Source organism: Struthio camelus, chromosome Z (genome assembly GCF_040807025.1).
Source record: "Struthio camelus isolate bStrCam1 chromosome Z, bStrCam1.hap1, whole genome shotgun sequence".
Taxonomy (NCBI): Eukaryota; Metazoa; Chordata; class Aves; order Struthioniformes; family Struthionidae; genus Struthio; species Struthio camelus.
In genome coordinates, this window is record NC_090982.1 from 60235061 (window position 1) to 60305789 (window position 70729).

Here is a 70729-nt window from a genome sequence, read left to right on the forward strand (position 1 = left end):
ATTTTTATCTTTAATTTGCAAAAAAAGTAGCTCTGAATCTCCAGAGGATACCAAAGGGAATAGAGGGAAGGTCCAGAAACCTCGAATAGTGACCCCAAAGCGAAGTCTAAAAAAACCTACTCTGTCCAATGAGGACGGTAGGGAATCCTGTTCCCTTCCCTCTACCAGTACGTCATCTGTGGACTGTGAGAGCATAGCTGCTGATGCTGCAGTTAAGGTATGTGTTTACTTTTGAATGTTGTCCCATTTTTGATATGTGAAGAACAGTAGTTGTCATTTTAGGAGCGGTTAGGTAGGCGTATAGTGTTCCAGGTTTTGAGAGCAGTATCTGCTGCAGTGGATATAACCCTGACCTGTGCATGTCTAGGAAACTCATAAAGAGTTGAGTTGTTTTTTCTGTTCACATATATTTATTAATATTTGGTTTCTGTGACAGCTGTGGGCCGTTTTTCTATTGTTACTTTAGCAGAAGTTGTACATTTGTGCATCCATCCAAAACTTGTGTGATGCTGTGAGGGCTTCTACTGGTATCTGTGCTTATGTGCGTGGGTCCAGGATTGGTATCCTGTGAAGTTTTGTATCTTGGAATTAATCGATAGCCATGGTTCTCTGTTTTAACTGAAACCCAAACCAATTCAGTGAAGTCAAACAATGGGGAATGATTGTTGCCTAGCATATGCCTCCCCTAAAATATTAATCCTTTTTCCCTGAGGAAGTATACTGTTGTCAACAGAGAAGAGGGGGGGCAGTGTGCTTGTTTTCCATTTTCAGTAAACTCTGAAGTTTGTATCTGAACTTCCTATCTAAGTGGGGGCTCAAGTATGTGTGTGTATATATGTATAAAGTGTGTGTGTGTGTGTATAAATATAGACACAAGCAGATGAAGACTGCTAAGAGCAGCCTTTTCTTTTTCTTACAGGTTCCCAGTGACGAGCGAGCTGAGAAGCCATCCCTTTGTGCTAAAGACCAAGAGAAGGAAGAAGAGCCAACCAGAATCTCTGAGTATTTTTTCAGTGACATCTTTATGGAAGTGGATGATTCAGAATAGCAAAATGGCTTGATGAAATCCTGGATCCAAGAGTGTAATGCGACAACAAAACAGTATTTAGAAAAGTTGTTACTTGTTCTACCATTATGTCAAACTTGTAACAACAGCTTGGCTGATAATAAGCTTTGGTAAAGATGCAAATCTCTCAGAAGCAACCTGGATGTTTTAAAAAAATGTTGACAGAACCTGAACCACTACGTTGATGTCATTGGACCAGAGCAGCGGCTGCTGGCTTATGTTTTGACTTGTTCAGATGCTGCTAGTGGGCGCATGATTATCTTCCAGAAAAGTGCAATGAATAAATGCTTACTCTTGTGACAGTATCCCTTTGAATCATAATGCTAAAGCTTGTGATACTGGTTATACAAGTTCTTTGCTTCTTTTTGTGAAGTATCCTGTTAGGAGGAGGAATGAACTTTTTATATATAGTGTAATCTCTGTAGATCAAGAAGGAAATTCTGCAAGTGTAGTCTAGTAAATACATAGATATGTTCAGCATTGCCACCTATTTTTTATTGGCATCTCCAAATTATGTATTTTTGTAATTAAGAAGTCTCATGTAAATTGAAAGAGCCTGACTTGAAAAGCCACATGGTTTTAACTCCTTTAAAATGTATAGAGAGAAACCTGGAAAACATATTTAATTTATTAAAAGATGCTGTACTAGGTTATTCTTTCCAGCTATCCTGTTTGAGGGGGAAGAAGAGATTAACATTTCCCAATCTAAATGCTAATTCCCCTCTAAATTAGATATGTTGAAAACAAGGGACTAAATGCCATTTCTGTTCTTTGGTATTATATGTAGGTGTATACGTCTCTGCTGACTTCTGAAGAGTTCCCGCTTGTGTGAAGTAGCACAAACAGAACTGTATCTAATCCTTGACTATAAAATGTGGATGCTTTGAGGATTTGCTGCTTTGAAGCAGTTACATTTGAATAGTTTTCCGTATGTTTTCATGTCCCCCTGTACTGCAACTTACTATAAAATTCTGTTGTAGCTTTAGATTTTAGTCTAATTTTACACTTGCATAGTAAGAAGATTCCCTTGACAAGATAAAGTTCATGCACTCTAAAAGTCAGGTGGTCATTGAAAGACTGAATATTAATTCACAAACTCTTTATTACCTGAAGGAAGTGTGTAGATTTAAGAAGTCTAAATTTTTCTTCTGTTGCTTAATACCAACAGGTATTTTTGCAAAAAAGTGATTTGTTGTGAAAGAGAAACTGATGTTTAAATTGTATTGTTATGCTCTCTAGAAATCTATTCTCAGTTTCAGGCTGGAAAGTGATTTTAATGGCAAATATTTTCATATAAGTATCTAGCTAATATTGAAATATTTGATGAAGCTTGAGAGTGTTTGCCTTTTCAGAAATTATTGGCAAGGCTTCTGAAGAAGCCTTTAAAACTTTATCAGTAAGGGAAAATACGCAGAAAAGCCACTATGAATTAGTACATTAGGAGGCCTCTGTCAACCACATGTCACAAGCGGCTGTATTTTCTTGAGACAATGAAAAAGGGACTAAAAATTCCAGAATAAACTTACTTGAAAGCATACTGTCCAAAAAAAAAGTTTCTGTTCAGACAGTATCGTATGTTCTGCCTATTCCGTTTAACTTGAAATGTTTATCTAAATATCATCTTACTGTAAACATTATGAAATAGATTAATGTATACATTAATCCTTGTATTGTATATCTTGTAGATACCATTTCATGTATGCAAGTGTTTATTTCCTGTTGTGTGGCATGTTCAAATCACTTGCACTGATATATGATATAGCCTGAAGATTTGCGAGGTGAGAGGGCTATAAAATAATGTGCCCTAAGTACTTTCTAAGGTGATAGCCATTCTGCATTTAGTTGCATATGCTTTAGCTTGCAATCAAATTACAAGGCAAATATAAGAATTATTTCATAACTAAGATTTAAGGTGCCTTATCTATCCTATTAACTGGGGCTACTCTTCCCTCTCACCTCCCCAACAGCAAACCATGTGCACTTTGTTATAGGACGCTCTTTTAAACAGAACAGAACAGAACAAAAAAACCTCCAAATTTAATTTGAATAGAGATAAGACAACTTTTGTTCTGTTTACATGTGGAAGCTTTATAATGGTGAAGGATGGAAGAAAAGCATTGTGAAGTCTCAATGCTTATTAGTTTTTGTTTTTGTTTTTAAAGAAGATGTGGCACAGGACCGCTTTGCTTAAAGGGTTGTCTGACAGGTGTATAATCGTGTATAAGCTTTCTGTTTCAAAGAAAGCAGTCATATTCTATATGTAAATTATGTGAATAAATTATTTTATATTACCTGTGGTTCCGTTTGTTTGAATGTTTATTGCAATTTTTAAATGCTCATATGTATAGTGAGTTAAGAGAAATGTTTCTAAAGAAAAATGAATGGCCAAGGTTTTGACTGTAGAACTAAGTGTTGCAATGCAGTTCTAGTTGTATGGCGATAACAGATGAATTCACTTCAACAGGTTTTTTTAATGTAGTGCTTAATTTAGTATCAAACTTCCCGACGTTACCTCTGTGTTAATACTACAACCTTGTGTAAAACCAAAGAACAGTTGAAATGCTAGAAAACAGCAAAGCTTTGAAAGGAAGAAGCTGCTCAAGCAAATAACTTAGTCTGCCAATATTACCATAATTTCTCAACAGTTCTGCAGTTAATGGGAAAAAAAAAAACTCCCTGTTTCTAAAATTACTTAGGGGTTCTCTGGTTGCACTAGAACTGTTACTATGTAATCCTGTCTGAAAAGTGTACAAAAATCCTTTCTAAACAGGATTTTTGATATATTTAGCACTGGTATTCCATATAGTGAAAGAGAACTCGAAAAAAGGCGAGTGCACAATTCTTGTGTGCTTGTGCATATTTATAAACTGCAAGGCTTTTTACATTTTTATCAACTTTAATTATCAAAGTAATAGCCATTTTATTATTCAGAGAACGCCAGCTGTGGAATACTTTTTCTCCCTTTTTTTTGCTGTTACATTTGTGACATCGCTGTTATTTCCGCAGCAACACAACTTGTGCGCTAGGCTGCAGAGGACCTAGAAAGCCCCAGCGGGTGTGCTGCAAGGTATGTCCCGGCTGCAGCTTCCCTTCATGGTAGCAAGCAAGTGTAAGTGGCAGTGCTAGAGGTGGAGGCTTAGGCAATGGCAGCCGCACTGCCGTGCACGCACTTAGTGAGCCTCCCTTCTTGCCACGCAGCGTTTGACAACAAATATATTGAAAAACACTGAAGAGAGCAATTTCCAGTCTGAAAGACAAAATTGTTATGACTCGCTTAACAATTATCCTTTAATAGCAATAACTGTCGTCGTTATGGAGACTTGGCGGGGTTTTTTTCCCCTGTGATTGCCTGCTTATTAAAAACTTTTGCCTACCTCTAGGCAAGTTTGGGGGGGGGGGGAGGAGGGCAAAAAAGCGGCTTGGTCCCGGAGGGCCGCGGTGCAGGGTGCGGGCAGCAGGAGCAGGGGCTGGCCGGGGCCCCGGCCGCGGCCGCGTCCTCCGCCCGCGCGGCTCCCCCCGCCCGCTCCCAGCGGCCGGTTTGCGCAGGCCCCCCGGCCTTGGCGTACCTCTCACCAGATTATATGTATAAATAACATATGTTCCTTCCTTTTCAGGGGCTGCTCCTGCCCCGCGGCGGCGCCCGCCCGCGCTGTGCCCATTGGCTGCGGCGCGGGGAGTGGCGGCGGCGGCGGCGCTGCGGGCCGGGCCGGGCCGAGCCGGGGCGGCCGCCGCCTCTCCGCTGGCCGCCATGCTGCTGGGCCCCGGGCGGCTGCTGCGCCGCGCGGCCGCGGCCCGCTCCGCCCGCGCCTACCGCGGCGACGCGGTGGCGGCCGTGGGCTCGCCGCCCGACGCCAGCTCCTCGCTGTACCAGGTAGGCCGGGCCGGGTGGGCCCGGCTGTCCGCGCCCGCGGGCCGCCCTGGGCAGGCCCCGGCGGTGGGGCGGGCGCGGCCGTTGGGGGGCGCAGGCCGGGCCGCGCCGCCCACCACCGCCGCCGGCCGCCATTTGCCGCCCTCGGCGTGGGAAGAGCGGGGCGTTGTTGTGGGGCGCTGCCGGCCGCGGGAGTTTCGCCGGTGACACCTGGCCCGCGAGTGGCGGCCTGAGGGCTGGTGCTCGTTTTATCGTTGTGTCTGCTCGCTCTTTTCTGCGGGAAAAGAGTAAAAATGAAAGAAGGGAAATGGGGTTGTTCCGAGTTAGGCGGCCACTGGGCAGTAACAGCTTCCCTGGGGTTCACGCTGAATCGGTCCTCGCTCAGCCTGCGTGCGGGGCGAGGTGTACGAAGCGGTGGCATCTTTGAAGTTTCCTAAAAGGAGTGCCAAATTCGGCGTGTTTCGTTCAGGTTGAGTTTGAAGGAACCAGCTGCATGGCCTCGAACCCTCCTCTGCCTCGCTGCGGCTGTGCCTTCCTGGCCTTGGTTTCTGGTGGCGCGTGGAACGGCCGCTCTCCCTGCGCTTGCAGCGGCGAGGCGCTGCTCCCACTCGTGACACGGAGGCAGGGCGCTAGTAGGTGGTTGAGGGTGTTGCCCAGTGATTTAAAAGTTGGAAACTACTTACCTGTGCTCGCAAATTTATTCCCGGGTTGAAGACGGGAGGAATGGTTTTACAGAGCCCGCTGGGCGCCTCCAGGGAGCGAGGGCACCAGCAGCAGCAGGAGGAGGACTCTCAGTCCCCTCTGTGAGAAGAAACCGCTGCTTCCCCGGAGAAGGCTGGGAAATTCCACCTGTTGCATTATGCTTGTACATGCTGGCGTAAATTGTTATTTTTATTTTTTTTGACGGGGCATTGTTAACGTCATCAGACTGAAAAGATTATCAAGTCGTGTTTGCAGTTAGGCTGAAGGAGCTATTCTGCTGGACATGGATAAAATCTGGTAGAAAGAGGGCATGCATTTGTTTTAAAATTTCTTCCAAAAGCAATAGCAGAGCAACAAACAGCAAGTGAACCAACAACATGTATTCTCTTTGAAATATTTCCTTTGCTTCTGTGTTTTGTTTTGCTTTGCAGAAACTTAAATTTTGGGGCAGAACTTAAGTGACTGAAACTTCAGTGTTTGTGTGTATGTGTATACGTGTATGTATATATATATACACAAATATATGCACACACACACACACACACCCCCCTCAAACCATAAACACTGAGTAATATTTTAATCTGTTTCCTCAGCTAAGCTGTCATTGGACTTTCCTTTGTGTATGTACCTTTAGATTTCAAAAGAAAAGCAAGGCTTGGCACCTTTTCGTAGAACATGTTTTTTACTTTTCTTAATGTGCAGGTATTTGGGCAGCAGTTTCCAATGGGATGTCAAAACAGGACAAGTTTATCCAACTGTACTAGACAAGTCCACTTGCTTGGGTACGTCTGGTGTACGTCATTCAAGCAGTAAGGTAGCTAATAGTGTTAGTATTTGGTAGAAATAGTTATAATTTATCGCGCATGGTAAATGTATGTAATGCTTTATAAACACACAAAGAGCTGCGGTGCCTGCTGTGAAGTACGTAACCATCTGAAATAAATGTAATACAGGGGATAATAGTGCAAACACAAGAAAGCATAACGATACAATGAAGGTCACACCTTCTTTAGCTGATGTTTGCTTTTCTGGCCATTAATTCAACTAAACAAGCTGTCCTTCGTAACGTACGCTGTCTTTCAAACCTGACAGGTAAAATTCTAATTTAAAAATGAATGAGTCAAAATTCTGGAAAATATAGCAGAATCTTTGTAAGGACTCCAGGCATTAGCTCTCACAGCCATTTTGCTCATGTAGCAATAACTCAATTAGCTCATGCAGTAACTATAGGATTAGACTGTTTTTTTTTTTTGCTTTTCGGATGGGCTTTACAGTTCCTAGATTTGCTTTACAGTTCCTACAGTTTTCTCATATTAACAGCAGAATTTCATAGAAAATACTGTTGTGAAGGCCAGTTTCCAGTAAGAACTTGCGTCGATTCACTTGTCGTCCTGGCGTTCTTTGATCAAAAGCCCACAAATGAGTGGTGGCACTAACGCACTGGGCTTGGAGGGCAGCCTTTTCTGCGGGTGTTCAAATTCTACGATAAGATTTAAAAGCATCTTTATTCTTCCTTTGGAAAGTATAGTGATGTAGTGTTCTGATTAAAGACTTGAAAGATAAGATGTATAAATTAAGTGAATTTGAATGTAGGAAATTGAAGTAACTCATTTGGGTACGATATTTTTTATAGATGGTCTAAAAAAGTCTTCCATGATTTTTCATGTACATAGTCTCAATGGAAGAGAGGGACAGGAGCAGCCAAAGTAGCTACGCTGAGCTGGTAATTTAGAATCTAATAAAAAAACAACCATTTGGTTGCAATTGCTATGCCCTTTCTCACTTCTTCTGCCAGTGTTTTAACTGCATTTTCCCCAATTTTAAGTTTTTTTTTTTTTTTTAAGTCTTATTACTGCATGAAAAGGATGAGTATATTTAGAGAAAACAGACTGGTTGAACAAGGAGAAAGAGTGAAAATTATATACAATACTGGGAAATAAATTAGCTAGACAAACTGAAAGCGTATGGAAGTCTTTTTTTTAATCACACATACAATAACTTTGGGTGTGTAAACAATTTCAGTTGTTTAAAAATACAGAATTACAATGGCTGTTTTACAGTTCTTCATCGAAAAAAAGCTAACTTGTAAACAGACTCTGATGGACAAAATGCAGATTTTTGTTTCGTCAGTGGTGAATGTGCTTGTGTGGCTGGAGTCACTGCCTGAAGTCTCTCCAAGTAGCAGCAGAGTCAAGTTTGCAGATGTTGCTTGTTTTGTCTTTGCTTTTTGGAATGCTGTGGGCAGAGGGGACAGTGCCAGTAGGCAACGGAAGTGTGGTTTCACAGGTTAGGAGAAAGAAAAACAGTTTTGGGGGTAGGTGCTGGAGCTGTGTTGAAGGTGGGACGGGGGGAGAAGGATTCAAATACCAGAAGGAATAAGGCTACAAGAAAAAATAATGTGGCAGATGCACTAATACAGCCTTAAAAGTGAGGGAAGAGATGTAGAGTTCTGGTGATTTCCCTTATTCTCAGTAGGTGGGAGGCTTAGGTGGCACCGCACATAAGGGAGATTTCATTAACAGATTGTGTCTTTGAACACATTAGGTGTTTGCTGGCCAACAGGTGGTAGGAAGCGCGCGAAAGTGCCGCCGGAGAGCAGTATTCCCGGCTGCCTTTGTTAGAATAGGCGAGCTTGTTCCCGAGAGCTGGTAACAGCAGCAGAGTTGAGCTTAGCGTTGCGCTATGTATCCTTGATCTTGCTGGAAGGACCTCTGAGTGATGGCCTTGTGTATCAGCTGTGTGTAGAAGCTGAGGACATTGTTAAGGAATGCATTTTCACCTTTCGGCAGGATATTTTTCATCTATTTGTAGCAACTACAAAGGGAGAGAAATTTATTCTTTCTGAAGTTGCAATATGCAGCTAAAATAGTTTGAATGTGAAGCACCTGTGTATGTGTTTTTCTTTTCCTCATCCTTTCCGTCTTGTTGCCCGTCTGTGACTGAGACAGAACTGAAAAAATTTAACTGCGGCACTCATTACTTCTAGGGAAAACTCTAACTTTGATCGTTCAAGTCTGAATACGAAGAGCTGCTAGATCGATTTTTCTAACATAAAAGCAGTCTTTGGTATCTCCTAAATGAGAAGTGATTAGACAAGGCAGTATGAATTTTTATACAGCAGCTAATACATTCCTTTACTGCAGTTACACTTTTTAAAGAGGTCACATAGTTATTAACATCTCTGAAAAGCCAAATTAAGCTTGGTAATATATTTTAATTTCTAGAAAGTAGTAAAAACTGCTGTAATGAGCACCTAGTATTGCATAAATCTGAGAGCAATGTTGAGCTCAGTAACGGATCACTCGTATGCAAAGCTGTAAGTGTTTTTGTTTTTGTAAGAGAGATACCGGCAAGAAGACCGCGCTTTTCTTTCTTCTTGAAAAGCTCTGTTTTATCTTTACGTTCTAAATAAGCGGTGAGAATATGAATATTGTTTGCAAACTTCTATTCGGTATAGCTCATTCATACAAGAGACATAGAAGCATTTAATTTGAATCCCCCTTTTTTTTTTTTTTTACAACATTGGATTAAAAAAGAAAACAAACCTTATTGTAACCAAAAATTAACAAATCCTGAAAAGTAGCACTTTGACTCTGTAATGACTAAATTTAATCAATCAAAAATGAGATAAGAACAAGTCTTCTGCAGTCCTAATGCACTTAGAGTATTTATGAAGCTTGTTTATAAGCATGTTTGAGATGCTTGAGAAAAGACCATACACAGGTAGAAATGTTATTACTTTAAATCCCAGTTCTGTACGTTCTTTAATAAGGTAAATTGAAATTTTGAAGAGAAAGAAATAATATACACTGTTTTAAGTGTTTTTTTTTTAATTAAAACAGCATAATGTTATTGGATTAAAATTGAAACTTTTTTCCCCCCTGCTTAGGAAAACTATGAGCGAATGAAAGCACTAGTAACTGAACTCCAAGAGCAAGCAGAAAAAATAAAATTAGGTGAGTATGATGGTCCAGTTTTTAGAACATTTCTGTAAACTAGTCCCAAAATAGTACTTCTTTTCTTTTTTCTTATAGCTGTCTAAACAGTTCATTCAGTTACAACATAAGCTGGATTATAGTAGACAAACAAAATTTTTTGCTAATCCGTTTGAATCTAGATCTGATATCTTTCATCAGCTGAAAATCTTAAAGGGTATATGTTCAAGTTAATTTGGTTCAAAATGTAGTTTTTCTGATAACTCAGGTTTAACAAAAAACTAAGAAATATGTCCATAATATTGCTATTTATTGGATCTAAATCCAATCTACCATGGCACAACAGGTCCCTGCCCCTCCCCCCCAAAAATTTGCAGTCTGTAATAAATGACAACAGATGCATTACTGATGACAAGCACAAGAAACAGCTGAGATACTGCTAGTCTTCATGATTAGCAGTAATCACAGCATATCAGCAGTCACAGTCAAGTTTTTGTAGATGTTGTTGTAGAAGAGAAATTGGAGAGGAGGTTTCACATTAAACACCTCCAAGTCTATTTCACTGGTAGGAAGGCTGCTGCTCACAGTGGCCAGAATGGGGGCTGGTCTAGGGCAGAGTGAACTTCTCAGTCTTGAAAGAGAAACGTCTCATCGAATGGTTATAGGGCCTGGAGGGCAAGGAATTTGATTAGTGTGTGAAGAAGGGGGATGCAGAGAGATGACAAAAATTACAGGACAGAAAATGATTCTTGCAGGAGCACTCCAAGTGTAAATGATGAGGGCAAGACAGTATATGCCAAGGTCAGAGAAAATGATGTAGTAATCATGATGTGTGATGTTGAGAACTTGGATCAGAGTGATAGTTCTGTGGGTGGATATGAGAGGCTGTGTCTTAAGAAACTTGTACAGACAGAATTTGCAAGATTTAGACTGAGGCTGGTTATACAGACCTAATGAACAGGCTGCATCAAAAATAAACTGCCAACTTTCTGGCCTGTCTTAACACATGCAAAATGGTGGTGATGAACACAGTGATCAAGGAAGGGGGTAAGAGTTGGGCTTGAAAGGAAAGCTTAAAAGCTGTTTTAGAAATGCTTAGCTTACAAGGAAATCTAGAAGTCCCAGGAGAAATGTTAGCAAAATAGCACCTTCTTTATTTTGGACAATGGAGACGATTTGAAAGTGAAAAGGTGGTTCAGTGATCTGTCTATGTATAGAGACACTGTTTGTGTAAGCTGTTGTCATTAAGAGGCCAAGAGGTGTCAACAAATCTTAAGTATTGAATAACACAAAACTCTAGAGAGCAAAAGATAGGATATAGGATTGCCTTGAATAAAGGGTTGAACTGAAGCAAAGATAAATATAATCTTGATATTAAATGCTGTATATCCTAACTGTGATGCTTACAGCTTTAGAGTAATTTAAGGAAGTGAATCCTGATCATGCTGGATCTTTCAGGTTTGGATTCAACATAGCTCTTTTGAACCAATTTTGAGGAAAGCGTGCTTTGTAGTTCTCATTATTGTGCTTTCCCCCATGTATGTTCTTGTTTTCAGCTGCTCTGTTCGCTGACAAAAAGTGGGGGATAGTTTCAGACAACTGTATTTATTAGAATCGTTACTTCAAGATTAGCTATAATGAATGAGGGGAAAAAATAGAGTAGATTCTGAAAAATGAGCTTTTACGTCAATATCTTAAATCTGTTTGAAGTGAAAACCGTTATTTATTAAATGTAGTATTAAGGTCCATACTTCAGTAACTGGGAAGTCATCAGTGTTTCCCTTCTAAGTTTTAATATACATGATTTATTTATCTATGTTCACAGTAAATCTAATGAATTACTCTTGTATCACAGGGGGTGGAGAAAAAGCCCGTAAGCTTCACACATCAAGAGGAAAGCTGTTACCCAGAGAGAGAATTGACAGGCTTATTGATCCGGGGTGGGTACTTTCTTTTTAAATAACACTTCAGATTCTCTTTTGCATGTAAGTAATGTAACAGTCTTGTTTTCTCTTTAGTTTCCATAAACACTGGCAAGTAACACCAGCTGAAATTTTACAGATGTGTTGTTTGAAATGCTCATCTCTCTCTTTTTTTTTTTTTTTTAATGGTTTGTTTTTGAGATGTGAGATTCAGTAGCAGGCAAATACAAGGCTGAGTCCTTATTAAAATCCTGTCAAGATATTTCTCGTTATTCAGGTCTCCATTCTTGGAGTTCTCCCAGTTTGCAGGTTACCAGTTGTATGGTAAGGAAGAGGTACCAGCAGGAGGCATTATCACAGGGATTGGACGAATATCTGGGTGAGAGATACCAGTGATCTACATTTTTGATGATAGGAAAAGGAAGAAGGTATAATTCTATCTAGTTTCCAGTATTAAGCTGTTAGTCTTTTTAGTATTTCGCTTCTGAGACCTAAAAAAAGAATGAAGTTGCTATCTTAATTTAGTTTTAGCTAAGAAGAAGTGATAGTTCTGTTTTCTTTTCTTTTTTGTTAATTAATGTGTCCCATATTTAAGCAGAGCATCTCTATTAACATACATAGAGGTTCTGTGGTCTGATGAAGGAAGGAGATTGGTGCATCGGTAAAATAATTTTCAGAAGATAAGGTGATATACTAGACTAAGAATTAGGTTTGCTTGCTGAAAGTTCCACCAAGACTAATGTCAAAATTAGATATGGTGTTATACAGCATTACTTTAGGGAATTAAGGGACTGTGAAACAGGACGTCATAGTGCTCAGGCTGCTGTAATAACTTGTTTTTGAGGGAATGCAGGTGAGGAGGGCTTTTTCTTTCAGCATCTCAAAGGCTTCAAGGGTCCTAGGTTTGTTGAATTTTTTAAGCAACAATCATGTTTGTTTATTAGAATATATTTCTCTGTCATAAACTTGTTTTATTTTTAGGGTGGAATGCTTGATTGTTGCTAATGATGCAACTGTCAAAGGTGGTACCTATTATCCCATCACTGTTAAGAAACATTTACGTGCTCAAGAAATTGCAATGCAAAATCACCTCCCGTGTCTATATTTGGGTAAGTCCCATCGCAGAAACAGCAAATGTCTCATGCTAAGGGCAGCTCGGGATCTCTAGATAAAAGACTGCTTCTTATATGGGTGCTATTCAGACTGATGGGTCCGCAGCTTTTACAGCCAAGTATGTATTTCATACGCGCACGTATTCAAATGCATTTTCATCAATGCTGCGTTACCTCTACAGATTAGTGGCAAATTTTACTGGAGGGCGCCCCTGGCTTCTCAGCAGTTCTTTTTCTGCACTGCTGTAAGCTGTCTGGGTTCTCAAAATAGGGATGTGGCTATGCTGCTGTATCACTTCATCCTTATTCCTTTCCCTTCCTCCTGCCGTGCATACACAATCCCTCCTATAGTCTCATCCAACCTTAATTCAAGGTATGATTTAAAAAAAAAAATTTTGTTTTTGATGGAGCATGTGGTTGTATGAAAGATCATACCAAAGGAATAAAAAAGGTCTCAAAGCCGAAAATCAACATTTTTTCACAATTTGAAGTGGATTTTCCTGAAGCAGCAACTTCAGTATTATTTTGTGTTTTGAGTCTTTGGAATCCATTTGAGTTTGTTGGTGTTTAGCCAAATCTTAGTACAAGTTTGTATGTGATACTTTTAATAAAGAAGAAGATAGAGTGCCAAATGGCCTTACTATGTTACAGGTAGTATTTTTTTTTAGCCCAGTTTCTCAGGAAAGCAAGGGCTATCAGATCATGCTGCCTATATTTCCGTTTCAGCTCCCAGTCTAATAACTTTTGAACCCATTAACCAGTTGCAGCTGCATTTGAGATGTAGAGATGTCAGAGGCCATATATTCCTATGGGTTTTGTGTAAGTCAGCATCTAAGTAGAGGAGAAAGACCCTGTTACTATCTCCCCTAGAAAGAAAGGCAAGGAGGATTCAGCCCTCATCTGTCTGCTTGACTTGCTCAGCAGCTGAGAGGCATCAATCAGTTTGCTGGTCAGGACATTTGTACTAGCTCAACAGTCGGCATAAATGGAGGTCCAAGGCGGCAGCAGCAGCATGTACAATCTCTTGCCCAGCTGGGAGGCCGAACATGCAAAGCATACCGAGAGAAGGATTAAGAGAAATATCAACTTGAAAGTTTTGATTGGGGCGATATGGAGACAGTGTGCATGGGGGCTTTGTGGATGTGTCCTCACTGCAATGGAAAGCATCTTGGACACAAAGAGAGGGCTAGAGTTACTGTTTGTGGGTGTTAGTCATAAAAAACATAAGAAATTTAGCTTAGCTGTTTCCAAAATAATTGTGTATTTTAGTCTGAGTTATCAGCAAATTTTACCTGTTCAGACATCTCTTTTTTTTTTTAGTATATTATCACTGAGCAATTCTATGTGATTCTGACATTTTAAGATCTTATAGAATGAGGAACTATGGGACCTAGTTTGCCTCTGAAACAAAAGTTTAATTTTTTTATTCTACCTTTGAGATGAGTAGTCCTTGTGTACGTACTGCCTGTCACTCAAATCTGCTAAATTACTTTACCTTTGCAATTTCTGTATCTGAGCTTGTTTTGATTCCTTTCAGTTGTGTAATCAAGAGGGAATGCTTTATAGTTAGCACTTTGCTGAGCACGTAATTGTAACACCGTTTGAGCTGCTTCTTCCTTCAGTGGTCCCTGCCTAGGTGTTAGTTCTCTGATGTCAAAGCTTGATGCCATCTGTCAATGACAGCCAGTCAGTGGTGTGGGCGTTTTTTGTTTTCAGAGATTACCCATTTCACACCATGGACAGTGGTGACTAGGTATTATTTCAAGGCATCTTTAAAAAACAAAAAAAAAGAAAAAAGAAAAAGTTCTCCATGATTTCCTTCTGAAAGAACTGTCTGAGCCTGTCCTTGGGTCTTTTGCGATCTTGCATCATGAAGTGACAGCCTTCCTTAACAGTGAAGCTGTTATCAAATCTTCTGAGGCCTTCTGGTGCTCACCTGCACTCCCTTTTTTCTATAGATGTGAAATTTGACTGGAAATGCCATGTTTCAGCCAGAAATCCCTGTTAGGCATCCATTTCCTTTGTCAGGTGGCACTGCAATGCTAGGCTGCAGTGTAAGACAAGGCAGATGAAAAATCCCAGCAATCTCAAAGTTGTGAGTGAGAGCTTGTACTCTTAAGTCTCTTCAGAGCTGCATGTAGTAAATTACCAAATTCTTCTTCTTTTTTTTTTTTTTTGTGCAAATGTATGCTCCTGGATAGTAACTTCACTTATTTCTCTCCTTCCTCTGTACTCCCGAGAAGAACTTGTGGCCTTTCTCAGAAGGGCTGCTTGCATCCAGGACTCTGCCTATTTCTGATTTCTAACTTCTGCCATTCCATTTTATTAGAGTACCTGGTGAACAGTACCAGCAGCCATGCCATCAACCACCAAAGGAGTGTAAGGTCCCATTTTCTCAGCCATTAAATGATAGTCTTCCAGAACTCATATACTGAGAAACACATCCATCAAAAACTTGTCTTCCAACAAGTTTCCCCCCCCCCCTTTTTTTTTGGTGATGGCTGTCCTGATTTGTGTCACCTTGCTAGAACAAGAAGGGGAAAATCTACCTTGGTTTTCAGCTGTTGAGCTTGGGTATGTAAGAGTCTGTATTCTGGCTCAAACCAAATGTCCCTCTAGCCTAAGGTCCTGTTTTTTGTCAGCAACTGAATGTGGTTCTCTGGATGTTGCCCTAGTGCTTTTTTGGATGGTTCTGCAATCAGGTGGACTAATCTTGCCTTATTCTTTTTCTTAAGGTTCTTAGCCTCTTGGTCAAAGTAGGACAGTAAGTGTTAATGCTCTCAATTGTTTTGGCTTAATTGTGGCTATAATGGTATTGGTAATGCCTTCCTGTGTCAGTGACTGTCAGCCTGGCAGTCTCCACTACTCCTTGCAGACCCTAACACTTGATGCTTGAATCACCTTGAATTTATTACGATCCCTGTCACTTTATGGATGTGAGATGACTCTTGTTCATTCTCTGTGAAGAAACTCTTATCAGTAGCTGGGAAGATTTTGAGATGCACTTCCATGGCGTGAACAGTGTTCTTGATCTGGTGTTCCCACAGATCTGTTTCTGCCCTTCAAATTCATTTGCAGTTATCCTGGACTACCTGCTAGAACTAAAAGAGACTGGCATCCTCCTTACTTTAATCAGTTCATCTAGTTGCCAAAGTTGACACTGTGTTTAGGAGAGCGGTTCTCCAAGGTGGTGAGAAAGTATCCAAACCCTACTTCATGGTAAAGCTGAATGGCTTACTGGCTATAGTCATACAGCGTGAGAATGTACATATGGACTGTTATTTGTAGGTAGAAATTATTCATTGGGAACCAGAGTTCTCAGAGATGCGTGGTCTTTTCTGTACATTCCCCTCCTGGTTTTGTGTTCTTGTTTGGAATCTTTTGACATGATATATTTTCATGATTTTGGGAGTGGAGAGGTAGCTGAAATTGGAGACCTAGAAGTCTAGGGCACAGCATGAGGTGAGGAAACGTATAAATGAAGCTTCTTTGAAGACTGTAAAGGTAAAAGGTCTTCCGTACGTCTGTATAATCAGAGTGTGAAAGTACGTATGCTACACATCTCGAAGACAGTTAATGGTAATTAGTGTCTCTCTATTTCGGAACTTGAGACGGGATCGCAATGGAAAAATTAAGTTAAAACTATGCATTGAAAGTGCTCTTAATTCAAATGTGTTTTGCAGCCTAAGATGAGTTTAGAAGTTTGCATAGGGAAGTACAACTGTATCTCTCAATGCATCTGCATTTATTTTCCATTAAGATGTTGGGGATGGATATTCGTTGCTTATATGGGGTTATTAATTTTATTTTTTCAAGCAGAATATCTTAATGTAACTAGATTCACGGCAATACACTTAGTGATAGCAAATGCTAGACACTTTAAATAACGTGCAAATGTTTTACTAAAAACTTAAATCTCTGAACAGTGTTATATACATATGTTAATATATTTGTATTCGATTTAGTTGATTCTGGAGGAGCCAATTTACCTCGGCAAGCAGAAGTATTTCCAGATCGAGATCATTTCGGTCGTATTTTTTATAATCAAGCAGTCATGTCCTCACAAGGAATTCCACAGGTAATTTGCTTTTATTTAAGAATGGAATGTACTAACTAGTTTTTGTGCCTGCTGCTTTTGTCTGGCTTCAAGTCTTGAACCTGTGCTTTACATTTTTGACAGCATGGAGTTGTGTTGACCTAGTGGCCCAGTCTGGGGATTGGATGCACTGTAAACACAATGAATGTCCACAAAATGTCATGATAATTTTGAAAAAGGTGTCTTCCTTCTTGGCCTTAGTGTTAAGGGTATGACCTTCCTGCTCCTATCTTGAAGTGGGAGAAAAGAGGAATAGACAGCATGATGTGTAGGGCCATGTGATGAAGCATTAGGAAATCTCTTGGAGCAGCTGATTATTCTGCATCAGTGCTGTAAAGGTGAGGACCCCTTTGATGATGGCTAGTAAATGAGACATACTTTTTGCTGAAAGGGATGTGTGTGTGTGTATATATATATATTTATATACCCATTTTATACACTAATGTACTGTTTGCTAAAACTACCCTGACAACGAGGTCATTTTCTAATGTATTAATGATGCATAGAATTGCTGTTAGTCACAGGTCCTGGATTTAGAAGTGTTTCTGTGTCATGGATATTTCGGGAGTCTGTTGGGGACAATTTTTTGATGCAGGTGCTAGGCTGGCCAGCAAGGGAGGTGTTCTGCTGGCTCTGCTACTAATGAGGAGTGTAGAACTAGTTGGGGATGTGATTGCTCGTAGCAGCCTTGGCTGCGGTGAAAATGGATGACTGAGCATAAGATCCTGGAGGGGATGAGGAAGGCAAGCACCAGAACGAAGACCCTGGACTTCAGCGGAGCAGTCTTTAGCTTGTTAAGGGAATTGTTAGGTGGATCTTGTGAGAGGCTGCCAGGGAGGGTGGAGGAGCCCAGGATCTTCACGGATAACCTCCTCCAAGCGCAGGAACGGCCTGATGTGCAGGAAATTGAGCAGACCACCAGAAGCTAGCTGCTTTCTAGCCAGTCAGCTCCTGGCCTCTCTGTATGATTACGTAGCTCTCTCATAGGGGGAGCTCTCTCTTGCTCCCCTTTGCAGGCTGAAGAGTTCTAGCTTACTTAACTGTTCCGCATGCAGAAGGTGTTCCATACGTTGTCTAAACCTTTTCCCAGTCTAACTATGTCTTTTTTGAGATGAAGGAGCTAGAATTTCCTGCAGTATTCGATATATGAGCCAATCATAGATTTATATAATAGCATAATGTTCTTCACCATTCTCTTTTCTGACTCTTCGCCAATAGTTCCTAACACTTATTTTGCTTTTTTTTTTTTTTTTTTTTTTTTTGGACTACTACTGAGCAATGAGCTAGTGTTCTCGCTGAATTGTTTATCTCAATTCCAAGAGCCTGCTCCTGGGTGAAGTTGTCAGCTTGGTGCTCCTTACTTTACATGGGCATGAAGGAAGTTGTCAGGATATTTCACCTGACCAGAAACATTGTTTTCAAATATTAGGCTTAGAAGTAGCTAATGGAACCTTGAGTGGAGTAAAGGTTTAGCTAACTTGTTTCTTCTGAATAACCTTATGGAAATATTTCACCACCAGGTTATTTTGGCATATTTGACTGTTGAACTCCTCCTGAATGTAAGGTAGAAATCAGATTTTGTTTTTTTCATTCTTAACTATACCTGTAGTTTAGAGAGACAGCTTGGCTAGAGCCATTTTCATTTGGATTCTCTGTGACAAGCTAGGCTTGGTTGAATCCCCTAGCCCGAAGGGAAAAAGTGGAAGCGAATACCCCCTTGCAGCGTGGAGGAGATGCACTAGTCAAGGGTACAGTATTCCATCCGATGCTTACTTAGCAGACATTGGCTTTGTTACGGTTTCTGAGGCAACTGCATTTGTGATATCCCTTTGGCACCTTTTGGTGGCATCTCTGTTAGACTTCAGGTCTGTAGCCATTTTTCCTCTTCTGAAGAATCCTGAAATCCACTGTCTCCGGACAAATCTAAGGCTGAAGACTCCCACCATGCACTCTATCTCTTTAATCTGGCATAGTATAGCTTCTGCAGTTCTTTTCTTTTCAGCAACAATGGTGGAGCAATTGTGGTGATTAGCTAGGTATTTTGATGCAAAGTACTGTTCAGCTGGAACAAAAATATGCAGGAGAAACATACTTATGAACTGTAAGCAGCTTATATGCTTGGCTAATTTACAAGCTGCTCTTCCCCTGGAGTCACTGACAAGTCTAGGTTGTATTTCAGATTTATATGTATAAATGTAATTGGTCCCAGCATTTTTGTGGAGCAGCAAGTGAGTGTATTGTTGAAGCAGCTAGTCACATGGCTGTTGTGCTGAATGAACTTCAGGAGAAGTTTTAATGAACCTTGTTTTTACTGAAGACTCTAATCGCTACCTGGTACAGCAATGGTGATTTTAAATGTTGTGTCAGAGAAGAAAACGTAAACCCAATTTGCAGGACTGAAATAACTGAGTTAACGCAGGACCTTGTTAGAAAGTCGGTCCTAAAGTTATGTTGGTATTTTCCTGAATATTTTGAAAAAATATGCATTTATTTGTAAAGTTCTTCGTAAAGTTGAACTTCTTTTTATTTTGACTACCACATGGTATCACAGTAGAATAGCGCTGCAATTCTGTACAACCAAAAAGCAAAACGAAGGTAGGTAGGATTTACCTTTTAACAAAACATAGTTATATTTCTCTTTGGTTATGGCACTGACAAAAATTTAGTTTTCTTTGTTTGACTCTTGACATTTAATTTTTATAATGTATTTATGTAGAAGAGGGGAAAAAAAGTTTTGCTGAAGGGCTTACTTGATTTTAAAAAAGTGTTGTGAGTGTCTGTCTATTTATTTTATTTGAGGAATGTTTCATTCATTTCATTTCAAAAGGTGCTATAAGCATTTGTAAATGTGCTGATCGTTTTATCACCATGCGTTGTGGTGAATAGAATCGTCTTCCCTATCTGAGAAGATGTCGAGTTAGGAAATTATGCTCCCTCTAATTTTCATTCAGGTTAATTCTTCTGACAGGTGAGTTTGGATGTTGTTAGTTTTATATCTGCTGGTTGTGCAGCCTACCTGAATCAGCTTCAGTTTCATCAGCTCACCAGCCCTTTTGAATTCTGACCTTAAATTTTTTTTTTTTTTCCAGTTACCTGTGCTGCTTTTAATTTCCCCCATCTGCTTTTGCCTGTGACTGATTTATTATACTCCTACTGCAGTTTTAAATTGCACTGATGCCTGCATGGCTGTGAATCAGAAAGCCATGATTAGCTTCCCGTTAACCACTTTTCAAGCTCTCTCACACTCATGTGTTGCATAGATACAATGGGTAATTGAGCGCTATGTGTAAAATACTGTTTCTGTGTATTCAGAAGTGTTGATTTTTATTGCTCTTTTAATTGTCTATGCAGTAATTCAGTCAAAGAGTGAAGTTATTAAGTAGCACATTAGTATGAATGTTTGAGGTCATGCTTTTTGACCTCAGCATTTTGATATGTAATGTATATATTGGAAAAAGGTAACATCTAAATTAAAGTTTAAATACAAACGCATTTTTCAACATAAATCGGTAATTAAAGTTACCTCCTTTTTAGAGGCTTACATTGTGCTTTTACCTACCTGGTGATATCTATTAAATGCTCAAAAGACATATTATAGATTAATCTGTAAGAAGTGTGTGATTCTGAGTATACTTCAAGATACTGCAGACTGCTTACTAAAAAAAAAACTATGTTTGATCTGATGATATCAGGTTAACAAATCTCATCTATTCCCGCTTCAGATACAGGTAATGTCGTTTGGACTTTATTCTGTGCCGCTCTTTGGTATTTCTGTGTGCTATTTTCTTTTAACAGCAAATTTTTATCATTTAAGACAGAAGGCTACTTGATGTCACTTAAAAAAAAAAATCTCCAAATAAAATTTTCACAAAATAACATTATTTTGGGTTTTAGATTTTTTTTTTTTGTGGTTGTAAAAGAAAGCAAATTAGACAATTATTTTCTTATTGTCTGCCTCTTCCATGTGAATATTACATCTCAGCTGCTTTACAAGCTGCTTTGAAAGGATCGTTGTTTCCTTGGAACAGCCCTCCTGAAGGAGAAGTTAAGAGAGGATTTCACTTGTATGATCATATGCTGCTCTGTCTGGGATCAAGTCAGTCCTGTATAAGTGTCACCAAAGAATTACTAGTTAAAATGTTCACTGGCTAGATGTTCATCTCACAGTTAGACATACGAGTCAAGCAGGTGTTATTCATGCTAAAGCCTATAGAGAGAGCAGCTAATGCGGTGATTATTAATTGGTCTGTTGAAGAACTGAAGTTACATTGTCCCTCAATTTGAGGAATTGCCTTCAAAGACTGTTGATGCTGATGAAATTGCACTAGTTAACATCGTCTGAGACAGCCTTTTCTTTGCAGAAATAGGTTGAGAAGGTCTAAAAGCATAAATACTCAGAGCAACCTCTAGGTTTCAACCTCCTACAGTTTAGTAGTAATGCAGTTTTCCAAGAAGAATATGTAGACCTCTAAATATTTTACATATATAGCTCATGGTACATCATATGTGAACTCTCTTTGTGCAGGGTGGTCTGAAGACCATAGGTTGAAGATGGATGCAAAGTAGAGAGATTCTGTGGTGTGGGTTTTTTGTTATTTGTTTGTTTTTTCCCCAGTGCTACTCCAGAAAGTGTATTGAAATCACTATGATAGGTAACAGTTGGTCTGTGCATTTCAATTTTAAAAAGTTGGGCAGCTTATTAACTTGTGTTACTGTTTTCCTTATAGATAGCAGTAGTGATGGGATCCTGTACGGCAGGAGGAGCATACGTACCTGCAATGGCAGATGAAAGTATTATTGTTGGCAAACAGGGAACAATATTCTTGGGAGGGCCACCGTTGGTAAGCCTACAAAGATTTTTAGTAACATAGCCAAAAAACCCCTTTGCATTAGTAGCAATTGTATAACTTAAATCTTCAGACTTCTTTGTGAGTTCTTTTCAAATGTTCTGTGGGTTATTTTGCCTTTTTAAAATGTATCTGAACGTTGATGTCCTAAATGAATGTTTTTCTATCTGTTATAAAGGTACCTGTATAAATTAGACTTTGTTAAATTTTTTTAATAATACTGATACAGATTAATACTTTTAGAATGATGAGTACATTCTAAATGGTAAAAATGCCTGCTATATTCAACTATTTTATATGGTCTCTCATGGTATGACTTAAAATAGAAAATAATTACAGGTGTGTATACCGTATCTCAGAGTCTAGATCAGAGAACTTAAGCAGCATGGCTAACCTATATTTTAAGTCAGTTTACAGCCAAGGAAGACATGCTAATGATGGAGTGTGTCGTGTTTTCCTTACTTTCTTAGGAAAATGCTTAGAAGGCAAATTGACCGGAAGAATTTCCATGAGTTAAAACTCGCTTTGTAGTGGAATACATGGTGGAGTTTGTGACTGTGCAAAATATTGCAGCAAGAGATGGCTTTAAAATTATAGTGGTTTGGCTCTGTCAGGAAAGGGAATGTTTCTGAGTGAGTTTTATTTTTTTAGAAAAATAGAGCTATACTACTTTGTGGTCCAGCCTAGACACAGCTTAATACCAAAACAAACAATAATCTTTGCTGACAAAGCGAAGATTACTTAAAGATTACTTATAAATTGTACTTAACGTGAGCTTTACCAGAAAAAAAGACATTCCAGTAGTAAACGTTACATCAGTGCTAGAGATGACAGGTAAGAGGGCAGTGAGTGGAACTTTTCTAGTCTAGATGAAGGTTGGCTGGATAAACTTGCTGCTGCTTTGAAAGAGTGAAATATATTGTATCACTGAACAAACTGGTCTGAGGCAGCACTTTGGCTCTGTTTTGGTTACAGTGTTTGGGAACAATGCGGGTGCTTCCTTTGCCAAAGCCAAGTGAAATTAAATGTCTGAAAGTACTTGCAGCTTTCATATGCATAAATGGAGAAATTACTTCATAACAGTATTGTTGATGAGGATGTTGCTCTTGCTCAGTTTCCATAGCGCGAGAGGAGGGGGAGCCTGCTGGAGGAATTTACTTCTTTCCACCACTTAAGTTACTGAGGAAATGTTGTAGGTCATTGCTCCATGAACTATGGGAAAACAGGCACTGACAGAGTTTTTGACTGATTTTTAAGGCATGATTATGTTAATTTGCTTAAAAGCCTGAAGAGCTTATCCCATGATGTCGTTCTGTGTTTACCTGTATAACGCTGTTCTCATTTCTACAGTTAATTTTTGCAGTTAATTCTTTTACTTCCCTTTAATTTTGTTCTTCTGTATTGTCTTGATGCTGAAAGTGGATTCAGCTTTTTATACACTTTTTGGCAAAGTTCTGTGCATAGGTGAGTTTTAATTATTGTGCAGTTTTTAAAAAAAAAAGTGTATTATTCAAACATATTCTTCTGTGGCTGATAAATCATAATTACACTTCCAGAACTTCTTAAATAAATTCAGAATGTGGTTTCCTTGACGTAAGGAAAACAAGTGGTGGTGGGGTAACCACAAGTACAAGCTCACTTCATTGTCTACCTCAGTTGAATAATGCATTTAGCTTGAGGTATTTTGTTTCATGCAGCCTTCCAAGCTAGCAAAAAGAACAAAGTAATCAGCAAAAGCAGATCAATAGCAACTGCTCATTGACGAAACTATGCCATTTAATGCTAATTGATTTACTGCTCATTTCCTGTTAGAATTTCTCTGGCACTAATTGTTTCCAATGTCTTACCTAAGTCTCTGTTTCTGTTTAGATTGTATTAGTTTTGTTCAGCTCATTGTTTGAAGGTAAACAAATCCTCCTTCAAAATTAAGTATTTTTCTGTAGATCTATCACTGTAATTTAGAAGAATCTTAGAAATGTCTTTGTGAAAAGTGACATAAATATGAACAAAAATATTAGTTAAGAATAGTAGCATTAGTTGAGTCAGTAACATTAGGTGACTCATATATCTTTTTAGTGAGGCAAGAAGATTAGTAGGATGAAAGAAATAGACTTTTACATTTGACTGCTAAAGGTTTGGGTTATCTCGTTGTGAATACGTGCCATAGATGCAGACATACCTGAGTTGTCTCAGTGCAAAGCCTTTGTAGGTCCAGCACAGTTCGTTAGCTTAGACCCAGTTACTACTGGGTCTATAAAGTGGCAGTACTGCCTCCAGGCCTTGCTCAAGTTAGAGTAATTTGTTGCAGAAGCTCAGCTAGTAAATCTGAAAATCTGAGGAAGCTCATCTCTTCCGATAGTGTGTTTCCACTGGTGAGAGAGTGCTGATGTGGTGCACCTTGAGTGATTCTGCTTGGAGCTAAGACAGCACTATAAAGGTACATCAAGACCCAGGCGGACTCCTGTGAGACTCCTTGGGTGGGCCTGCACTGACCTGTTCAGTAATGTGTTCTGGGAGAGCTTACTCGAAGCCGGTTTCTCTCAAGCTCCAGCATGGAGCAAGTACAAATTAGGACTGGTAGAACGCAGTGCTACCTAGCAAGTTGGCTAGGAAGCTGGAAAGAAGGAATCGTGCTCGCTCGTTCTAAGAGGAGAATAATCTAACATTGCGAGGGAATTGAAGTTTTACGTGTCTATCACTTGAGATGTAGAAGTTGTGCAGGAGACTCTTGCCAGGATAGACAGCTGAAAAAAGGTGTCCTGAATTAAGTCTCGGAGAGAATTTGGCTAGGCAAGTCAATGACGGCAAGGATACTGCAGCGTCAGAAATGAAGAAAGCTTTTTGCTGCTTCCAGAAGAAGATTCCTGAATCTTACAACTATCCTCCAATTTCATCTGTTCCTTAGCAACCTGCCGATGTAATGATCTTTATCTTTGTGTGTATAGATCAAACTTTAATATGTCTCTACCTGTCAGCGTTCTGTTTAGTAGAGCTTCTCGTATTTTCACTCAAAATATTTTGCTTGCCTTTCTCTAAGCATCAAAATTAGTTTGAACTCCCATAGAAACATCCATTCCCTGTTGTAGCAGATATTGTAGCATTATTGTGTATGCTCTGTTCCCCAAAACATCCTTGCTGAAGAAAATTGGTCTGGGTTTTAGTGTTCAGCTGCCTAAAACCAACCAAACAAAGGAAACAAACAAAAAAACCTGATGCTAGATAGAATCAGTCTTGAGATGTGTGCATACTAAAGAAGTGTAATGCACATACATTCCAGAGTCTAAAGTGCAAGTTTCCTCATTGCTCCTTTTAGAAAGACTTTATGAGCAGATAGATTTCACCATGGTAGAAATACTAGGAGGAGAAGTGTTGCCACAGTAGTAGTAACGTCGCAAGGACGTTCCTCTGCGCGCTCTCAAACTGAGGAATAGACATCCCCACCCTTGGCAATGCTGCTTGGGAGCTCAGGATGCCCTGTTGACCTGTAGGCCTCTCAGCCGTACCATCCTCTCTTAACTTATACCATTGCTCTACAAACTGATGAAGTATGTATGGACTAGATAAATAGACAGCTAGGTGGACTGAAAACTGGCTGAACTGTTGTGCTCAAAGGGGAACTGTTGTGATCAGCAGCATGAAGAGCAGCTGGAGGCCAGTCACTGGTGGTGTCTGGGGGTTGATGCTGGGGCCATTTCTGTTTAACATCTTCATTAATGACCTGGATGATGGGACAGAGCGCATCCTCAGCAAGTTTGCAGACAATGCAAACGTGGGAGGAGTGGCTGATACACCAGATAGCCGTGCTGCCATTCAGAGGAACCTCAACAGGCTGGGGGTATGAGTAGACAGGCATCTCATGAAGTTCAGCAAAGGGAAATGCAAATCCCTGCGTATGGGGAGGAATAGCCCCAGTCACCAGTACAGGTTGGGGGTTGTCTGACTGGAGAGCAGCTTTGCAGAAAAGGACCTGGACGTCCTGGTGGGCAACAAGCTGAACGTGAGCCAGCAATGTGCCCTTGCGGTAAAGAAGGCCAGCTGCCTCCTGGGTTGCATTAGGAAGAGTGACACCAGCAGGCTGAGGGAGCTGATCTTTCCCCTGTACTCAGCACTGGTGAGGTCGTGTCTGCAGTGCTCTGTCTGGTGCTGGGCTCCCCAGTACAACAGAGATGTGGGTCTGTTGGAGTGAGTACAGTGAAGGGCCACAAAGATGACTGAGGGACTGGAGTGTCTGACATACGGAGAGATGCTGAGAGAGTGCAGCTGTTCCGCTTGGTGAAGAGAAAGCTCAGGAGGGATCTGATCAGTGCATGTAAATACCTGGGGTGGGTGAAGAAGATGGAGCTGCACTCTTCTCAGTGGTACGCCATGGCAGGACAAGAGGCAGTGGTTCAAAAAATGCTTCAAAAATGTTTGCCATGCAGTAAATGATACTGCTTTATTTTAAGAAGAAATCCAGTCACTTAAATTATCCTGTCAGATTTAAGATTTGACAGCTCTAAGATTTGCATCATGCATTCCAGTTATTTTTGTGGAGACATCCTACTTGATCCAAATAGTTGTATGTCATGAGTGCACTCTTTTTAGAAAATGCTTCTTATTAAATTATTGTGGGTGTAATGGAAGACTTAGGAAATTGAGACTGATACAGATTGTTTTATGGTGAAGAAGTTAAAATTTGTAAAAGAAGAGTTTATGTGGAGAAAGCAGAGCAGACTTACAAGAATGCTAAGTTTATATTGTTTTTTTTTTTCATTTGAAACAATGCAGCGGCGTATCATGCATGAATTGCCTTGTTAATTTTGTTGAAATAAAAAAAAGAGGAGTATATATTTTTATGACAGTAGTCAGTTAACCCATTTAAAACACCTTTTTGTGAAAATGCATTTTTGTAAATATCAAGGTTGGATGGATATGTACACACACATAACACATACATACAAACATAGCAGTGAATGGAAAATATTTCTGAATAAAAGCGACCTGAAAATAGTAGATAGTAAAGATATAAAGACAATGATTTAAGCATTTTTGGAACGATTATGTGTTTCCACACTATGAACGCTATGAGGGAGAGTAACTGAAGAAGTCTTATTAAAGAACAAACGTTTTGCAAATAACTTTTCTATTACTATTGCTAAGCCTGTAGAAGTAGTAATGCAAGACAAGTGCCAAATCTAATCCTTGTCTTTCTTTTTTGGTTGTAGGTTAAAGCAGCAACAGGTGAAGAGGTATCAGCAGAGGATCTTGGAGGGGCTGATCTTCACTGCAGGTTCAAAAAAAATTTTTTTCCGCAGAGTTGTTTTTTTTCCCCCCGTTTAGATTTTAGTTGGGCTTAAAAGAAAGATTTTCTATATCAAAATCTGGTACTGGTGAATCGCTTTGTCATTAGTGTGGTGTAGTTAGTGTGTTATCTGAATTAGGATTTTTTCTTTTCATTCCTTTAAAATACTTAAGCGTCTACCTAATGTAATACAGTATCATGTACAATACAGAGGACTTTTCTATACTATTTAATGCTGATTGTTATTAGAATAATAAATTTCGAGAAAGATGATATATTTTTGCAGATTGTGTCTTTCTTACTGTCAAATGGAACTTAACCGCAAGCAAAATCAAAAGTGCCTATGATTTTTCTAAGAGAATATTTCTTATCTATGTAAAGATCCCTACATGCTTTTTACAAATTAAAACAATATTAAACAAATTTAGGAATTACTGTAGAAAAAATGTTTAGTGTGTTCTTTAATTTACTGAAGTGACTAAAGAATTATTTTTCAGGGCAGTTCATGATATTGTTGTAAACATATGTTTTTCTTTATAATTTCAAATGAAATTTAATTTCTGTTTGAACAATGCTTGGCATCTTTTAAATTGTCGTTTTGATTTTTGACTTCCTAGAGTTGCTATTTTGCCTTATTTCTGCTAACTTGAGTGACCTGTTTAAAAGAAAAGTTCAGATGTGTGGTTGTTGTTAAAGTAATTTCATAACTTAACATGGAGAGCTGTGTTTCAGCATTCTTTTTTTAAATAGATAGGCTTAAAAGTCTTTAAAAACTTTCATTTTCGTTTTTGTATAATTTTTTTATATTGTTTTTAAATCTTGATGTTCATGTTATTATTTGTGTACAGAAAATCTGGTGTAACAGATCATTATGCTTTGGATGACAGTCATGCACTTCATCTAGCTAGGAAAGCTGTAAGAAGTTTAAATCGACAAAAGAAAGTAGATGTAAGTTTATAGAATGTTTTCCTGAACACAATGTATTTTTAAATTAGAAATGCTCTTTTTTTTTCCTGATTTATACAACGTATATTTTGTCTCTGACTTTAGACACTTGAGAAACGGAAGTTATGGTTCCTCTTCTTAAAGTTGTGGTTAAAACTTTAAGTTCTGCAATTATATTCCTACTGTAGTTATTCCTAAGAAATTGACTGGGACTACATGCAAGAGTAAAGCAAGCAGGATAATCAGAACCACACTTTAGAACCACAGAACCACACTTGAGGATGAACCAAATCTTGCAAGGTCTTTAATTTAATTTTAAGCCCAACTAGTCATTCCTGTTGACTTAACATTAGTTATGTGCTGAAGCATCTTTTTGAATATGAATTTTCTACAATTATTAACAAAAGATGGAGAACGGTGGGGATACGGCTAAGCCATGTCATTGTCATAGCTCAGGTTCATAAAGTATTGTGTTGATTTAAAAGTTTATATTAGAAAACAAGATGAATAGTATATAGCGGAGGAATTGTCTTAACTTATTCTGGGGAGAGATATGAAAGGCTGAATTGAGGAATAAAGCTCAGTAGCTGAAGGAAGGCACGATGTTGCGTTTAATGGCATGGCAAAAGTCTTGATTGACTCTTCAGTTCGCTGCCTGTCTAATAGGGATAGGGTGAAAACAGGCAAGTGGGATACATGCTTAATTTTTGATGACAGGGAAGAAGTTGTCAATATGGAGTGTAGGTGGAGGCATAGGCAGGAGTAGAATGAAGCTGAGGAACAGTATGTTACAGGTGTTACTGTCCTTTGATTTAAACTTGATCTTTGTGCAAAATGAGAACAGGCCAGAAAGAAATATTGATGTGGTTGCTGAAGAGAAGCAGTTAATTAACTAAATAATACCTGGCAAATTAATTAGTATCTTTGGTTTATTTAATCCTAAGGTAGACTAACAATTCCTTTGTGTAAATTGTTTTGTTAAATTGCTACAGGTGACTATAGAACCATCAGAAGAGCCTTTATTTCCTGCTGATGAAATATATGGAATAGTTGGCGACCAGCTAAAAAGAAACTTTGATGTCAAAGAGGTTTGAATATAAATACGACACGCGCATGCACATACACGTGTGCGCTCAGTTTTCTTGCAGGGAATCACTGTTTATGTCATCATTGTTTGTATGCAGGAGTCTGATTCTGGGAATGTAATGAATATGTACATGTAAAATCTTCTAATATGTTTTGGATAGTACTGTCTAATAGAGCCATTACAATGGCAATGCGATGTTAAAAATGTGAGGTAATGCTTTCTGGTTGTACTTTTAAGAAGGATGAGCAAAGGCTAGATTTTGATAGTATTCCAGAAAAGCTGCCAGGAAACAGTGAGCTTTTGCATTGGCTAAACATTCTGTAGACTCGCAGTTATTTGATGTGAAGTGATACCGTAGTTTTCTTTTTCTACTAATTCTGTGAAGTGGAATATCAAATGTTTAAAGATTTGTGCAGGTATGAACCTACGAAACAATTCAGTGCTCTCCCAACCCCATAAGGAGACTATTGTTCTCTGCTACAGATTTAGTAGTAATTACGTGCCTCAATACCTTCAGAGACCATATCCTCCCCAATCCTCCACGCAGATCGTATCCAAAGCCTTTTTCCACTACCAGCTACGTAGTTATTTTAGAAAGAGTCTTAGTGTACCGCATTCCCGAGATACTTTATCAGAAGTTACTAGGATTCACTTTGCCTTAAGGGGGAAAAATATGAACACTTTCACTGAATCTCGCTTATGTTACAACCTGGAAAGTTTTAATAGCTTGGATTTATGTTCTTTTAAATTTGAAATATCACCTGGCAAATATCTTACTAGTTACAGATGTGTATTTATTTAAAATGCTTCTTTGCATCTCTGAGAAACTTCAGAACAGATCTTCATCTTTTTTGTATGTCAAAACCTTAAGCAAAGCTGAAAATATACTTACCTCTAACAGAGTGACTCATGCCTCATTATATGTTTGTCTTTATAAATTTGAGTCTGTTGATTAATGGTTAACGTACCCAGAGTTACCAGTTTTTGTTGAAATGGGACAAATCAGAAGATATTTCATAGTGTATAATTTTAACAATTTAGTTACAATATTCTTAATCTTGAAATTCCATTTTTCATTAGCAGGTAGATAAACGACACTTTAAAAAGTAAATGGGCTTTGCCTGCCATCCAGGCTATGTTATATAGCAAACTGCTTGACATTCTCTAAATGGAAAGTGTTTATTTTCAGTTGGATGTTAGCATGTTCTTTCTAAACTAATTAGAAACTCTAAAGGATTAGGAGTCTCATTTTATTTTTCTGTTTTTCTCAAGGTCATTGCTAGAATTGTAGATGGAAGTAAATTTGATGAATTCAAAGCCTTGTATGGGGATACTTTAATCACAGGTATTTAAAAAATATATTTAAATGACTCTGTTTATGTTCCCGCTGGTTTTATCCCAGCTCAGTTGATGTTGTTTTGCTCACCCATTGACCTTTTTAATAATAATTTTTTCCTCGAAAGGATAACGGTTGTTATCAAGGGAAAGTATTATCTATATATTACAGTAAAATATGTATACCTGAAAATGTGTAAACTTACCTTTCTCCTTCAGGATTCGCGAGAATATTTGGTTATCCAGTAGGAATTATTGGAAACAATGGAGTTCTCTTCTCAGAGTCAGCAAAGAAGGTACCTAAGTAGGTTGTTATGCTGCTTTGCAGTCGTGAAATGAAAGTTCTTATGGGGAATTTGCTCTTGAAGTAGCTTTTAAAATGAGGGACTACTTTAAAATGCGAACATGAACTGGCTGAAAAGTCCTCAAGTAAACAAGAAATAGCTTGATAAACTGTAAAAATAATTGACGATTTTAGAAACAGTTCTGTAAATGTTTCTGATGTGAAATAGATAGGTAAACATAGTTGCAAAAAGAACAGTAGAATTGCAACAACAGTTTGAAATACTATATCCTGAAAATTACAGCTATTACGAGAAAGTCTATGCTGATTGCTTAAAAAAACTGTTAGAATATTTAACTTCTAAATTGAAGTGGTGCGATACATCACATTATTGTTTTTCCAATAACTGGAAAATTTCCAGCCTGGATTATAATAATAGTTCACTGGTTTACCACAGATTCAATTTTCATACTTTGCCTCGGCAGGTTCTGGGTTAGACTAATGTATGAAATATGCGTATATATTTGTCTCATTCTCATAAAATCTATGAACTAAAATACCTGCTTTGTTAATTAAAGGGCATTTTTGATGGAATGTTGTAAGTGCATTACAATTAACTGTGCTTTCCAGTTTGAGCTCAGGGCTTGAGGAACTCTCTAGAGTTTCTGTATATGGCGGAGTGGTTACTTACCTTGTTCTGTGTTGTTTAGATACAAATTTCTGTATTTTTTTCCAAGAAACTATTACCAATAGATTTTTTTGTAATAGAAGTGACATATGCTTGTTTTCTTTTGGCTGGATCCTGAAATTAATGGTGAGGAAGTCAATATTGAAAATCTATATGGAAATAAGAGGCTGTTAGGAGGGATTTGGAGAAAGGAAGCAATTTTACCTGATTTATAGATTATTAAAATAATACACACAGTTGAGTTTCATGTACTGGAGAGTACTTTGAACTTTGGGCGCTGCAGTGACACAGTTTTCTAGGAGCATTTGTTTAACGCAGTTCCTTCCAAATTGGAAGTAAGCCGTTATCCTTTTTGTACTTTAAGTATTTCTCTGATGACTGTTGTAATCTTAGTTTTTTCAGTGGTGGGGAAAAATAAAGGAACTTTCCTCTCTATGCTCACTTCTGCTGATGTATCAGTTCTGTAAGAGGAGATAGTCAAGTATCGCTTGTTAAATAAGTGGAGAGAGACCTTCGTCTATGATTTCATTTCTTTAAGGGTCATAATCTAAGAATGTCCCTTTTTTTACATTCCTTTTGCAGTTTTCGTAATGAGTTCAGAAACTATAAAAAGAACTTGTATGGCAGAAATACTGTGCAGTGTCTCTTTCTCATGATGATCACTGTATTTTTCAAGTGCTTTTCTGAAAAAGCTAGCTAAAGATTGTGCCTTATCATTGGTTTTGTTTTCTTTTCCTAAATTTTGGTTTTATATTATGAAGATTTTTATTTTTTACCAGTAGTGTAAAAACACTGGTTTTACTTTTACAATATAGGAAATGTGCATATTGTTTTTCATGTATAATGAGATGTAATAGAATACAGCAAAGAGAACATGGAATCTAAAATATCCTGGGTAATGACTGCATAACCCCATCTCACTTCTTTGCTGGTTTAGTAGATAATCTGGATTTTTGCACAGCTTCACTATTTTTAGCCATGCCCAACTGGCTAATGCAGCCTGAAGTTCAGTAGATTTGTGGGATGCCTTGTTTGTATCCTAAACCTTCATCAACTGTCCAGCCAAAACCTTAAAGCTTTGGAACGTTAAATTTAACTGGAACGTTAAAAAACTTTTAACATTGAAAACTTGGAAGAACTAGCAAGATTGAGACAGATAGCAATGGCCAGCTACACAGAGGCTGAGTAACTGCAGGTAGTTTTGCAAAAGATAACTTGGATCCACTTTACTGAAGTGCAAAGCAAAACTAAACAAAAGCAGAAAGGTAGGAAAGCTTTTACAATTTCTGGAGAGTATTCCTGGGCCAGCTTCCCTTCTGAGACTTTGTCACAGTGCTCAGCCTGACCTTTCTTTCTAGAATATCAAACGCTGTCATCCGCAAGCTGCTGTTAGTGGCTTTCCCGCTACACAAGGCTCATGTACCTTGGCTTTTAATTAGCCCCAAGTTTAGTAGAAGCAGTTATCAAGTTACAGCTTAAAACTCTACTGATTTAGATTATTTCTAGCTGAAACAAGAGGCTTGGAATCTGTTGTTGTTATCTTTGCTGGAAAAATTGTCTTTTTCTATAAAATGGGGAGAGGGACGAGGGCTAAAAAAGACAGTATTTTATGTCCGTCCTGAGAAAAGGGGACAGAATGTTACAGTTGGAGGGGTGGAAGGCAAAGGCTGTATGTGGGTCTTTCCCAACTTCATTGAAGAACTTTCTTTTGTACAGGGAGCGGGGAGATTTTTTTTTTTTTTCCTCTGACTGGCTATGACACAGTCTTACAAAATTCCGTGTCAGATGCTGCGCTATGAAACTGTGTGTGGTTTAAATGTATGTTGGCTAAGTCGAAACAGTTGAGCTTTCCACTGTCAGCAGAAATACTATTCAGGGATATTGTTTTTGCTTTACCCTTGAACTTGCACACTCTTGGCATCTTCTTGCTTCTAGAGTGAATGAATGTTTTGCCAGCACTTTATGATGCAAATACTGCCGTAGACTTCAGGAGAAGCAGGCTGTCACAGACTTCAGAGAGTGCTAGTAGTGATAGCTTTACTGATACCACGTTTAATAGCTTTTTTTTTTTTTTTTCCCAGGGCACACACTTTATCCAGTTGTGTTGTCAAAGAAATATTCCCCTTGTGTTTTTGCAAAATATTACAGGTAAGTAAGCTCAGTGTTGTGAAGTTTCACTGCGTTGTAGGTTGTACTGTTAGCAGTTGCGGCTATAACATGTAGACAGCATCTTTGTGCTTTGTTCTGTCTACGTCTCTGACCTGTCTGGAAACAGCCTGTTTGCAGCTATCTATGATTTGTTCTGTTTTCTCGTTTTTGGCACGTGCTCTACTGATGGCATCAAGTTACTGAGCCTTTTCTTTTTTCATCTCGTGACTCATTAGGTTTCATGGTTGGTAGGGAATATGAAGCTGGAGGCATAGCAAAAGATGGTGCCAAGATGGTAACTGCTGTAGCATGTGCCAATGTACCTAAAATAACAGTAATTATTGGTGGATCCTATGGTGCTGGCAACTATGGGATGTGTGGAAGAGCATATAGGTAAGTGTTACTTACAACTATGATAGGACTGTCACACAACTTCTGAAATACCATTCTGAAAATCATTTTAACTTTTGTGGTTGTCCTCTTTGGGAAACAAACAGTTCTCAGTGAATACTGTCAAAAGTAAATAACAACAATAGAAACCTTTAGAGATTGCTAGGCTCGTAGTTAATTAGATGACAGAGGAGATCTCCTGATGTTTAAATGTTAAGCTTTTCTCCCATTATATTTCTTGGGGGAAAAATTGTACAGTCCTAAACAATCAATAGCGCATGGACTCAGTCCTGGACTCTGTGTTTGTGTGAAGATTACTTTCTTGTATGAAAAAAAAAATCCTCATTCATTTTAATGGGTTTGGTTTTATGAGTAATGTTTGTGGAAAACCCCTAGAGATTTCCTTTTTTGACCCTTTGGATATGACTCACATTAGTGTTTTTGATTTTTCAAGACCACTGATGCTATTAAAGTTGTTGCTGATTTTTTTTAAGAAAAGAATTCTTGGGGATATGTAAGATGAAGGGGAGTCAGAAAGAGGGAAATAAATGTTTAAGATGCCTGATTATGTGGGAAAAAAGTAGGATTTTTGTGTTTTCAAACATAATGTTGCAAGCATTAGAGTACATTAATTTGCATTCATTAAAAGTCAATAAAATGCAAGGTTGTCATTAATAAAAATGCAGTTTTAGCTGAGTTGAGTATAAGTTTTTTACCAGGAAATTAGACAATGTTTTATTTTAATGTTTTATATGTATTTTTCAGTCCAAGATTTCTTTATATGTGGCCAAATGCTCGCATATCTGTGATGGGAGGGGAACAAGCTGCAACTGTTTTAGCTACAATAGCTAAGGACCAAAAAACAAGGGAAGGAAAACAGGTATATCTTTCTTCTTTCGTTTGCAGTACTGTCAATATCATTTACTCTTTCACTGGAGTTGTTCACCTTAGGAGCCAGGAGAAAATGTTACAGAGTGAGACACCAGTGAGCTAAGGTTCTCCTAATGTTGCGTAATGCCTTGATAAACATGAAACGTTCATAAAACGTTACTATATACATCTGAATGTAAAGATCATTCATGACATGCTTTGTCTTTGCTTTAAAAGAGAAATATTTTTCCTATCTTCATCTTTTCGTACTTTGTGCATCAGAGCCTTAGTCCTGTCCCAGATGAGCAGCCGGGGATCCCCCCGCCATGTGGGAGTATGAGGAGGAATATGTGAGAACAGTGTATTTCCAATTACTTTTGAGTTAGGCAGCTTTATGGACAGCTGAATTTCAAATTGTTCAGTGACTGAGGATTATGAAGCTTGTAATACCAGAAGCCTGTAGAGGCTTGGAAAATATTTCGACTTGCTTCACGATTTTTAATTTAAAACGCTGATATATTGTTTAATAACGTTTTCCAGTTTCTCTGTACACTAATTTCTGCTGAACTTTTATATGGTTTATGTTTATATTGGTGCCTTGGTCACATAAGAAGTGATTTTAGTGTGATATATTTGATTAATTTATCATGAGTAGTGATCAGCAAAATGAAGCAGTATAGATGTATCATCTCTACAGTTCTTTATTCCACTCTGCTTGGCCTTTCTGTGGATAGAATATAGTCACCCTTATCTCTGTCTCATTTTCTCACATCTCTAGGTTTGACAGGATGATGCAAGTAGTTTGAGGAAGAATAATTGTAGTTAATGTCAGTAACATGTGTTAGAGGCTTAGAAGTTTTCTGAATTACAGTGCATTACAGTGAGTTACGCTTTGGACCCTGAAAGAACCCAGCATGAGAGCGACACAGACATGGTTTATTAAAACACCTTGCCAAAGGCGGGTCAGAACAGTGTTTAATGAGTAAAGTAGTTTCAGTAGTTTTTCAAAGGCTAATCCCCAATCATTCTTATACTTAGTTAAGTCTATTAATAAAAGCTCATCTTATTATCAGCAAATATATTAGATGAACAAATATGGCTTTTTTTTTCCTATATATTTTTACTCTTTTTCCCCCCTCCGCCCCTAGTTTTGAAAAGTGGTATTTTAATTCCACCATCAAATATGCCAATTTAAGAGTTGTAGGTAAGAAAGTTTTAAAAAAAACTGTGGGGAGAGGTTTAGGCAGTTTCCTCTTGTTTGATGCTGTATATAAAGCTCTGCTTTCGTTATGGAAGAAAGTATTAAAGAATTCCTTATCTTGTCTATGTTTGTTTATTCACATGTTTTATTACAGTTATCTGAAGCAGATGAAGCAGCTTTGAAGGAGCCGATCATTAGGAGGTTTGAGGAAGAAGGAAACCCTTATTATTCCAGTGCAAGGTATCATGTAAATGACTTCTCCAAAACTTGATTGTAATCACAGGGCATAACAGTAACATCTAGATCTTGGTGTTGAACAGCAGAACAAAGCAATCTGCAACAAAGGCTTTGTCTGAAGTGCAGGAGTATGTCACAAAAAACTCAAGTCAGTGCTTGTCTACCTTGACTCTGAAACTTTGTAGTGCATACTATTTCAGAATGCATGCATTTGCAGAAATGAGCGTGCTGGTTCTGTAAGTAATGATACAATGGGGGGATGTTCTCTGCCGATTCTAACTAGTCTTCTGAAGCATGAAATTTATATTCTGTGTATTTTATGCTGGCTAGATTTTATATCATTCTCACCACTGCAGTATCTGAGCACTTTCTAAAGTCCACTGAGCAGTGTGGTGAATGTCTATTGTATTTGTTCTCTCATCTCCAAAGGGACAAGCATATGTAGTGCAGTGTTCCTTTTTGGATGGAGTTTTTAATCTTTGCTTCTTTTTAACATGCACGTTTAAGTGTAATTAGGAGAAGCAAGGTGAAAGGTACAGGCCTTGCACTTAAGTAAAAAAAGATGAGATTTGTGGTGGTCCTTATTTCCTGGGGAGTTTATTCCATTGTTCTTGGGCAGCCTGTGCTCCCCCCTCACTGATACAGTTGTGTCTCTAATACAGAATAATTTGGTTACCAACAAATATCTTCATCTCAGAGCTTCAGCAGCTATATCTATCGGAGGTGAGGGCTAATTCAGGATTTGCTGGGAAACCAGTATCAAGAGCAGTGCATAGCTTAACACTGAGATTGGCCGATTGATTTTCATCACTGTGCATTCTAGCTTGAGTCTTAAACACTGAATACTTCTAAGTGTAAGTAAATAAGCAAAGTATATTACACTGTCATAGTGCAGACAAAGGTATGAATATCTGAGTATATAGTATGAGCTTCATGTCAGCAGTGAGTCCAAGAGCTACTTCATGGATTGAGCTGGTCAATTGTGACTGTATACTTTCAACTAAGGGAGACTGATGTGTCTGTAAACTGGCCAAAACATATTCTCCTGCCCCTTAACATCATTCCAGTCTCACCAAGGTGCAGCTTCCAGTAAACAAGGAGATTTTTGTTCCAAAATTGATGCTGTCATATGTGATGACAGGGAGAACTTTGTGATCTGCTTGTTGTTTAACTTGCATATTGACTGCATGTGTGTTAGGGATAATTTATTTTAGTGAGATTCTGCAAATGGAAGAGGCCGGCGGCGAAGGAGCAGTTTCAGGAAGACCTCAAGTCATTTTGACTTGTTTTTTCTGCCACTAATTTCTGCTGACACAGGAGTATCTCAGGCTCACCAGTCTGCTATATGGACTCTCTGAAAGATGAGAAGGATTATCAACAAAAAATCATCTGTCGATGACGTTTTCTGATCTGAATCCACATAATACTGGGCCTTAGGATGTTGATTTGGTTGAATGATTTGTAGATGATCTTTGACTAGCTTCTCTGGACTGCTTTGTCCTGAGACATGGTGCTCAACAGTGGATGGCAAAACTGGTGACCCCAGAACGTGTTTTTTGGACTGTTGCATATCTGTGAATGAATGATTGGCTGCTCTGGCAAAGAGTGGCATTAGGTTTTTGATTCTTTCTCAGACTAGCGAGGGCATTGGTTATATTTGCAAGGCTCGGGTCATGATCTTCTTGGTAGGTGGCAGTACTGGACTACAGGAATTCAGCTAGGGCATTAGCTGTGTATTCATGTTTTAGCTGCATAGTCATGTTTTTTGAGATGTTTTCCTAAACTACCATGACAGTTCTTGGCAGCATTTGGTGCTCATTTTTATAGAATATTGGTAAATCACCAGGAACTAGTTAGGTTGATGGAGGAAGATGACATCCTGGAGTGTTACTTGTGGAAGCTGACTTGGATGCTCTCCTGGTCTGTGATTGTTCCTCTACATTGGTTTCATGCTGTCTATACTAATCTCTTTCTCCCTTTTTTTCTTCAGGTAGTATCCAAAAACTAAGTAGGCTCTCAGCATGTTAGTGGTTTAGGCTAGCCTATAGTAATGGGGTTTTACTGGGCCTGCAATTTTTCATTTTGCAGAGTCTGCTGTATATATGTTTCTGTGTAGCTGAATTAGAATTGCTGATGATTTGGTTACCTGCCAGCTAGGAAGTCTGGAAACATAATCTGAATAAAAAGTGGTTGTAGTAGGATAAATTTTGATGCAGACATCATGGACAGAAATTGGCTGAACAGGTGGGAGCAAAGATATTCTGTAAATGTCCTAGAAAAGCCAAGAGGAGGAGCAGTTTGGGAGCTTTTTTTATCTGACTTGATATATGTTTAAACTTCACGTAGGTCAAATCTGCTGTATCAACAGCAGCGTAGCAACAGCGAGCTCCTTTGTGAATTGTTTGGTCTATTGTAGTCTGAAAAAGATATAAAATTTATGGTAGTTTTGACTCTCTTTTCTCTTGGAATAGAGGAATGAATTTAGCTGGAATGATCTTACCTCAGGGATACACATTCATTTTAATGTTTGATCAAATCTGTGCCTTCATCAAAGGAAAGCTCGTGCTCTTTTGCCCTGTCTGCTGCAGTGATGGACTAAGTATCCTCCACAGGATATGTGGCACAGGGTTTGCAGTGTCATCTAGGCAGATTTCAGTGATGCAGTCTTACAGCAGGTGGGGCCATGGATTCAGTGAGGGCTTTTTATTTTAACAGTCTTGGTCTCTGGCGCGGGCCTACAAGGCAGCGTTGTAGAGCATCATCGCAGACATCCTCAACTTCTTGAGGCTGTATTTGTACGTACAACCCACACCAGTACTGAATTAGTTTATTGGGGTTTTTACACATAATCCATGAGGATACTCTTATGAAATCCTAACTTGTTATTGACGTGGACTTTTCGGTGGCATCTTGGTTTTGATTTTTTTTTTTTTTTAATCTTTTTAACCAATTTAAGTTCCATAAGATTTCCCTCAAACTGGGAGATACCTTCAGGCAGTGTCAGCTGTTAAAAACTGTTGTGCATTCTCTGTTTGTACCCCTTAAGGATCACAGCTAGCTAGCATCATTGTTATGAAAACTCATGCTTACCCCTCAGGCAAGAAGGACAAGTGAAAATATGTACTGTCATCTTTTGTAACTAGATTCTAAGGGGAAACATTTCTGCTGAAATAATAACATAAAAAAAGTAGTCAGACTGTCTGTATTTGAACTGAATCCCCACTTTGAATGAGAAAATGAATGCCTTGATGGTTTTATATTTACTCTTTTTGACATATTCCCTGGAAACACAGTCATGGTCTCTTTGTACTCAGGACTGAAAATAATTTGATTTATTTAACATTCAATATGTGTATATTAGTAATATTAAAAACTCATCCTCTCCCAGAAACCAACAGGCCATTGTCAGTATTTAGAATAGTAAGTTACTAATCTATAATAAAACAGTTTTACGTATAAGCTTAAGGCTATGATTTAAAAAAAAAACTGTCTAAATTTTTTATAACATCCAGTGATTTCAGGTGTGAGACGAGTATTTAATACCAGCTTTGTGCTCTCTACTGACCATTGTTTTCCAGTGTGTATTTCCAGAATATCTGGCCATTTTGTAAAGTCAGGTTGCAAATACAGTAGGCACCTCAGTAAATAACCTAAGTTTGCTAGGGCTTACAAAATGTTCCTAGGGTTAGGTGTCCTGTCCTTCATTAAAGAAGCAGGGTTATTACGTACTTCTCACTTTGCCTGTCGCTTGGAAGATGAACATGGTGTGGCCAGATGAGCCAGCTAACTGAGAACTAGCTTGGCGGTGGGGACCACGTGGTTGAGTTCGTGTGGTGCTGCATGCAGGCTAGTAAGCCTAGCTGATATGTAAAGTCAGACGTCAGAGCTGAACTCGTTCTGAGGTTCATCTGACTAAAAGCGATAAAAGCGCAATGGCCCCTTGTCACTGAGCAACGCGTGTGTCGCAGCGGCGTGTGACTGGCTCAGATTGAGAGTCCGGGTTGTTTGTTCTCTGTCGTCCACGTAGGTGCAATCTGCATTATCTTAATTGTTCCTAATTGCTCTCTGCTCTCTTGTAGAGAGAACTGGGCATATTGGTAGGAATTCTTATCTCCTCTGCCCTGATTTCACACCTTCCTCTCATGCGTGTGCCTTGTTCCTCCATTTATTGCTAGTTCCTAAACAAGATCTCAGACCAAAAGCTCTGAAGTTTTCGTTACTGTGGAGCAGCTGTCAAACTGGAAACAATCCCCAATAACATGAAGGACCGCTATGGTCTTGGCAGGAGGGATTCAAGCACCTTGTGCCTTGGAGCCAGCCAAGCCGTTTGTCAACCAAAATCAGCAATTGCTTACTGGCCAGCACTCACTGTTAACTCGGGGAGGAAAAAGTAACCTGCTGCCTTTGCTCTCAAAGATGCTTCCTTTCTGGTCCCAAGTATGGCAATAACAGTTGACTGTCTACTAAATGTCAGGGTACGGTACTGAAACTGAATTCTGACAGGCTTAGTTCTTTGGGCGCTATCTAGATCCCTCCCCAGAAAGAGCAACAACAAAACTCTGACGAGCAGCTTTGCATTACTGAGAGAAGAGAGTGGTAAGCAGGGGTGAAGCCTGCTTTCTTTATTGCCGCTCAAGTACAGGCAGTTTGGAAGCTCCCTCACGCTGCCCCCTTGGCAAGGGACGGGGCCTTACTCAGTGCGCCGCACCGCTCGTGGCCATTGAGATTGATGTGACCCTTCCAGTTGACTTCATTAGGCTTTGGATCAAGGTTTGAGCAGTAATGATGAAAGGGAACGAAAACGCCTTAATGACCTTAAAATAAAAGCAAACTTCCTTATTTACTCTGCATGTATAATTTTGCTTGTAAATTATAACTTGTTACGTGTACAGGATGTCAATACTGTTCCCCATAGTTGTATTTTCTAATCGAACTTTAGTCAATTATCTGATTAGAACCTTTCCCACTGAGCATTCTTAATTAACGGGAGTCATTAGGCAGCACCCTTCTTAATGAGCTATATTAATCTGCTTACAGGTTTCCAACAGGAGTTTAGTCAGTTTACATCATAACAAATTACACGAGCATTTAACTTTTGAGGGCTGTTCATTTCTTTTACTCACGGCGTCTCTGTTATGAATGTTTTATGAGTGCAGATGTGATTCATGTTCTAGCAATGGGGTTTTAATAGATAGTTTAATTATTAATGTTACATCCCAGTAGAGAAAGTAGTTTTCTTTAAACAAAGAGAAGCAGAATCCGGGGCTGACTATATGAAAGCAGCTTCTCTGATATGCAGTGTCAAATCTTTATGGTTGTCAGTAAAAGTTAGTGTGTTGTTACAAAAACAAGTTTGCCATAAAGATGTGCTTCATGTTTGGAAAAGTGTTTATTGTCGTGGTAGTCACGACAAATCTGCAGTTTGGAAAGCGTCACAGTAAGTTGGTGATTCTCTTTTAATTCAGTTTATCCCTGCGCTCCCCAAACCCCCAGCAGATATATTAAGCACTTCCACGAAGTGTGAGGTACGCCATTCAGTTTCAATGATTTTCATAAACAGAAAAGTTCATTGCAAGTACTGCAGATCAAACAAGCCTGTAACAGTCAAAAAGATTAAATGTGCTTTCAAATAGAAATCACTCTATTTGTGATTATTCTTAGAGTCAAATGTTTTTACAGTCCTAAAAAGACAAAGGGTTGGTGATTGGGGGGGAAAAAAACCCCCAAACCTATTGACCCGATTCCGGGAAAAGTCTCAGTTAATAAAAACAAGTTAAATTTGGTCCTTTGGCTATTTTGAACTGGCAGACTCCTGTCAGCCAGGTCAGCGTGTGCCGCAGCTACTCTGGTGTAAAATTTCTTAATCAAGCTTTTATTTTCAGTCTCAACTAGAGCAGCTTTGCCCAATTAACAGCAGTGTCTTCCCTACTCCAAACCCTTTTGTCCTTTTGTACTTTAAGTTGCTGTGCTTTTCTGCTCCTCTTAGGGTGATCCTCCTGTTAGGTCTCCTCTGTATGGGAAGCTGCTCCATGATAATACGTATCTGCAGTAGAACCTTCTTTCTGAGATGAATGTTTTTTTCCCCTCTGATATGATGAGTGTTACTTTAACAGCAAATGGCAAAATAAAGCAAAGATGGAAACTGGTTACAAGTCTCCCCTGGTGACTTGAGCTTATCAGCATGTATTATGCAGAGTTTTCAGGCTTATTTCTTTTGTGTTTTTTGGTTATTTAGTGCAGCGAAAAGTGCAAAATAGGTTGTTTCCTATCTAATTAGTTTTTTTTCAATTAATCTTCAAACAGTAGAAAATTGACAGCTGGAAACTTTAGTTATCAAGAGAAAGCATAACAATTTTTTTCTAAAGTTCAGTGTTAGCTGCCTTTTCATGATCCTTTCTTGTAGTTTCAAACCACGTTTGTCAAAGTAGAGCAGTTTTTTACAGTTACAGAATAAAACGTTAGACATGACAACACTGTAGTAAGTTTAGAAAAGAATACAAAACAGGTCTCGTTAGGGAAAGATGGGATGGAGGAGAAGAATCGCTGTCTTAACCAAAGACACTGGGCATATGTTCGTGCAGGCCCTGGTTAAAATGTATGCTGGTTTAAGCAGGACTGGAGTTGCAACAATAAGTGTAGTGCCTTGTTTACCTATTGCTGTATTAATGATTGCTGGGCAGGTAGTAGATGTACAATATTAACAATTCTGTGGACTGCTGGGGATTTTAAGATGGGTTTTATTTTGAGTAGGATAGAGCTGTAGGATATAACTGATGCCACAGGTACTTTAATTTTTTGATAATATCAAAGAGACTGCTTGCAAATGATAGTGAGTTTGGGGACTTGGGAATTTGGTATTTGCTCAGAGTTTTTGACATGGCATACCTTCATATTTTAATTGCCTTCAGGGCTGTACTAAGGAGGGTATTAGCTTATATAGTTTAGAAATGGACTTCAGAAGAAATAAAGTAGTTATTGGAAATGCATAAAAATTTACTGTAAGTCTTTAATGATGAAAGCACACACACTTGAATCATCCTCATTTGGCAACTGAAATAGTCTCAATAGCATAAATAATGATGTGACTTGGTCCTAAAATTCCAGCATTCTTAATACAAGAGGATAATTCCTTAACAAAAGATTGATTTCCATTTGAATATTGAAAAACAAACGAGTTCTTGTTTCTCTAGGATGATGACTTCATATTAAAAGAAGTGTGAAAAATCTCATTTAAAATCTGTAGATTTGACATAGCCCCTTTAGCTAGAGTTTATACGTTGGTCCCGAAGAAAAATTACATGAGTAAAAGAATACACATCAATGTATTGCATTGATGTTAAGGTGAATTAACCCCATGTCTTGGGGCATAATTTAGCTCTGTAGTCCTCTCTTTAGTACAACTATTGTCAGTTTTGTATGCTTGAAAACCTACCTACTGTAAACTATATACATTAATTTCCTTTAATTATTATTGGTTTTTTTTCCCCTAGATTATGGGATGATGGAATTATTGATCCAGCTGACACAAGACTGGTTTTGGGCCTCAGTCTCAGCGCAGCACTAAATGCACCTACTAAGAAGACAGAATTTGGGGTTTTCAGAATGTAATATAAACGTGTACTACATGTCAGAATTACTTGTGTATATTTTTAGTTGGGGCTAGAGCGCAAACTAACAACAATGTTGAGATGTTTTACACTGATTAAAAAATAAAGATTTATACAATACTATTTCGGAGGGAAGTGTCCTAATTATGTATTTTCACTGAATAATCCTCACGCTGTTTTTTAGTGCTTTAACACTGATTTCAGGTCAGTCACTGGTAGTGCTTGTGTGACACCAACAGTGTCGTCCATTTGGTGAATAACTTGTAACTTCTGACATTAAATTCAATGTTTGACAAGAAACATTCATACTATCTCAAAATAAAATTGTGCAAAATAAAATCTGCAAAATAGGCTGCATATTTGCTGCTTATCAGCTCCATTATTTCTTTTAATTCTATTTTGTATGTTTGCCGTAGATGCAATCTAACAAAAAAATCCACATTCACTAGTAAATAATTTTTGCGAAACCTAAGTGCAGTAAGGGCAGCCAGCGAGTTCAACACAGCATGAAATTATAGATTTCATGCAGTTGTTAGCATTTTGGCCTTTCTCTGGCTTTCATCCAAAAAGCATCGCTCTTCTGTGCGATTCCCTGAAGTCAAAACAACAGAGTCTGATGGATGGCTGGCTCTTTCTGGAAGAGCTGGAGATGGCATCCTAACATCTGTGGAAGCTGCAGGTTGCTGAGCACTTTTGAAGGTTGGGCTTGGCTGCTGACATGTTTTAGCACCTTGCTTAGTGGTGTGATCCCTCTGGCAATTTTAGTTACACAGCAGTCTCCCCACATAGATCAGTGCTTGACTTAGAGCACATGCCTGAATGCCACTTTTGGGTTGTTAAAGGGAGTGCTGGAGTGTTCTGTTTAATCTTATTTATTTAGTGTAATTTTGTTGCCGTGTAACGTTTTTACAGAATTCAATGTGTGTAATTTAATTTGTTCTTTTCAGATACATTGTACCTTGTAGAAACTAAATGCCTGGTGCGTACTTTGCCTCTAGGCAAAGGAGGTAAATAAGGAGGTAAATGCTGTGCTAGCTGGGACTGGGAAGGGAATTTTACCTACATCAGGCCTATTGGTGCTCAAATACCAAAGAGATGATGGCTAAATGGCAGGAATATTTTTGACTGAAAACCAAATTCTAGCGCAGTTACCATACTTGGGCAGTGATCCTATCCTGTACTGGCCTATGAGGAGAGGAAAGATTGCTCATAGGAATAATCTTACTAGATAACTTGTCAGTGGTAGTTTTCCCAGACTTGAGGGACAGAGAAGCTCCCCCTTGGTCCCAGGAGGGAGAAGCAAGGTCATATAGCTACCTCTCAGCTGTGTTTCAGGCAGTATGCAAAAGTGAAAATGGAAGAAGTAAATGCTTTAAAATGGAGGGTTTCAACATAGAATAAACAGTGTCCAACGTGTGATGAGCTGTTGGGTCTTTGGTGTAGCCCTATGTTGCCCTAAATGATCAGTTTTCTGTCTCTGACCTTAGAAGAAATCTATCCAAAACACGGTGTGTTCTGCACCATGAGAAAGATCACTTTTGAAAGTCTATGCTTATGTTACTCTGTCATGCTGACATGCATGTTCTTAGTATATTAAATACTTATTCAACAGAGATTAATAATTTAAAATTCTGTAGTAAAATGGCAGTACGGCATAGAGCTGTGTTTTCATGTCACTGCTTCTTGTTCTTATCTCACCACAGGGATTTGTAAAGGTGTTGGTCATGGCCCAGGGAATTCTTCTGAAAATATGATGACGTTCTCTATGATTGCTGGACATTTGAGATGCCTTTGAAAATAGCATATTTTCAAATATGTGCATAAAAAGGCCAATGAGAATAAATAAATCAGCCCCCACCTCCATGATTGCTATTAATGGCTTCCAAAAGAAACACTTTGTATTTCTGTACTTCCTACTGTCAAGTAGCTAGTTCAGTCATCCATAGCCTTCCTGCCCTTAACTCTTTGGGTCATCTTCCTGAGTCCCCAAAGCCATAGGGCCCCCTCTGACTAGTAAGTGATCACTCTTTTGGTGAGACTAGTAATTAAATCATTCCAAGTTGGAGACACTAACTGATAATCCTGACATGCAGACAATGAAAACAGATCTGTTTGTGAGGACTTAAGCCTCTGCGAATGCTAACTCCTTATTGTTTGTTACATCTGAAAGGACAGTTACTTACATTTATCAAAATTTCTTCCTCTAAATATGTGTACAACTCAAGTCAAAACATGTCTCTGAATAAATCAGGCAGTTCTGCCTTAGTAATACCTATCTTTGGAAACACGTTAAACAAATGGCATTCATCAGCACGAGCTCGTTAGCGTGCTATCAGGATGTTCCGGTGAGGGGGAGATACAGAACGAGACCTACATTCAACACAAATGATTCAAAGAATCACTAGTGATTATCACTTCCCCCTTGCCTATGAAAAAGTCTTGGAAAAGCTTTTCACATTAATGTGCTGTGCCTCATACGTGAACGCTTACTATACGTAATGCACACTGGTTATACTGACACTCTGGTGGAAGAAACAGCCCCTTGCACGCTGTCAGTCAGAGATTTGCTGAAAAATCTTGTCTTCTGTGGACGTGCTAGGAGTGAAGTGTAGGACAGCATGTCCGTACCATATTGGATGATGTTGATAGGTGTATTTACACTGAGGCATTATTCCACTTTGTAGGTATTCTCACTTGTGTTTTCATTGCTTACCTGTAGGATCTCTTCCAGATGTTTAATGAATATGAGCAGTACATAAACTACTGCTTTTGAAGAAGGCAGGTATTGCCTGTCTCACAGCCATCCTTTTGAGAATACTGCTGACAAATGGTAGCTTTTGAGTGCCAGTGTAGGGACGCGAGCCGTGACAGCAGAGGCAACTTGAGAGCTATGGGTGACTTTCCAGACTTATTCTACCCATCTCAGGTGTGTATGGTCCCTTCACTGTAGTATCTGAACAGCTCACAACTGTTAATCTATTTACTTATTGGAAAAGATAATACTTAGGATGATACTTTTTTCAGGGCAGAAGTTGAGGAATAAATGAAATGGCTCCCCTTATCAAGCATACCAGCTGTGGAGAACACACGCATAAAGTTCAAGGACCTTGAACGTGGTACTCCAGGCTTCCAGGTGACCTTTCCACTCTCATTTGGCTCATTTGGGGACCACTTTTCTGCACTGTGTGTCTTCCTCCCTCCTGTGAATAGCATCTCTCTTCACCATGGCAAGACCAAGCGTAACCTAGTTCTAGCTTTCTCCATAACTCTAAAGGACATAGTCTATTTAAGAGAGGTCAACATTTGAGTTCATAGAGTTTAAGGGGATTGATATTGTGAGCCTGACAGTGCTTTCAAATGCCCCAGTGGTGGAAGGATGCGGAAAGCTGTGAATGTGGTGGGCTAAGATGCTTGTCTTGTCCCTAGATACTGTTGCAAGTAACTGATAGTGTTTCTTAAATTGCTTGGGCTGAGATGGTGAATTAAGGATGAATTGATCATAGAAACCTGGGGTTAGTTTAACGTGAGGTAGGTAGTCTCAAAGATAGTGTTGGCATTTGTATATCTGCTGTTCTTGTGAGAACCCACCCCTTACTTAAATAGTACTTTTCCAATCTCTTACTCATAGAGATGAATTGGTATCTGCCTCTGAAACAGATATTATCTTTCAAGTATGCCTCTGGACTCTATTGTTACTTCAAATGTGGCAGAACCCTAATTTATCTTAGATTTTCCTTGCTGTTCCAGATTTCAGGCAAAGACATTTCTTGATTCAGAAAACCAGCAATAGTATATTTATTAACTTTTTTTTCCCCCTTAAAGTGAGGTTTATAAATTAAGGCAATTCAGCAAAGCACTTCCAAAAGCTCACTGCTTTTCAGCAAAGCCTTACAGGATCCACTTAAAGCCAGATGTCCACTTTCATGGCTCTGATTCAGTAGAGCACTTGAATAAATGCTTCACACTAATCTCTACAGTCTAGTAGTCATAAAATCTGCCCAACTGTGTGTCTACGTCAAGCCCAAAACTGGAATACATAAATGCATCAAAACTGATGAATGAACCCTATACTGACCCCAATGTTAACAGAAACCTCCGCTGTTTTTCTGCTTTTAGAAGTATGTTCAATCAATCAGTCGTAACAGAGGGGTGTGATTGTGGAAAGCATACGTAGTGCAGAACTTTAAAAACGATCCATTTGACATAGAGATGTTGACACTCTGTTTCCTGTTTGTGTCTCATCTGCAATGGCTTTAGTATGTAAGAAGTAAGTTAACTTTGAGAAGCTTGAATTAATAGAGTAACAACCAAGCTTCTCCTATCTGCGCTCTTACTGAATTTTGCCTGGAGTATCTGAGTTGAGTTCTGTGGTGCAGCAGACTCCCTTAATTTGGCATCCAGTTAGTCTTAAAACTGGCTACTGATGCTGTTTTCAAAAAGTGCCTCTGTGTTTTTTCATACTTTTATAAAGTGATTTAGCTTTTTTTCCTTTTTCTTTTTGTTTTACCATGACCCTGCTCTGCTCCTCGATACAATAGTTTCTGACTCTCTTATTTAACATTCAGAAATCCTGCATCCTAAAACATTTTTTCCCCGCAGTGATTGAGACAAAGTCTATAAGAACGACTGAATACGGAGCTGGGTATAATGATATTTGTAGAAACAATGGGAAACAGATATCAGTAGGTAGATACGGAAATGTATAGTTATATATGTAACTATACTTAGATAGAGGCAACGATTTTTGGAGACAGACATTTGTAATTGCCTCCTCAGTAGATAATAATTTTAATGTGGGAACTAAGAACCCAGAGTTTAACTTTTTACTTGGAAGTGCAAATTGGAAAGAAAACAGTGATGTTTTCTAAGCGTCTCTGTGATGTTTTCAACACTGCATGAGTAACCCTCACACTACAGAATATGGCTTGCATTTCAGTCTGGGTTTCACTGAGTCTGCCTTAAAGGCTGAATAGACTATATCTGCCTCTCCATATAAACTATTGTGTTTTTCTTAGTCTATGTTATTTCTTTGCTCTGATATACTTTAGCAGCCCCATCATTTCCAGTACTTCACATGGCTGTGTCTTTGCTCCAGCCCGGGATGTGAGATTTGCCACCAGTGGTTTGACGGCAGACGTTAGCCTTGCCTGAGCAGAACAAGGCTGGGGGATTTATGCAAACACACAGAGGATCTCTATGCCGAAGAGCAATTACAAACAAGACCTTTGCTGAATGTGATGATCAATAGGGAAGTGTGGGAGGAAGTAACAGCAAGAAGTGAACATGCAGCTCTGGAGGCAAGCAACACGATAGCGGGAGAGATCTGAGGCTTTTTATTGCCTCAAACAAAATGACGCTGTTAAAAATTCCTTGTTAAGCCACAGCTCCCTATGGTTCCTTTAAACATTTGCCTTCCCATTTGGAGAATATATCTCTGGGTCTGATTTTTTAAAATACATGTGTATTTTGCCCATGTTGTTTTGCCTTTTCAGGCTCTTCCTGACTACCTTATTAAAATCAGCTATGAGAGTTTTGTTAATGAGGCTTTTCACATTCCTCCTCCTCCTCCCGGGGAGCCCAAGACCAGCTGCTGCTGGCCGGGGGGTGAGGACGGCTGCGTGCCCCTCCAAAGGCTGAGTGCCAGCAGCCACCAGCGCCGGTCCGAGGCGGCGGAGGCAGAGCAGGGGCCTCCGCCAGGGCGAGCGCTGCTCCCTGCTCTGCATCCCCGCGGTAATGCAGGAGTCACACAGCAACACAACATGACTCACGGAAGCTGAACTTCTGCCTCGCCACCCGGCTCTCCCCTGCTTTGGTCTGCCGGTCTTTGTTTTAGCCTCCCAAAGCATCTTGGGGTTTGTGGAGGCAGAGCCTGTGGGACTAAGCTGCGAGGAGGGCATTTGTCACCTTTCTGAGTCTACTTGGCACCCCGACCCCAGCCCCGTACTGTGGCCTCTCTTTGGGTCCTGTGCCAGACAGGCGTGAGGGTGGCCTTGCTGCGGGGAGCGGGTGGGGAGCTGCTGTGGCCTGGACACCTGAACCTCCAAAGGGCCGGCTGCTTCTGGGTCCCCTCCCAGGGGGATTGTGTCCCCTTCCCCTGCCCTGGCTCTGCTGCCGCTAGCCACGGTCCTGCTCTGCAACCTGTTGCTGCTTTTCTTAGTGTTAAGCATTTACAGCCGCTCTCCTGTCTGCCTCCTGCCCTTACAGTGACTGACTGTGGCCTGGGCTGGATATGGGCCTGCTCTTCCACCTTCGCGTTATTTAATGCAAGGGGACGCTTAAGTAGGAAGGCCTGAGCTGAGACTAACACAGCTCTCGTGCGTGTGTGCTGTCCATAGTTTCCCCTTTTGTGATCGTGTTTTTTTCTCCTCTCCAGGACCTGGCCATATATCAGGCACAGGATGGATGGTGCTCACTGAGCAACGGGTCCGTAGTCCAGTGTTTGGCCTCAAGCCCCTTTCTTACAGCTCTGCTGTAAATCCTGATGATTACTTTTATCTTGAGCCTTTTGATGCCACTTTTGATCCTGGTCCTCTGTAATCCTGACCCTTTCTACCCAGGTGCCAGTCCTACCTGTCACCTTCACAGCCTCTTTGTTCAAGCTTCCCACCCCTGCCTGCTGCTTGCTCACTGTCTCCATCTTCCCTCCTTCTCCTTCAGGTTAAGTCTTCCATCCTGCCCCCCTCCCTCATGGCAGTCTGCTTCATCTTAGCCCACAGGCTACTAATTCTCCCTTGTTGCGGACTGCTCCATCAGTTTCCAAGCCTGCTCTCTTTGATGAGCCAAGTTCTTCGGTTTCCTTCTCTGTGTGTCTGCCTGGCTGTGTCTTGCTGCTCCCCGTTCCTGTTCTGCCCGTGTGCCCAAGGGCTGTGTCTCCTGCTCTTCCTGCACAGTGATGGGAGGCACGGGTCTTCTTGACAGCCCTTGTTCCTCAGGAGACCTCCGTGAGGGGAAAGATACAAGAACTTGAGTGCCGGCAGCCCACTTTCTCCTTGCTCTTGTTCTTGAAAATGGCTACTTCTTGGTTAATCAGCCCAAAACTGGCTTGCGCTGAATCTCATTTAAGAAAGTTTAAGCAGGGCAGCTGGTTCTCAGGGACCCTTTCAGCTGGGACAGCTTACCTTTGGCAAAACTGAAGTAGCAGCAGAAAGGGAGTCATTGCCGTCAGAGGTGAGTCGGGCCTCCCTCCCGGCCTTAGAGGCCTCACCATGCTGGACATGGTGGTGGTGGGGGGGAATAGGAGGGGTCGAAGGGGTCGGACCAGGCAATGCCGAGCTGAGCCGAGTCAAGCTGAGCCGAGCTGGGCCAGGCAATGCCAAGCCGAGCTGAGTCGAGCCAAGCCGGGCCGGGCCGGGCAATGCTGAGCTGTGCCGAGCTGAGCTGAGCCGAGCCGAGCTGGGCCCAGCAATGCTGAGCTGAGCTGAGCCGGGCCGGGCACTGCCGAGCCGGGCCGAGCTAAGCCAAGCTGGGGAATGCCGAGTCGAGCCGTGCTGAGCCGGGCCGGGCACTGCCGAGCCGGGCCGAGCTAAGCCAAGCCGGGCACTGCCGATCCGAGCCGGGCCGGGCGCTGCCGCGGCGGGGGGCGGCGGGCGCGGGGGTCGGCCCCGCGGCGGGGGGCGCTGACGCAGGCGGCGCGGGCGCGGCGCCAGGCGGTGGCCGCGGCGCGCTATAAAGCGGCGGCGGCGGCGGCGGCGCTCCAGCACCATGGAGAGCTGCCGGCCGCTGGCGCTGTGCGCCCTGGCCGCCGCCCTGCTGCTGGGCGCCCGCGGGCAGGGGCCGCCCGAGCCGCCGCGCCGCGCCCGCGACCTGAGCCCGGCCGGCGGCGGCGCCTCCCACGAGAAGGAGCTGGTGGGGCCGGGGGGGGCCGGGGGGAGGCGGCGGCGGGGCGGGAGCCCCCTGCGCGGGGAGCGCGCCCTGACGGGGTCTCGGGGTCTCTCGGCAGATCGAGGCGCTGCAGGAGGTGCTGGAGAAGCTGAAGAGCAAGCGGATCCCGCACTACGAGAAGAAGTTCGGGCAGGTCCCCATGGTGAGTGCCCGCCCCGGCCCCGGCCCCGGCCCCGGCCCCGGCCCCGGCCCCGGCCCCAGTCCCCGTCCGGCCCCCGGCCCCGTGCCCGGGCTGCGGCCGGGCCGGGGCGCCGCGCTCAGGGCCGTGTTGCTCCCGACAGTGCGACGCCGGGGAGCAGTGCGCCGTGAGGAAGGGGGCCCGCATCGGGAAGCTCTGCGACTGCCCCCGCGCCACTTCTTGCAACTCTTTCCTCCTCAAGTGCCTGTAGGGGACGCGCCCCGCGACAAACCGGCGGGCGCACAGGGACCGAAATGTTGTTCCTTGCTTCGAAGCGCTGGCCTCGGGGCGGTGGCGGCAACTTCCTGCGGCTTGTTATTCCGAGAAAAGCAGTTAGAAGTCCTCGTGTTGCCAGTGTAACGCCATGTGTGACATCCGACATCCAGGGAGCTGTTGTCCTTCTTCCCCGTCTCCCCCCCACCCCGGCCCCGTTTGATTTTGTCCGTCCCAAGCCCCAGCCTGCACATTGCTATGTAAAGGTGCCGGTAGCGGGAGTTGTGCCGGGGACGTCCGGGAGAAGACCCCCATCCGACTGAGAAGATCCCACCTGGCTAGGTCGGGGCCAAGCTGTGCCGTGCCGGGGGGGGGGGCCAAGCCGTGCCGGGCCATGCCGGGAGCGGGGCGTTTCCCGGGCTCCTGCGTGCTCCAGCTGGGCTGGCTCCTTCCTGAGGTGGGGAACATCCCTCTGGTGCCTGCCGGAGGGCCTGGGGCAAGGCTGGATTCGGCCCTCAGAGGTAGGTGTGAGGAAGAGAAGCAGAGGAATGCATGAAAAGCACCCTGATCCCCCCTTTTCCCCCTTGCAGCTGGTAACACCCCAGCACACCGTGGGGGACCAGCCATCCTGCAGGCTTCAGGCCGAGAGTCTGACCATGCTCACTGTGCGCTGGAGAAAGTCCGGCATGAAGTACTGGTAGCTTTCAGGGACCTGGTGATAGCCTGGGTGGGGTGGGTGTTGCGGGGATCAGGTGCTTTACCAGAGCCACCGTGGAGAAAACTTAGTCTGGATTCATTGCAAGCTAACGAAGGATGTTCCAGTTGCCTGAAGTAAATTGCTCCCATTTCTACAATGAACTGATGTACATAAATACTTATGTTCTCCACAGGTACACCATGTGTTTCAAAGAAGTCATAACATGTTTTAATCCTTTGTTTGCCACTGTTAATAAAATCATTGTTCTGATGACAGTGCTCTGAAAGAAGTTTTAATTTTGTGCATAGGTATCTCAAGGTACTACTTCAAGGAAAAGCAGAGACTGCTTGCTGTGGCTGCTGGGGATGTGCATGCTGTGGGCACCTTGTAGGGAGTGTCCTGGCTCCTTTCCCTGGAAGCATTTGTTGGGTCCTGAGCGGGGCCCAAAGCACAGACTAGAGGGCAGCTCTGCACATACCTGACTAGCAGAGCCAGAGGGAGAGGCTTAGAGTTATTCCTAAATCAGTGCAAGTCCACTGTGCGCTTTAGCCAGGCTGCCACCTCGGTCAGGACAGGGCTGGTGGTAGGACACACAGCACCTGGCTCAGCTCCACGAGCTGCCACGCTGCCCCAGGTTGGCTGACCGTGGCCTCCTGCCCCTGCACACGCCCCGAGGGGCAGCAACACGCAGGGCTGCCTCAGCCCCTGTGTGTCCCGCGGTGGGGGACAGGGTTGGTCCTGGCTGCAGGGCTCAGGCCAGGGGGCCAGCTCCCTGCAAACCATCCCCTGGTGGAGCTGCTTTGCTTTTTATTCCTGGAGAAGAAGGACCACTGAAGTACTTTCTTGGCTTTTCCTGGTGTCGTCTGGTCCCTGGAGGTCTATGCCAGAATCAGCTCCTATTTCTGCCAGCAGGGAGATAAGGGACTGCAGGAGCCACAGTGAGTACTCACTGCCAGGCCAAGGGAGATCTGGGCGACAGCATGCCTCCAAGTAGGCTTGATGTCTGGTGCCCAAGAGAGGACAAGTTTGGGTGAGAAACCCAAAAACTTTTGAGAAAAAAAGACTCCTGCAAGGCAGCTTTGCTCCTGAATTGTGAGACCACAAAAAAGAGTCTGCACAAAACAGGCAGAGGAGAAATGACTGCAAAAAAGAGACGTGCCACTGAGGGAGATTTGGGGCCTGGGAAGAGCTCCTCAGGGGTGGGCAGGGGACGGCTTGGTGTGACTCAGGCAGGTCACGGATGTCGAGGTCTGGTGTGAAGCAGCTAAGGCATACCGTGAGTCAGGAGGGTGACAGGAGCCGGGCTGCAAATGCAGGGACCTGAGTTTAGGGAGGAATTAATGGAAAAGGAAGGGCTAGGATGTGGCAGACAGGGACGGAGCTGCAGGATTTTCCAGGTGGAGGTGGCAGCTGGCTGCAGGCTGGGATTTGCCTCCTTGCGGGTGGTGCTGGCCCATGTTACTATGCACATGCAGGGCCAAAGGCATGTTTCAGCTTTTGTAAAATGGTAACAGTACTTCTGGATGGCTTTTTGGTATTGCCCGGAGACACCGTGGAAGCATTTGCTCTTGATTTCTTGTGGAATACTGAAATAATTTTTGTAGTATCATTTTTTTTTTCCTATTGTGGACTGCACGTACATTTGGGTGCTGGCTGCTTTCAGGCATGGAGATGTCGGCTGGCTCCTCCGAGGCCTCTCCGGTACGAAGCCGCTGTGCCTGTGGCTCTGGGGCACTCCGCTTGTTGACTGAGGTCCAGCCCCAGGTACCTCGTCCACCTCAAAGAGCTGAGCGCACTGTAAACCTTCTCAATGTGTAACATTTTAATGAAGTCGTATTTACAAAAAATTGGGCTGAAATGTGCGTTGGCAAGATACGCTCAGCTTGTGCGTTATTCTTTTTGTTCTTATTTTGCCTAATCAAGTGCTCAAAGTTATAAATGTAGTTTAAATAAAGATCAGCTGTATATATCCAAAGCCCAACTTAAAGAAACTGGGACTTCTAAATTGTCTCATTCACTTGCATGATGTTTTCATTATGACAGTCAGTACTGACTGCCCTAACCTGGGAGCTCTCTTACCCCTTAGGTTAAATTTATACCATTTACATCACATTGCAGTGGCAAACGTTTCTATTGCATGAAGAAAGCATGTCAGCAAAGAAACCTGTGTTCTAACAGTCTGGATGCTCCTGCCCCTGCCCGGCCACACGCGCTCTTGGCCCTGGCCCCGGTGCTGGTATGAAAAATTTTGGGGTTTGAGAGCTGGGTGGCAGTAAGAAGCTTTTCCCTTCTCCTTTTGCCTGAGGAAAGGATCAGGCAAGCTGTATTTGAATTCTGATCGCTCTTAAAACGATCGAGTTTTCTACAGCAGAAAGCCAATGTTTCCTTCCCTATCGGTTACCATCTACCTCAGTTAAGCAACCTCATGTTTCCCAAACATGGGCAAAGAATTTCTTTTTTCCTGATTTACCAAAAGGTGTGCACTGACCGCCAGTGTCCTCAGAGCTCTTCTCTGTTTTTGAAATAGAGTAGCAGAGGTAATACATTGTGTGACACATTGCCACGCAAAATAGCAGTGCTTTTGTCGTTTACTCTCGTCTTATCTTCGCTTTCATGGTTCTTACAATATTTTGGTCTCACAAACATTTTACCCATCTGACAATTCATTGGGAAAATCAAAGGCACAGCGGTCAGACGAAAACAAATCCAGTCTGGAGAATATGACACACAGAAGGAAGACTTAGAATTCATCAGCAATACATCCCATAGGGACACCTGCATGCGAAGCCAAAAATAATGGAAGGAAGCTGCTTGCACGGGTCATGGTAGGTGATGGTCCAGGTATCTAGTTTACACAGCTATGAATCCAGTGATATCATTTTGAGTAAGAAGGGCCTGCTGTTACTAACACAGATTGTAGTGTCGGATTGCCAGATGATTTAAACCATTAATAATTTAATCTGACATGAGCAGCTCCTTTGTGTCGATAATCAATGTGATAACAGCATCCCATCCAGCAGCCAAGTGGATAGTAACATCCTTCAGAAGAAAACAAATTAGAGAAATTGTTTGGAAGGTTTGATATCATGGTAGGCAGTATCATGCATGTACCTACCTCCTTTCCACAAGTAATCCAGTAAATCTCAACTTCTAGATAGCTCAGTTTCATGCATGCAGCCTATAAAGGTCTAACTATATAGAGCAACTATGGCCAGGAAAATGGAGGAACGGGGCATTTCATTTGAGCATCAGATTAAAAGTAGATAGACTTCTGACCCCTGGATTTTAAGAATGCTCCCAAACATTGGCCGTTTTGTTTTATGTATCCATCTTCTTACAACGGCAGTGCCAGAGGACAACGCAGGCTTGAAAAGGGTTAACTCACATTTCCCCTAGCTAGAAGAAAGAGGTGGTTGAACTAGCTAGCTGGAGGACGACAGCAGGGGCTTCTCCTATTTGTGAATTCATAGACTTCATTTCACATGTTTGAATATCTAAAGGAACATTCATTTGCTTGTGTTTCACATTAATTTGTGGCTTTGCTGCTGAAATTGCTAAGAAGAAAACAGGCATACATAACAGCTGCTTGAATCATCTAAATGGCATATTGCTTGGATTACTTTCTGTGGTACCAGCTGGGCATGGCATTAGATCGCTGAGAAGTTAAAATAGCAGGCAGCGTTTCAGCCCCTGCAATTGCCCTTTGGCTCTCGTACCTGAACTGCCCGATTACAGGTCTGCAACTGCGTCTGTACCTAGGGCTGCTTGATGCCGCCTGACTCACCGTGCGGCGCCCCGCCGGGCTCAGGGTTGCTCAGTGCAGAGACGCTGCTCAACAGCTTCGTCTCGCTCACCTCCCCGGGCAACGCTTCCCGGTCACATCCGATGCCGCGCTGGCCGGGAGCTCGGCGAGCCTGCTCCTCCTCAATATTTACCAGCTCTCCGACTTTAAAATGTGCTGCGGAAAAAAGTTATGTGCCTCAGTAATGCACGTTTTCTCTGTAACTCCCTGGTGCATTTTTTTTTTTTACTTATTGCTGCTTCTTCTCCTTCATGTCTTTTTGATCATGTCAGTGATGTTTCTTTCCTTTCCTGTGTCCCGCTTGGTGGGCGCTGAGGCTGCCTTTCCGTCGTAGGGTGCACTGCAGGTGAGTGTGGCCAAACCCTTACAAATAAATTACCCTGTTTTCAGTTTCTGTGTGCTTTCCTGTGGGTTTTTTTTCCCCAAGTACACATCTTTGCAGTCAACAATTTAAACATGAGCAGGAGAGATGTCTTGATCCTGTGCAATGTTCCTAATCTGCTCCTTCCTTCACACAGAAGTAATTTCTACTGAAAGGAAAGACAAGCATTTAAACAGACTGTTTAGTCAGCTGGAAATGGAAGATTTCTCATTACAGTGGTGGGACCATGAGTGCATGAATCACAGAGTGACCTCATTCAGCAAAACTAAAGAAAGTAATACATACTTAGCTGCCCTACTCTTTCAGAGTCATGGACCGACGGAGTTTTAAGAAAATGATAACTGCTACCATCCGAACGGCTGCGCTCCCCATTCGTCTTGGCTGGGAGGAAGGGACACGAACTCTCGCTCTCAAGCAGAATTCAGAAGGGTTTTGCACGTGCAGGTTTGTTATTACCTTATGAGAAAAGAAGTTGCACAAGAAGTGGCAATCTTGTATCATCAGCACGAAGGAAGAATAAGCAGCTATATAAGATAGAATGGCAGGTCCCAGTGAGATTTGTGGAAAAATTCCCAGTGCGTTGAACAGTGCTAGTATTTTATACGTGGTGTGTGTACAGCTTGTCCGTGAGCAAAGAACCAGGTGAACTTTTTGACAGGTTTTATTTCCAGTTTCTTTCCTATGCTCCATTTTTTCTATTGTTTCGACAAGTCCTGAGATGGCTATGATGTCATGCTTGTTGCAGAAATTTGTCTTTAAACTAGTGTGACTCATCTGGAGAGGAAATTCAGATTGGCTTGACATGAAATACAGAAAGTAACTCCCCTTTGAATTTTGCTCACTGGCAGGGAATGAAAGTCTTATTGGTAAAGACTGTTTTCAGGCAGGTTGTATATCACGTCCCATAAAATGATCCGCTCCTGGCTATAAATAACTGTGTTCAGACACTTAGATACTGCAGTAACGAGGCTACACCATCACTTACACTGAACGCAGAATACATCTATTTCTGCTCCAAAATGTGTCTTGTCAGCTACTAGAAAAAAATCAACTCCTCTCATTAATACTATTAAAACAGAAAGTGTAGGCATAAATTGGAGGACTGGATTTTTGTTTTTGTTATGACATTTTAATAACTGGCTAGATTGAAGCCATCGGTTAATGTCCTTAATTAATAAGAACGCCTTAGTCAAATTAATTAGCTTGGAGGGTGGATTTGGGTTGCCCCTCCTCCAGGCTGCCCAGGGCCCCGGCATCACCCTGGGCTGCCACAGGCCCCTTCTTTAGCTCCTGCCCTTCAGTTTTTAGGGCTGCCTCTGTTGGCGGGTCCATCTCAGGGCGCTGATCCCTGATGCTGCGGCTCCTCTTAGGCGCCCTTTGCTGGGGGCAAGCCAGCTTCCCTGCTTGGCGCCGTAGCAATTTTATATTTACACCCTGTGTGCACACCCCGGTATGGCATCAGGGAGGTTTTGTCGGTGAAAAATGATTTAATTTCATCAAGTATTTGTCAGGTTAGCTGCAGGATAATGGCTGCCTTGCTTATACACAAAATCTCTATCCAGATTAGGTATGTTTATTATAGTAATCAGTGCCTGCCAGTTATTTATAGTATCTCATCAGAGATTAGGGAGAACATGAAATCCTACTTTTACTGGTATCAGCAGCAACTTTTGGCTGATGCTGGTGGGTCTGGATTTCATTAAGAGCATTTTGTGAGGATGAGTAAGGATCTGTACCCTCCTCGGAGAGGAGGGAAAGCCGAGGCACGCATGGATTATACGTGTTTTGCTCAGAAAGAAATAGAGGTCTCCAGGCTGTGAGCCCCATGTTGGGACCATTAGATATATTGCCTCATCGGTTAAAAAAGACGACTCATTATTTTCTGCTTGTGTAGCAGCTACGGAAAGAACATGGTAACATTTTTACATGCTGGTTATTTAGACAGAGTTCTCAGGTCTGTCCCCACCAGCTCGCGGCGCCTGCACTGCGCCACCGCGGACACGTGTCTCTCATTTTCGGATCCGTCCTTTCCAGTGCCGCCACCACGAAGAAAGCTGTAAGCTTTCTTTAAAGTGCTCTGGAGGATTGCTAGTGGGTGACAGCAGCCGCCCCGGGCCCCCCACGGGCGGGAAGCCAAGGCCCCCGCCTCCCGCCCCGGGACGGCGGCTCCCCGGTGCCCCGGCCCGCGGGGGCGGCTGGCGGCGCAGGCACGGCTCCCGTCCCCGTCCCGCGGCCCCGCGGGCGCCCGGCAAGCCGGGGGCCGGGCAGCCCTGCCGGGGCGCGATCTGCGCCCGCGCCGCTGCCTGCAGACAAGGGGAAGAACACGCCGACTTTTCTCCGCCTTTTCATCTCATTTGATTTGTTGGCGCCCGAGACCCCCGCTGTAATTAATATGTCAAGCAAAGCTGGGTTATCTGAAACAATGTCTTGGAAACTGAGGGAAAAAAAAGGTCAAGATTAAGGGATTTATAGTGCAATTTTTGCTATGCGCTGTACAGTTTGAATCTCTTAGGAGCGGCTGGCTGCAGCTCGTGACACGCTGCGCTTTCCCGCAAACACCTCGCCTTGCTTCTCGCCCTAAACTAGACAGGGCTGAGGCTGACGGGGCCATCTCGTGCTGCTCTTTGCTTACAGAAATATGCCACGGAGGGACAATACCTTCGGCCCATGAAGAAAAGCTGAATGTAGGAGCAATTTTGCAGAGTCCTTGTGGTTTTGGGGGTGTTGTGAGACCGGGTTTGGGGAAAGGTGAGTGCTCCTGGCGTGTCCAGAGGCTCCTCGGGTGATAAATAATTGTGCTCATCTCTTTTAAGACGGCTGCGTTTTGTGAGGAAGGAAATTATTTTCCTGTGGATGTGCAAGGTTAGGAAATCACGTTCTTTGAGTCTACGTGGAGGAAAAGCAAGCGTATAAAATGCTGAATGCCGCACCCTACTGTTTCCAGTAGTACTTCACTCGTCAGCTGCTTGCTTTAGCAGGTGACCTCCTCCTTCACACCCGTAAGAGTGCCCGATCGCTAGGGCTCCTTCCGGCGAGTACGGCAAGGTTTCGGGGACGCCGAGGCAGGATTTGTGTGCCACGGCGGCTGCTGCCAGCTGGGTGTTGCAGCAAGCCGCCTGCGAGGGGGGTGGCAGGAGGCGACCGGTGCTGATGCCGTTTCTGTCTCCTCGGCCTTTTGAATGACCGGTGAACCCAAACCAGACCTCTGGGGTCCTCTGGGAGGAAACGCACAGCGGCGGGGAGGTGAAGGGCTGGCTATTACCAGGCGCCGCGTGCCGTCCACCCCACTGCAGGACGTGGAGATGCAGTTAAAGACACCTTCTCCTTGGGGTGCCTGTCCGCGCAGCGTGGTGGCTACTTCTGGTGCGCAGTTGCAGGCGCTTGGGCAAGCCGGGGCGGATCTGCTCAGCCGCTGGGGCAGGGAACCCTGCCCAGCCGCCTTGCACGGGGCGCTCGCCCCACGGCTCGTTTGTGGTGGCAGAAACTGCCCTTCGCCCTCCTGGATTTATGCAGCGGGATGTTTTTGAGATGAGGCTTTCCAGGCGGCCCTCCCAAATTTCCATGGCTCCCCCAAACTGCCCACATCACCTGCTGTCGACACCTTCCCACGCGTCGCCTGGTGCTTCCCCGGTGGAGCGATGCCGAAGGAGAACGCGTGCCTGAACCGAGGAGCGCCCCTCGGGGCGGGGGCAGGAATGGCTCTTCCCCACCCCTGGGCGCAGGTGTCGGGCTGCACCAGCCCGGCCCCCGGCCCCCGGCTCCCCACGCTGGCGCCCAGCGCCAGCCGCGGCCGCAGCACCAGGAGGCCGTGACCACCAGGCAGCTGCCGCCCAGCCGGGGGGGAGGCTGTGTGTTGACAGGGGAGGGCGATCTAGCACCGCGGGACGGTCTCGGCCAGAGCGGTCCTCCTGCGGGGAAGCGGTGATAAGCAGCGCACGCCCGTCGCCTCGGGACGGGGTGCGTGTCACAGGTGTTTTGTGCTGTTAAGCCAACTGACAAGTCAAAAGACGTTTGCCGGTGCGGCTAGGCTGACACCGAGCCGCGGTCTGCTCGGAAGATGGGTCGGTCTTTTCCTCCCTCGCAGCGAGGGCTGCGGAAACACGCGGCGTTGGCTCGCCCCCGCGCCTCTCCTTCGCCAGGTCCTGCTGCAGGAGCCCGTAGCAGGACGCGGCTGTACACGCACACGGCTGTGCACGCACACGGCTGTACACGGCCCCCTCAAAGGTAACACGTTTGTAGGGGCTCCCCCCAGCCCCACCACGGCAGGCCTGGACTTCCCAAAGGTCTCTCTCTTTTTCTCAGCTTCTCCCCGTGGCTGCTCAGCACCCTCCTCTGGAGACGCAGAGCGCGACGGGGAGCCAGGAGGCCCCGGGAGAGGACGGTGCCGGGGCAGGCAGGGCCCGACTCCCTCTCCCGCAGGTGCGGGATCCCCTTTGCTCTCCCTCGCTGGCCAGCGGCTCCCAGAGCGGCAGTCCCGGCTTGGGAAGAGAGCTGCCTTACCTGCAAGGGCTGCAGGTGGCACTGTTCATTAACCAGAAGCTTGAACCAGAACTTTTTTTATTAACTAGGAGGTCGACGGGATTGGTGTGGAAGAGCAGGTAGGTAGGAGGGAGAAGCTGCTGGTGTCGGTGGGGAAGGTCGCCCCGATGGAGGCCGGGTCCCCGCAGGGTCCAGTGGGGCGAGGGGAAAGCACACTGAGCCTTAAAGCCCTGGAGTTTGGGTTTGCTAAACTTCAGTAGCTCTGTTGAACTCTGATTTTTTTGCTCCAGGAAACCCAGAAGGTCTGGTCTTTCACCGAGGCCTGTGGATACAGGGCAGAATTGCGCACAGGCCCCTCGTACTCCAGAAGTCGGGAATTCTAGCTCCTGCGGCTCCTCGATCCGCCTGCCCTGGCCCTCGGAGACTTTGGCCTGTGGATGACTCGGTTCTACACAGTGCTGACAACACTGCAGTGACAAAGGCAGCACGCCGCGTGTGACCCTGCAAGACCAACATTTGTCTTTCTTTCAGTCTTCCCTGAGGAGACAATTCTTTTTGCACAGTGATTTATGGCTTTTGTTTTTCCACGTACGCTCCCAGCAACGCGTTTTGCAATAGCGAAAGCAGGGCCAAGTGGCGTGCCTTGCAGTTGGAGCAGAAAGGTAGGAGGCATCTCTGCCGGTAAGGAGACCGCCTCTGGGGAACCTGCAGTTTTACCTGCTCAGGGGGACAGATGAAGGGCGATAGTGGACAGTAGTTGAGTTCCCACTCTGCATTGATACTCCAGGTATAAGAGCTGCTGAGGTAGCTGTAACAGTGCTAAAACCCTGCCCCTGGCCTGCTCAGCCTAACGCAGGCTTACACCTCAGCACAGGCTGAGGCACAGGCCTCATCATGTACCTGTGCGCGACATATGCTTTTAAGCTTTTGTTTGGCTGGTAGTTGCAGCTGTGGGTAGTCTCTTGCTGACATACAGGATTTCTAAGTAAGTTATTGGCTTGTTAAGATGAAGCTGGTGTTGATATGACAACTGGTGTGGAACCAGGACAAGGTGATCTGACACTAGGCTGATTTCATTGCAAGAGGAGAAGAACCACCTGTCACGGTCCTGTCTCTCCCACCAACGAGCACAGCCCCTGGCCACGGACCCATTTCACTCAAGCGAGTGAGTGAGTCGATGCATTAATCGCCAGTGTGAGGTATCGTCACCCACAGCTTATTGTGCTTCACTATACTTGGACATAATATACACTCATCAGCAAACATTTCTAGTTTCCTTGCCTCTATCCTCTGCAGTTGTCTTGATCCCATAAAACCACAGCGCTGGTGCAGTTGCTCTTGCCCCAAGGCAAAGCTCTGCGCTGAGATTAGCCCCAGCTGAGGCTGAACCCAGCAGGGAGGGAGGAGGTAATTTGGGGAAGCAGGGTAATTGCAGGGGCACCTCTCCCTACCTCACATCACCTGGGAATGTAGGTTTTTAGTTTGCACAGTAGAGATGCGAGTGCTTGCTGAGAGCCTGATCTGTAAGCGCTTTGTTGTGAAGTGCGGTGGGTGTTTGAACAACCTGGTTATCATCCCTGCGGCATGTGGTGCGGCTCCTGCTCCCTGGCTGGACAAACTGCCTTTTCTAAACCCCTTTGGTGAGTGTGGAAGTGGCCTTTGTGCTCTTTTGGAAATAAGTAGTGCCTGATCCACAGTGTTATTGGGGATATAGGGGAAAGGAAACTACAGCCCTCTTGCCTCTGCTATGGGATTTTCCTGGGAGAGCTAGAGGTTAAGGAAGAGGTTTGTTTGGCAGTTGGCCCCTGTCACCCGGCCTGGAGCTGGGAGCGCTCGGTGGAGGGGACACCTCTTTGTGCTCGGGCTCCCCCTTGGCCTGCCGCAGCCCCTCTGGAGCAGCAGGAGCGGGCCTGGGGTGCAAGGCCCTGATCATGTGGTCCGGGGACTTTTTTATTTATTTTTGTTTAAACCTTCTTAAAGACTCTAAAATAGATATAGACCCCCCTCTTTCTCAGGAACTCCTGCTGTTCGGCAGTGCTGGCACCCTTTTCCTGCATGCCGTTCAGCCACGTCCCCTTTTCATCCACCAAGACTTCCTTTTGACAGAAACCCAGTCTTTACTCCATAACTAAATGAATGAGCAGCCTGAAACTTGCTGTCTGCAAATGTTTGATTTCGCTCAGGTTTCCTTGCCTGACCGTCAGGAGAGTGAATAGCGAGGGACCTGCTCAAACAAAGCTCTGTTTAAAGCGTGCCCATCCCCGTGCCGCTGCGGTGGCTCCCGTGGCTGTGTCCTTGAACGGCTGCAGCAGCGAGACAGGGTCCCCCGGCCTCGCTGCCCCGCGGTGGCCGTCTGGGCATGAACGTGCAGCTCGTGCTTCTGCTCGTCCCACGGGTCCTTTTGTGCTGGGGGTCCTGTGCCGGGCGGGCTGAGCCGCTTCGCGCACTGTTGCCCAACGGTGTGTGCTGCGAGGAGGTTTCCGGGTGGCCGAAGGGAGAGGAAAGGGCCCAGGCTCGCGGTGGAAAGGGGGTGCTGTGTCCCTGCCAACCCTTGTGGCCAACCAGCGGTGGCCTGCACCCCAAAAATGTCTTTTGCTTTGTAACGTTATCAAAAGATGTTGCATGGTGTAGTCTGACTTTCTAAAGCGTGTCTTTATCAGTACTACCAAAAGCATGCCCTCTATCGGCGTTTGCTCGAGAGTCAAACTTGGAAATGAAACGCAGCCTTTCAGGAGGGAAGTCGGTGGCTGCGGCCATGCGCTCTGCTCCGTCTCAAAAACGGTGACGCTCTGCGTGGGCGAACAGTTGGGGAGGAACGTTGCCAAGTTCTGCGTATCTTTGGCAGCAGATTCTTAACTACGGCTTCTGGAGGGGGATAACTTTGTTTTCTTGTAATATTCTGTTTCTTGTGATGAACAGAAATGGTTATGCTGCAGTGTTATATCAGGAACTCCCACTGAAGGGCAGCAGTGGCCTTCTCAAATAATTCTGCCATCACTAGGTGAAATAGCAGACCATAAATGAAGCGTTTAGAGTAAAGCTATTCAAATATCGTGCTACTCTTAGCCTAGTTTGGACACCTTTCCAATCACTATATAAACACATACTGTATCTACACTTTTGCATTTACAGTGAAGCAACCTATTATCATAATGACAATAATCACCCTGACTACTGAATATGTTAAAAACAAAAACATGAGGTACAGTTAGAACAAGCAGCAACACCCTTCTCCTAAAATGAGGGATCTATCCATGGTTTTACAAATCTGTGGGTGTGGAGACCAGACATTAACCCATCTTTTCCAGTACATCTGGTTTGATATACAAAATCTGTGCGTGTGGGTTCTGTAGGCCTTATATGCTTTCTGTGAGGGCGTGGGTCTTGCCAGGCCGTTGTCTTGCAGTGACAAGAGTAACCTGTCATCAGAAGGAGAGCAAATGCTGTAGCAACACTAGCTGATTCGGGTCTCAAAAGTGTGGACTGTAGACATGTGACGGCACGGTTTGTACCTCGCGAACGGAGCGCTCCTCAGCCCTTTGCGTGACCGGCACCCTCATGGAGCTGATGAAACTGGAACTTGTTTCATGCTCTTTAGCTGTAGCTATCAAAAACTTCTGTCTTTCCAACCCTTATTTATGGCAATTGCCCCATTGAAATCAAGGGCCAGAGATTCCTACTTCTGATTTTGCTGAAGAGTTTTTGAGCAGTACCTCCCGAGATCACTAGTGCCCTCACACCACATGTACTTTTTTGTTTGTCTTACGGGGTATTGTCAAGCAAGTTAGCTCTTCCCCGGGATACATCCGCTCCAGTGGCGATATTGAGATATACTCGCTCTCCAGCTGCGTGTCTGTTATATAATAGAGCTGCCAAGTTCAACAGTTCTGGAGCCTTATTTAGACTCTATTGATTGCAGGTTTTAAAAAAAATCCTGAATTTTATGTCTGACAAAAATCAGCTCTGAAGTCAGACAACCAAAGAAGTCAAAGGGAGACCCGAAGTCTAGTTTATGTGGCCTCATACAGAAATAGCAGTGTGCAGCTGCTGAAGGATCCCTACAAAAGCAGCGCTGGGAGGACCACCAGTCGTTTTACAAGGAGCTGGTTTGTGTGGAGGAGGTGGTTGCTGCTGAAGCAATTGCAACAAGCAGCACAGAGGCCGATTGGGCTCTAACCCTTGGGTAACCACTTCTTAAAGCATATCTTCATAATTGGCAGCCTGTAAGCTGTTTTAAAACTGCCTCTTTGATATTGTAGGTACGTAAATATATTTTTCTCAAATAGCAATTGCAAACTGAACAATTGCTAGAAGCATATAAAATATCGTCACCGATTCACAGCTGATACCTGCAACTCCGTTTTGTCCTCGTGTGTGTTTCTGCTGCCCCTAACTTGAGTAACGGGTAAAGTGCCCTTCTGGCGTTCCTGAAACTCGTTTACAAGATCTCATCGTTTGGGTATCTGCTCTTTTGAGTTTTTGAATCTTGGAAGAGTAGAGGAAAGCGGTTGTAATGCTGATTGCCCATTAAGGCCTACGCAGAAAGGGAAGGGGATATTTTAAAGCAAGCTAATTTTTCCTCTTATCCACGAGTTGATGGATGGTTAAAGAAAACTAAGCAAACATCATAATAAGCCTCAATTACTTTAATCCACAAAGTGCTGTCATAGTTAATTGCTATGCATGTCTCATGCAGCTGGAATATAATTACTGTTTTCTCACTAAAGCGTCGTTGTGGATAACTCACTGAAACATCTGCTCTAGGCATCTGAATGGTCCAAAGAGCGCAGGAGATGGTAAGGCGGTAAGTTTGTCTGTCTGTCTGTTTTCCTTTTCCTTCCCTCTGCTCTGCAGAGATCGCTGTTGAAACGACGACGTTAGCTCAGCTGCCGCGCTGACCGGCACAGCTCCATCTCGGCCGTCCTTGCGGTGGCAGCAGCTTACCGAGGGAAGGGGGCAGCGCAGATGCTGCCTGGTGGGGCTGGAAGGAGAAGCCCTCTGGGCTCGGCAGGACAGTGCGCACCAGGCCGTGGCGTTTCGGGTGGTGGGGAGCGGGGTAAGGCCACCGTGGGGAGGGTGGAGGTGCCTGGGCTGGGCTCCGGCTGCCGTGAGGCAAGGAGCGAGCAGGGCGGCCCACCGCTGCCGTCTCGGGGCTGGGTGCTGCTGGGTGAGGAGCGACCTCCGAGGAGGCAGCAGGGCTGGGGGAGGCTGGCACGGCCCTCTCCTACGCACCTCCTCTCCCCGGGCTCCTGCCTTGCTGTCCATCCTGCCAAAACATTTGGAGAGGCCCGGGGTTGTTATAGCTAAAAGACGGTACTCTTCTTCTTCCACATCTAACAACTGCCACATCCAGTCATCGAGACTTTTTGAGATGATTGCTAGTACTGAATTTTGCCTAACTGGTGTCCAAGACATATGTGAAGGGGTGGATCTATGTCACGGTCATTTCCAAGGGGCGCCAGAGCTGATCATTCAGGGTGCAGGGGTGGGACCCCTCTATACGGGCGTAACGGGGAACCGGCTGTTCCTCGCTCTGTCCAGGGCGACCTGACGGGTGCTGCTCACCTTGATGGTGTGGCTCGTGGCCCCTCGCGCCCGGGCTGCCAGCGGTTGCCGTCCTGCGTCGGGCACGGGGGCGGCAGCCTTGCGGGGGACCCCAGCGCGCAGGAGCTTCGGCGCCGTTGTCCACAGCCCGGTTATCTTCCCTGCGAAGGCAACGCGCTCGACCGCTTGTGTGATCAGGGAGGGACAGGGAGAAAGCAGATAGGCTCTGCACTGGATCTGCCCCAAAAGTTGCTTTTTTTAAAGTCACAGTGGCAACGCCTGAAGGCGCTGAGGGAAGCTGATCGCTGCAGCCTTCACAACCCAGGCAGCGACGCGCGCGGCTGATGCGGGAGCCTGCGTCCCTTGTCCCCTCCGAGTGCAGGGCAGAGAGCAGCCGAAAGCACTAATAGCCCAGTGTGTTGCCTCTCAAAGTGATACCCGTTCCTTTTGAAGAAGGACTGGGCCATTGATGACTCTTAGTGCAAAATAAGAGGCTTTTTTTTCCTGTGCCTGCTTGTTCCTGCATGGATTTTGTGAGAAAGGCCATCCTTTCTTCAAAGGGGTTATAAATTAAGTCCCTGGGTATTTTTTCAGTATGTTTCCCTGCTGAGGCATGCAAAGGCAGGACTGGGATCAGTACAGATGTAGAAAAAGCACAAGCTGCACTGAAAAATCCCAGCTTTTCAGGCTGCAACCACATCTCCTCGGCCTGGCAGCCTCCCGGAGCAGCCCCGTCCCCAGAGAAATGCAGTATTTCTTGGGTTTGACTGAGCTGGAAGCAGCTCAGGGCGCAGCGTTTTGTGCTCTGCTTGTTTTGACGCTTTTGGTTTAGGCCCAGGATGGGAAGCGTAGCTATAGCTGAAGCTAGCTGCCACTTAAGGTCAAGCAGTCTTGAAGTCTGCGGTCGTTGGAACTCGTGGGTGAAAATGCAGGTTTGGGAAGCTATATTTCCTCTCATCGCACTCTGTGCTTTGCCGGAGCAACCCCTGCGCAGGAGGTGGGTGCTGTGGGAGGGACAGCCGGGGGCTCAGGGCCGGGCAGCGTGGTGCCGTTTGTCTCTCCTGGGTGGTGGGGCTGAGGGGACTGAGTTCAGCTGGGAAGGAAAACACTGCGGGGGCATCTAGCTGCTGTCCTCAGGGACCCAAGAGAGGGCCACTGAGGAGGTGGAGGCTGGCTCCTCTCCCAGGTGCAAAGCTAAAGGTTGAGAGGTGATTGGCACAAATTCAACAAGGGAAATTCTGATCAGATGTTTGGAGAAAGCTCGCTATGCTGACAGTCGTTGGGCTGAAACAGGCTGCCTAGGGACATAGTGGGACTGCCATCCTTGGAGATGCACAGAATCCAACTGGACAAGGCCATGAGCAGCCTGATCTAATTTTGGAGTCAGCTCTGCTTTGAGCAGAGGTTTGGACTGGAGACCTCTAGGCTTTTCTTCCAGTCTGAATTATTCTATGGGATCTTTGGACTCATGGTGATAATCTTAGTTTGCAGAGAAGAAAATAAGTCATCCAGATATTTCAGGATATGGGAAAAAGTATTTGGTCAGACTCTTCTCAGGTAAAGGCTTAAGGGAAGACTGTTTTATTTCTAGCATACCCTATCCCTAAATATGCTAAAATGTACTTTCCTCTCATGTCAAACTCTCCTAAATAGTGGTATGCATATTTGAGGTATTGCTGCAAATGATTTTTTTGATATATTTAGTGGTGCACAACATAGCATGAGACATTGCAGCTACCCATTGTAAATAAATATGAGAACACTGAGATACTGTTTGACAGTGAATATATTAACTTTTGATAATATCAATTGTTTTAAATATAAACATCCCTACTAAATTGAGTGGGAAGCAAAGAAACTATGTCCAATATCGGCACCAGTGAGCAGATCTCTCGCTGCAGGGCTCCTGTGCTGCTTCCCACAAGCACCGGTGGCGTCTCCTGCAGTTTGTCTCCAGCAGAGCAAAGGGACGGTCCCATCACAACGGGGCTGTCGGTGGCACTGTGCTGACTCGTGCCACCACGACCTGTGAGGGTCCTTTAGCATTTGGATTTCATTATATATACCAAATGAAGCTGTCATCATGGTGCACTCTTCTCTGCATGTATCTCAGCGACCTTGCATAAATATGCATGTGTTACAGCCTCAAGGGGCTGGGAATCAATATTCATTTTCCCTTTGGACTACGGTAACTCTGCAGGGATACGATCTGAGGCGGCTGCTCCCTTCGTGTTAGTCGCGCCTGGCGCGCTGGGTCAGAGCACGACGAGCAGGAGGGGGGCGAGAAGCGGCGCAGGAGGAGCCCTCCGTGGCGGTGGTTCCTGTGACGCTCGGGCCCCTTCGGGCAGCCGTGCCGGCCACGCGGCTGGCGCCGGCCTCCCCTGGTAGCCTCCTCCAGGGACGCCCCTTTTGGGCAGGAGGCAAGAGCACTATCTCGGGGTGGACAAGCACTGCGGCTTGGGAGAGCTGTTTCGCTGTGTGACAGAGCGCTTCGTCGCTCGCCAGGCACAGGCAGCGACGCAAACAAGGGGTCAGGCTAAGTGCGTTGACTTAAAATCTAACTTCAACATTTAATTAACGTTTCCAAAATTTCTTGGATCCTTACAGGACTCTCTTTCTGTTGAGCAGCAGCCAGTATTGTTGTTGGACCGACGCCAGGGCGATTGGCTTTAAAGTTTGTGAGTTTGAGCCACATTAGCTTTCTTCAAGCTGTATGTCTGGATGGCTGATAACAAATACCCCATTCACTTAAGAGATGGAAATAGCAGGCTTTTAGAAAGCTCCTCAAATTGTTATCTATGCAAGTATGTGTCTGTGCACGTACCCTGCAGCCAACCTACTGGAAACGCAAAGGGGAGAAGCACACCGGGATTTCAAATCAGCCCTCATAATAAAAAATCTCTGCTAATCAGAGGATGTTAAATAATACATCTATGACTGATTGCTAGGAAGGGCAGATTGCAGCTACAGCAAGGGTGCGAAACTTGGGGAAAAAGCAGACAAGAGAATGATGCTCTGAAAGTAAGTGCAGTAACGGGCTCCAAGAGATCTGGCAAGGAGAAGGCTGGGTCTAAAAAGTGAGACTTTAGAAAGGCTGGGGGTGAATGCCCCTGGAAACCTCCCTGATGGCCTAACGTCAGGGTCTGGGTAGGAAAGGCTGGATGGCCGAGTCCCAGAAGGAGCGCTTGAAGGGGTTGGACAGGTGGCATAAGGATATGTCTGACACAAGGCAAGCCAGAGTCTTGCATTCCTGGTTAGCAGAGTGAAAAATGCTGGGGAGATAACACGCTTGCTTAGAGATCCTTGCTTAAAGAGCACTGCATAAGGGAGAAATCACCAGTATTCTCTACGGCCGTGTGGAATATCTTGTTCGATATGAAAAATACCGTTTCATTGCCTCCTGTGACTTCTTTAGGGAGAAAATATATGTTAGAAGCATGTTTCGGAAATGCCTGGAAGAACAAAGAGGAAATCCAGACACTTTGTGAAATTTGAATTTATTATGAAAAGGTTCCTTTAGTTCCAGCTCCTTTTTTGTTTTTTAATTTTTTTATTAAGTACAAATAAGGAGGTTTTGGCAAAACAGATACTTCTGGTCAGCTGATGTGAAAGGTACTAGGAATCTCTTTCCTAATTTCTTTATTTCTTGTTTTGTCTTCTCTCTCTTATTCATTATGGTAAAGACTGTTAAATCATGCTCAAATGCAGTGGAAAAACCCACACTTATTTCTTCTTAGTGTATTTCAGAAAATGTAGCCATGGACCACCAAAGACGAAGGTCTGGTCTGCTCCTCTCGCTCATCAGCTTCCTAAACCCAGGGATTAAAGCCAGGTGTATCCCGACACCGCAGATGGGGTAACCCACCCGCGCGGCCTTGCCTGCTCCTGTTCCCTCGGTTCGCTGCTCGTTGTACCTTTAGCTCGGAGAGGGGC

At 43.2% G+C, this 70729-nt stretch overlaps 2 protein-coding genes across 3 annotated transcripts; both read left to right on the plus strand.

Annotated features, from left to right (window-relative positions):
- Positions 1-4782: 4782 nt before the first annotated feature.
- Positions 4783-43743, plus strand: LOC138064489 (methylcrotonoyl-CoA carboxylase beta chain, mitochondrial). Of its 2 annotated transcripts, none has more exons than XM_068927333.1 (17): positions 4783-4937; positions 9526-9592; positions 11427-11511; positions 11771-11872; positions 12475-12602; positions 16571-16683; positions 21429-21542; positions 26753-26817; positions 27678-27777; positions 28767-28862; positions 30134-30206; positions 30416-30492; positions 33249-33315; positions 33552-33708; positions 34471-34585; positions 35931-36016; positions 43504-43743. In XM_068927333.1, exons 1-17 carry the CDS (start codon positions 4815-4817, stop codon positions 43619-43621), a joined length of 1686 nt encoding a protein of 561 aa, XP_068783434.1. In that variant the 5' UTR covers positions 4783-4814; the 3' UTR covers positions 43622-43743. The 2 variants fall into 2 exon arrangements, with proteins under 2 accessions (XP_068783434.1, XP_068783435.1); XM_068927334.1 differs by lacking the exon at positions 4783-4937 and adding an exon at positions 6339-6418.
- Positions 43744-51318: 7575 nt separating this feature from the next.
- On the plus strand, positions 51319-52829 carry LOC138064615 (cocaine- and amphetamine-regulated transcript protein). Its single transcript, XM_068928029.1, has 3 exons — positions 51319-51465; positions 51560-51643; positions 51783-52829. The coding sequence occupies exons 1-3, from the start codon at positions 51322-51324 to the stop codon at positions 51888-51890; spliced, it is 336 nt and encodes a 111-aa protein (XP_068784130.1). The 5' UTR covers positions 51319-51321; the 3' UTR covers positions 51891-52829.
- Positions 52830-70729: the final 17900 nt, after the last annotated feature.

Bases quoted from the DNA above. Each gene is read 5' to 3' on its own strand.
- LOC138064489 (XM_068927333.1), top strand. From the start codon at position 4,815: ATGCTGCTGGGCCCCGGGCGGCTGCTGCGCCGCGCGGCCGCGGCCCGC. The intron at 11,512-11,770 runs GTGGGTACTTTC...CTCGTTATTCAG, and splicing joins GACAGGCTTATTGATCCGGG to GTCTCCATTCTTGGAGTTCT. The intron at 12,603-16,570 runs GTAAGTCCCATC...TATTCGATTTAG, and splicing joins CCTCCCGTGTCTATATTTGG to TTGATTCTGGAGGAGCCAAT.
- LOC138064615 (XM_068928029.1), top strand. From the start codon at position 51,322: ATGGAGAGCTGCCGGCCGCTGGCGCTGTGCGCCCTGGCCGCCGCCCTG. The intron at 51,466-51,559 runs GTGGGGCCGGGG...GTCTCTCGGCAG, and splicing joins CCTCCCACGAGAAGGAGCTG to ATCGAGGCGCTGCAGGAGGT. The intron at 51,644-51,782 runs GTGAGTGCCCGC...TGCTCCCGACAG, and splicing joins AGTTCGGGCAGGTCCCCATG to TGCGACGCCGGGGAGCAGTG.